This window comes from Lytechinus variegatus, chromosome 2 (genome assembly GCF_018143015.1).
Source record: "Lytechinus variegatus isolate NC3 chromosome 2, Lvar_3.0, whole genome shotgun sequence".
In the NCBI taxonomy this organism is placed as follows: domain Eukaryota; kingdom Metazoa; phylum Echinodermata; class Echinoidea; order Temnopleuroida; family Toxopneustidae; genus Lytechinus; species Lytechinus variegatus.
The window spans coordinates 69,956,846-70,028,934 of record NC_054741.1 but is presented as its reverse complement, the minus strand read 5'-3'; the positions used below and the strand labels follow the sequence as shown (position 1 = coordinate 70,028,934).

Sequence of the window (72,089 nt, the reverse complement as noted above, 5' to 3'; positions counted from 1 at the left end):
CATCCTGTGCATGTTTCAGGTCACATGACCAAGGTCAAAGGTCAATGAACTTTGGCCGAATTGGGTGTATCTGTTGAATTACCATCATAACTTTGAAAGTTTATGGATCTGATTCATGAAACTTGTACATAAGAGTAATCATGTATCACTGAACATCCTGTTCGAGTTTCAGGTCACATGATCAAGGTCAAAGGTCATGTAAGGTCAATGAACTTTGGCCATGTTGGGGTTTTTTGTTGAATAACCATCATATCTCTGTAAGTTTATTGGTCTAGTTCATAAAAAGTGGACATAAGAGTAACCATGTATCACTGAACATCTTGTGTGAGTATAGAGTAGTATTCAAAGTCAGCACTGCTGCTACATTGAACTGCGTGATGCAGGTGAGACGGCCAGAGGCATTCCACTTGTTAGGTTTACGAAAGTGTGATTCGTATGAACATTAATAAAGTAATGAAATAAAGACGAGAACAAGTGAAATAAAATGTAAAATAAGATTGGAATGTTCAATACGAAAATGATATAATATCGAGCTTCTATTCATTAATTCGAACTATACCAAAAGTCGAGAGGTTCGCAATCCCGAAAAAATAGTCTCGCCTCGATACTGACCCCCCCATATTTTAGTCTGCTGTGCAAACCCTTCACTCTAGTTACGGGTCTGAATGTAAAGCCTATTATGCCTTCTTTACTGAATGCCCTCTCATCTGCTATATAGACTTTGCGTGGAGACCCACTTGTTGATCAAGTTTCAATCAGGGTCTGTGCCTGCAGACTACCCCCATCTTTTTACCCTGAATTATACAATTACCCCCCCCCTTCGCTCTTTTATCCAGACGCCTATATGGGTGTATCATTATAGACCCTATGGGTTTATACCCTCAAAAAAATGTTTTAAAATATGCAGACAATCGCGGGTAAAGAATTAAGAGAAGGCACTCAAATGAAAGAAAATTATGTTGTTTATAGGTCATTGTATCAAAAATCAATATCAAAAGCTCTCACTTCAAGGGGCAGTTAATTTTCTGACACCCGAAATAAGGTTGGAACTCATAAGGGGAGTGGCCTCTTTAAATGATGAGGCGTGGGGCAGGGGCTAGAGAGGGAGGGGCTATATGGGGGCCCTCCCTCTCTTAGCCCCCGGGCAAGCCGGGATTTGTCCATAGAGGATTATCCCTGTAACAACATTATAATCCTCCGTGGACAGGGCCCTGCCAAGAGATTACAAGTATTAAAGAAAACATCACTTGAAGAAAAAAAACCCAATGCACCGTTGCATTTGGTTATCGCTTATGCACCTTGGATAACATGCATACACCCCACAGTTAATGATTTTCCGAGGGACATGTTGATTTTTCTCGTTTTAATTTTAGATCGTAAGCAGGAAAGCCAAGGTCAGAAAGACAAGAGTATATTAAGATTGTGGAAAGATGTTTGCGGAATAACGAGCTTGCGTTAAATTACTTTTCTACCGGTTAAAATTGACAGGATTTCAGTGAAGAAGATCAACGCCATTGTAAGATATGCTCAACATCGTCATAAAATGAGAGGAAATTGTAGAGTATAGCCGGTATGGGCCTCTTGAAGCTAATGACGATATCGAAAAATCTTCCCGCTTGAGTTAGCACCACTTTCTTTTAAACAGTTCGTAAAAAATTATTTGCGCAGAACTTGAAAATCAACGTATCATACGAAATATCAACCGTAAATCATTTGATTGTCTTTGGTTTAATTACGGTTTATTTGATTTGTTTTATTCTTTAGAATAATGAATTGTAAATTTGTCGAATGATTTTATTCGAAGAGAAATAAATAAGACAAGCATAGAATTCAAACAATTTGTGGAATAGTGGCCTTTGACCAGTGATGATATTCGTTTGCTGATTTTGTAATATTGTTACAAAAAATCTTGGTCATAAAATTTGTAGCATTACTGATAAGAAATTCATTAGCGAGGAATTTTATCCGAGTTAATATCTTACTGAAGTTATCGTATTTACCATGGTCAAGTTCTACGGTTTATAATCTAATCACACATCTTCGCCTTGATAAAGTGTTTGCATATTTGAGTTAAAAAATTGCATTCCTACGGCTTTAGTAAAATATGAAATCCAAAATGAACCAACCGATTATTTTAAGGGACGTCAACCGGTATCGATACGATGATTTGATGGGGCACTCCAACAGTCTAGCCAAAACTTGTCAATATACTAGCCAAATCTCAAAAAATCAATATTTTATCTTGACATTCAACGTGGTCAATTTGTGTGACGTCTTTCAAATTTTACATAGCATTATAAAATTTAAAGTTTAGATAAAAAAAAAGGAAACAAGGGAAACTATTTAAACTCGGGTAATTTCTTGTGGAACATTATTAGATTCTTTAGAGAATCATGAATGAAGTCCTGGTATTGGCTTCATTAATATGACAAACCAGAATAAGAGGGAAAAAAGAATATGAAGGAAGTGGATGAGTATAAGCAAGAGGTGGAGAAGCAAAGACGAAGAAGAAGAAGTAGAAGAAGTAGAAGAAGAAGAAGAAGAAGAAGTAGAAGAAAAAGAAGGAGGAGGGGGAGAAGAAGAAGAAGAAGTAGTAGTAGTAGTAGAAGTAGTAGAAGAAGAAGAAGAGAAAGAGGGGAGTGTGAAAAAAACAGAAGTAAAACATCAAAAACTAGAAGGGTGTGGCTCTATTGTCTGTCGATAGACATGCAGATGGAGTTTCCTGATCCTATGACCATGATGACGTCTATACGTTTGATGACGTAACAAAAGATCATAAGTAAAGATATCATTCCATTCGATATGTCACACTAGAAGGGAATCCCCGTATATGTGACCTGCAAGATTGTCAACAATTCAATTGCAGCGACGATTTTATTGAGAAAGACCTCATGTGGTAGGCTCTGGGTTCGATCCTTACTTCATGTTTTCATTCTTTGGCATGTTGGGAAAGGTTAGGTTTAGGCCAATATGCTTGCCTCCATATCGGAAGGTGAGGGTTGACGAAACCGTAAAGTTCAAACTCGTGACTTACTGAAAGAATTAATATACAATGTCACTGCAACAAGGAAAGTCAATCTACATTTCTCTGACGTTGTTGAAAGTTGTGATTATGCATCCAGTTGAATTGCGGTAGATATGAAGATTGAAGATATGCGTATTAAAACTATCATTATTTTTTTGTCAGCAATAAAAATGTTAATGGCCACATGATTTTGCAATTTTGATCTATTATCAACTCTATTTTGGTCTGCCACAATCAAGTCCTTCGCAAGCCTTACCTATGACAACGCACAACTTTATAAAGTTCGCCCGGATATTAATCTATTGACGTACAAGCAATTACCTCTGTTTCGTTAATATCATATTAAATGAGTAATCGTAAAATTGCCTTCATCATGGACATTCCATATTTATATAGTCCTTACTTGTCCAACTGTGAATTGGTGTAATGGAGATCAGTTTTACGATAACATTCCAATTTGTCATACGAAGAGAATCCCGAGGTGACCTGAAAGAAGATGTTCATCTCTAGCCCCTGTCTCATGCAAAATACCGTTGGCATACGCTCTGCACCATATAGTATTGAAAATCTACTGTCCTATTATTATTGCTGTATTGATACATGATATGTTGAGTTTTATTTATACATTCACCTTTCCGAAACATGGAAGATCTGGTCAGAGATACAGTAAGATGCAACACATTCAAATTTTAACATATCTATTCTCCAGACTGATGGCTTAGAGTTTATTGTGGGGTATTTACACCTGTCATAAGGCTGTTTGTGAAAACCAAAGCTTGATTGGAACTCTTGATGGGAGGACCGGGGTTCGAACCCTAAGCTGGGTCACAGTCTTCCGGATGGTGACGTTAAATGTCGTCTCCAAACGCATATAGTCATATCTGATTGATACACTTCTGTTTGAAAAAAAACCCACCAAAATACTGTATACACGTCAGAACCCCTTTTATTTGCAAATTACCCACAAAAATTATCGTATATACTCTTCTTAATCTAATCGCCCTTTCACACGGTAGAAAAAATCGTAATTTTAATGATGATTCCAGTGAAAAATAAGGATAATGGCGAATTTTTAGCACGTGCGTAACCAAACCAGAACATGATTAGAATCACGAACGCTAATCGCAATCACGAATTCAATTTCTACTCCGGAGGTGAACTCCTGACCAGTTAAGTTTCACTTAAATCACATTTTTCGAGTGAGCGTGTGAAAGGTCCGATGATTCTAAAGACGAATTGCAATCATCATTAAAATGATGATTCAAGATTCACGTGTGAAAAGGCCCTAAAGCTTCCCTTTGTGAGTCGGCCTTCATTATTTTAATCCGAGCGCTTTTATTTTTAGTGAATTTCACACGCAGCCGCTATATAACAACATGCACTGACATTTTAGTTCAGTCAGACTCTTCTATAACTTTGGCATTGTAAACATCGTAACAAATGTTATTCATATTCAAAACATCGAGACTCAGTTTTCCCAGTCCAACTTCAAGGCAATTACAATGCGTGGCACATTTCTACCTCCATGATTTGACGTCAAGAAAATATTGCCATGTTATTAACAAATTTGAAGTATTTGCACTTTGTAGAAAATAATCACTCGAAGCAATATTTCCACTTCATTCGTCTGTCCCCTATGACATTTACAATTCACCGTGCTTCATAACACTGATTCTGAAATGTCTTTTATTTATCATGTTTCTCAACGAATTTAGTCTTGTGGTAGTAAATTCGGGTAAAGCACTTCAAATTTGCATTTCAGGCGTGGACATTATAATCGCATTTATGTTTATTTTCCTCTGAGAATCTTCAGATTTCGGATTGAAAGAAAAAAATGCAACCATAATTATTTAACCCGTGTATTGGAGCTATAGCGTAGAAATCGATAAACAAAACAATCGAATTATATGCAGTGTCATTTCGCAGTTTCTTGACCGATTTTATGATTTTCATGCTTTGCTTTAAAATTTCTTTAGCTGAAATTTGTTTTACTCGGTAGTTAAGGAATTCGAATTGGAATCAAACGCTATACTAATTTTATCAACCCCTATAGATCGATTGTATGAGCATCGTCGCTTCAGCCCTTGAGATATAAAAAAAGTCCCTGGATTTCGTTTCCATGGCAACTGCATATTAAGGTCTATGATCATGATAGTGTGTGAAAAATGCCACCACATGCATTAAAGATGCTGTTACAGACTGAGTGGAGGGAAATGTCGCCGGTGATCATCACGAATACCTTCATGTTTACATCTCGCTTTATAGTATGATGCATTTGAATCTAATTAAGATTATTCATGAGAAGAAGCTAAAACCTGCATAACTTAATTTGACAAAACAATAATCATGATCATCACCATCATCATCATCAGCATCATCGTAATCATTACCACTGCATACCATCATGCACCATCACCTCCAGCACTACACTCTCCTCGTCATCATCGTCATGATCGTCACGACTATCACCACCATGATACCATCTACCATTATCATTAGCATAATCATGATCGTCCATGATTTTCGTGATCATTATACCATGATGTGCACATTCTTTTGCATTCACAGTAATTTTAAACCAAAACATTCCGTCTCGAAATTGGAATTCCACGTAATATTTACAATTTTACATAGTGAATTAAAGTTAGGATACTCTCGTGACACTTAGTCGTCCTTTTTCAATACACAGTCACATTTCCTTGCAAGAGTATTATCTAGGGAGTCCTTGAACATTGACAGAACAATATATTCTGGAATATGATATAGCAACCGAAACTAAAAACTAAAATGAACTTGCTTTTCTACATAAACAAACGCTGATAAGTGTACTTTACGAAAAACAAAGATTTGGTCAAGTCCATATTATAAATCCGAAACTCACACGATTATAAACGAGCGTTGTTTGTTAGCAAACAGTGGTTTAGCAATCAGTGATTTAATTTTAGTGCTTTGGGTCAGTTTCTGAACCTGAACCTGACTTTATAGTCTGGAGAAGTGATCAGTAAGTTTATCGACGAGTGTTCTCGATCGAAAGACGATGGTCTATGTGTTTTGTGTTGAAGAGGAAAGATTCCAGTGAATAATCGTCAAAATTTGTATGAAGGCCATATTTTATTTTTTGTGTGTTGTTTTTAAATGTATGTTATTTAGAGTAATGTTTCTCCCCATTTTATCTTATTCTTCCAAATACACTTCTGATATATAGGTTTTACAATATAAACTCCTTATTATCACCTGCGATAAAACCATTATACATACAGATTAAGTGTACCTAGAAAATAGTGAAAAAAGAAAGAAAGTGGTATAGAGAAGTGGTATATGGTGTAGACCAGACTGGTAAAAACATCACTGTTATTACGTTATACCATCTCCCTGTAATTGCATCCGCACATTGTAGACAGAGACCATGGAGACGGTGAAATTATTTTTAGATCATAGATTCTCATTAAAGTATTTACAGATATTACTTCATTGGCGATGCATTTCTCTGTTTCATTAAAAAAAATATTTAGGCCTCTTTATTAATCTAAACTCCTCTGTTTTGTATTTGTTGTCGTTTGTGGTTATTTCTGAAGTGCCGTCTTTTGTTTCACTTTGATAGGGATATGCGATATTCAAATCCTGCATTTTAGTATTCAAGTTTCCTATTGAGTATGGTTTGTTTTGTTTTTAATGTGAAGTTTGAATCGAGGACATGAGCATGGTGAATGATTTTTATTGAAAGTAAGAATTCATTTATACCATATTGCATTCTGATCATTTTTAGAAGTTAAGGAGCTGAGAAAATATTACCTGAATTGATTTTAAAATCACATGGTTGGGAGTGGGTGACGATCCAAGGAGAGGGCTGATCCCTTACTTATTTTGCACTTTTATCTGTGTCTGGGGTGGGGCGAATTCTTTTTTTTTTATTTGTATAGAAAAATATTGTGTCCCATTTTTTTATAGGTTTTGCGAACTCCTGGATCCGTCACTGATTATCCCCTACCTGCATATTGTACTTATTTGACACAAAGGGAATACCAAAACCTGTTTAATTCTAAATAAGATGAAAGCGTTTTGTGCCACTCGTTGGAGCAGAGAAAAACATTCTGTAAATACATTCTGAGAGACATACTTATTCCACCTCCTTGGATATAGTCTATATGCAATGCTTGCGTGCTATCTCAGACACCTAATTATCATACACGATTAATCTTGTATCGACGAAACAACCTGTTCTTTCCGTACACATCTAGGGGATGCATCATCACATACGATGATCTTATTAACTGCCCCAGTGGGTATGGTATAGATATTATCAGTACCCTCAAACTCATATTCCATGCTTCGTATGCAAAATGAGGGTCTCTTGGGATTCGAATAAGAAGGGGTGTGATAGCAAAGATTGAATCCCTGTCGTTTTTATTACTGTTGTTTTGTTTAAGATGCCGAGGTGCTGGGTTGATTGAACCTTATTTGTTGTTGCTCGATAACCACCCCCCCCCTTGTTTGACCCCTCCTTCGTCAAAATCTTTGGAGCCACTCCAGTTACGTAACAAATTGTCATTCAACAAATTTGAATTTCTAATTTATGCTATTGTTGATTCGATGGTCATTCACTGGTCTTAAGAGGATCAGTATCGGTCAGTATCCCTCCTTCACTACATAACACCGAATAACCTAAGTAGTCAAAACTACAAACCAACACGCGTCCTTCTTTTAAAATGTTGAATTCCAGATTTTCTTAGGAAAACTGCCCCAAACCGCCATCACACACAGTCGATGACACAGGCATCAATTCGCATACTTACAATGACTACCCCTTTTTCCACATACCCCTATAAATATTCAAAGGTGTGTAGATTTATGTCGTGGGAATGACGCAGCTGCCTGGAGTTGCCGCCGGTGTGTCAAATGCAATTCGATTTTGGCGGGAAAAGTGATGGATAAATTCATAATGATAGAGAGATAGGTGGATCTTTGAGTCTGGTGTTTTACGATATCAGATGGTGTGCGGGTGTATATTTATGAGGGGCATATCGGATTAGTAAATATCAGGTTTGTGATGGCATAATGCATCATACATACCTGACCTGACTTTTTTAAAAACTATATGGAGCACCTGAGCTAACTGACCTATAGGGTGCGTTGTCGTGGACAATAGTTCCATGGTTATATACAACACTTAATTTCGACGGTTCCAAAAGGTTGCTTATTTGTTGTCAAGTTATGAAATGTTTTATATTTTCATAGTTACTTTACTTTTACTTTACTCATTCGATCGTGTGTAAATTTTGTTGTGTTGTTTTACGCCTTTTGTATTGCATTTGTATACACACTTGCTAAAACTCGCTTTTCGGCTGAAGCTGGGTTTTTTTACATTGAAATTAAATCAAACAGACAAGCAATAAAAAAAAGATGTTTCAATCACATGATTAAGGACCCACCCCCTTCAATAAACCCTTACACAAATTAAAAATACTGCATACATCATGTGCTTCTATTTGGTTGCTGTAAAATACGTTGTTATGTATGACGACTTTCCTCACGATCGCCTTCACAAAAAGTCATATAGCCTGTTATGTAGCAGCTATAAATTATGATGATTTTTGCATAACTTTTACTCGCTTTGTTTGGAGTGACCTTGTTTTCTTCAAAGAAAATTTACTTAGTGTTTGCTTATCACCAAGCTCCACCATCATCTACTTCCGTTCTGCACCGTCAAACATACTACTTGAGCTGTGAGTGAAAATTCAATGTGCCGTTTGAATTGCTTTGTTTTGTCTCACTTTTTCTGAAAATGTTTTAAATTCATTTTAGGAGTAACCTTGAATGTTTCTTGATTTTGCATTGAATGTGACTGAAACTTATTCATTAAACTTAGAACTAAAACGATCGAAGTTTACTGCGACAAAATTTCGAAATAATGATTCTGTTTTGTTAAGTCAAATAATTTTGAAGTCTCAGAATATACCCTCTTTATTTAATATATTATTTTGATGATTAACAACTCTTAGACTCTGTTGATACAAAAATGGATGAAATCATTAAAATATCATTTAATATAATACTTTGCCTATTTTCTCTTCGAAATCCTGAAATGAGCAAAGAATAAGAAATAAACTGCATTTTCCATTGTTATATGCAGTATGCATGGTAATAATATTTCTCAACATTTGGATTGAACTTTATTTGACATAATATACTATGAATCATTTTATGGAAGTGATCATCCCCTGGTGAAAATTCCCTTGATCAAACAACCTGTGCGGGTTGAGGATGTACCCTCCATACACCGATAGTTCAAGGTCAATTTATTACTTCCGGAGGTCAAGTTATATTATGAGTCAATGTATTGTACCCAATGTTGTGGTACTGGATTTATTTATAGTTTCATAAATATAGGTCTATTGTATGCTGGATTCCTTTCCCGTATTTAGTTCTTTCTTTTCTCTCCATTTTGTATAGATAAATGTTAGTGAACCCTTCTTTTATATAATATAGGCTATTATTTTCGCTATCATTTTGTTCTGAATATGTTCTGAATAACCTTCAAAGCTTGCCAGATATTTCTCAGGCAACAGAAATGATCGATTCTATGTATCCACATGAAGCAGAGTTCGACAATATATAGCTGCTGTTATTGATATGTCAAAATATAGCATATGTTGATAAAAAATTATTGGCTGAAATGTAACGATCATTGTCCACTGTAAAAGATGATGGAAGTAATACCCCAGACATAAATAATACAGGATTCATTACTTTGGACTCTTATATAATTTCATTCAAAGTATTGGCAAGTGAGGGAATGAAAATTAAGAATGTCCATACGACATTACTACACAATATACGTGAAGATCACATATAAATTGGAGTACCTTCCCGGAGGGGCCACTTACATTGACGAGTGGATTCCATGCGCGACCAAAAAAACACGTAAAAAGGATGTCTTTTTCACGATAGGGCACGTTACGCACGTAACGTGATAAGGGTGTCAAAAACACAAAAATAATGAAAAAAGGGTATATCTATTTCGCTAGGAAAATTACGTGTTTAGGGTTCGAATTTGCGGGGATGATAAAATAAAATTTAAATGTTTTATAAAGGATATCCTTTTTGCCCCAACACTTTGTGTTTAGAGTCTGATTTGCGCGAGGTGTAGAAGATGGGGTCGTACTATAAACCAGTTAAGGTTAAGCCGACGACCGAAGGACCCGTAACAATAAAACATTCCTGTACTTGTTCAGGGGTTCATATCAGGGAATATTTGCCAAGAGTATATCGTTTTGTTTCCAATACTTGGGGTAGGGTTTCACACGCCAATACTTGTTAAGGGGTGCATTTTCAGAATATGGAAATTACGTGTTTAGGGTGCTTTTCGAGACCCCATGGTCGCGCATGGTATCCACTTGTGAATGGAAGTGGCCCCCCGGGAGTACCTTTTCTCCAATATCGGTCTTTCTCTTTTATATTTGCCTTTTATTTTTTCGGCGTTATCATTCTAAATTGATGAAAGCGGTACCACTTAATCATTGAAAGTAACCCCTGTTTCCGGTAGATTTCAAAATACATCAACAATGAGTCAACATTTTATTCTTTTAATCGATGATCTAAACTGTTGTAGACCTATTTATTCAACCTGAAAAGAAGTATTAAAAAGGAAATTAACCTAAATGACCGTCTGCCATATTTTGCGAGAACTTTTTTAATGAACAGGTGGAGAAAAATGTGAATAGGATGTGAAATATTGCCTCGCATGAAAACCAGAAACGAGACATAATTATAGGCGCCGCTTTTCCGACGTTGTCGGCGGCGGCGTCGTCGTCAACATCAAAATCTTACCGGTCATGGCAATGTATTGATTTAAGCCTTGATATTTTATAATCAAAAGGTATAAATAAAAAGAAATGTAGTTTGATAGTTTGATGTCAAAACGCCAATATTGCTGAAATATTGAATTGCGTATAATGCATGCGAGACTGCCAGGGACGTTATACAGTTATAAGCATGTTTTTCTCCAGATTTGATGCCAAATCAATATATACATATATATTTTAAGTTGTGTGTGTTTTTAACAACATGTTTAGCCCGATTCAAACTATTATTTGATGAACACAAAATACACGTATATTGCTGTGTGTTACATGCATGAAACTCGTGTGATGATGGTAATGATGAGGATTTCGATGATGGCGGCGGCGGTGGTGTTCCGGTGCATGGTGTTATGATGGTGATTAATGAATGAAATGGTGGCGATGGCAGCGCGGGCGAGGAGAACGAGTTCCTACGAGCTCGAATGATAATATTACACTGATTATGTAATTGTCAGAATTTTAAAGGCAAAGATGTTCTTTAAGAACCCCCCCCCCTCTCCCTGCCTGTCAGGAAAGTTTCGAAAATATCGCTTTGTTTTTACTGCCTTAATTCCAGACCCTCCCTGATTATGATGCTTCAAGCCCTGATATCTCAACTGTAAAAAGAAAGTGTTTCAAGTTCTGATTGATTAGACCATGGACCTACTACTCTGAGTAGTCGGTCCATGATCAGACATTAGATTAGACAAACTTGATAAATAAATGTAAAGTGACAGGATAATTTTCCATTTCAGTGTGAAAAGCATTATACAGGCATATGGGATATTCAGGCTTGTTTGATGAGGCCTGCAGTCCTGTGCTTTGAGTTTCATTTCAAGGAACATTTGGAAATGGTTTTCTTCACTTTCGCGGGCCATTACTCCTTCACACCTCTTGACTTCCTATTATCAGTCGACCATGGGATGGGACGGAGATAGGGGATTTAACGGTCATTGACTGGGTCATCGATGTCGAGGACGTGACATCCCTAAAAATACATATCCATTGTGTATCCTTGAGAGCTTTCATTATTATTATTATTTGTTTGGCGTCACCTGTGCCTGGGAGGCGAAAAGCGAACTGAATCACTATGACCCGCAGGTCTCTCCTCCCGATATAACTGATTGGGGGAATGCAGGTGGACCACTGCACCGGGGTTTCCCCCTACTCTTCTACGAATAGTTCAGTGTGTTCTTAACGTGCAAAGATGGTGATTCTCCTCAACACGGGGACTCCATTTAACGTCCTATCCGAAGGACGGAGTGTTTTCCATTGTAACATAGTGCATCTATTATGAAACATGGGAGAGACGTTTACACACAACGCACTGGCTTCAGTCATCCGCCCGGGGTGGACTCGAACCCACTATCTTTGATTCGATGGGCAGACGCGTTACCGACCGAGCCAACACCGCTCTCTAGCCAACACAGTCATGAAGCAGTGTCAGTGATATTCACTTACAAAATTGTTTTTAGCTAATGAATTGAAAGTATTTCAGCATCTTATAGTGTAAGAGATGCAAGTGATTATTATACTGACAATAATTTCTTCAGGTTTTCTACAGGTACATGAGAGCCTAGCCTAGCAAGTCTCTTTTGCCTTGCATGTTATTGCAGGTTGATTGAAACCGTTAATTTCTCCTTTTTTCATTTTTAATTTCTATGTTTCAGTTCATTCTGAGTAATGAGTATCAAGCTGTAAAAGTGCAAGAAGACTGCATGTTTTTTTTCGCACATTTTGCACAAAACATACTTGACACACATATATACCCTAATATGTATATCATATAAGTCAACGCGGTTTGCTTGTCGAACGCAATGTTGCCCTCTAACGTTGAGGCCTTTACAGACAGCCTTGACGTCTTTAGTTTGCATACTGAACTTGATAGAGCGATATTAAACAACCACCATGTCGCCCTCTATAGTTACACGGATGTTAATTTTGGCATGGATTTCCATATCGTTGCTCGCTTCTGTAGGCCCTATATCATGTATATGAAATCTACATTTATGAAGGTATTTGGTAGATTGTATTTGTTCATATATATATTATATATCACATTTACTACTCTAATTTCAAAGAATAATTGATTTGTGACCCGTAGTTTTCAAGACAAACCAAACAAGGAATATCATGAGTGACTATTGTGATGTAGGTCTCTATTTTTTTTTGTAATGTGGGGTAATGTGTTGGTCTATCACAAGTTATATTCCCTTTTTTGGGGCCATTTCCCTCCTTATTTTCTATAACTTATTTGATGTACATTGTTATTCATTGTCTATTTTATGTATAATGTATTTTATCTGATATCTTGAGGAGAAATAAACCCGCAAACTTGAAACTGGAAATTGTTTTAGGGAATATAATTTATTTTCATCACAATCGATATAACTTGCAGAGATAGACAAGTTCTAAATTTCATTTTGGTTTGAGTGATCCAGTTGACCAACCATCAGGAAATCTAGAAAACTTCGGAATGTTAATCCACATAATTGTCTTGATTGTGCGGGGATATTTTTAGGTACAATTTTTTTCTTTAGCCTGATAGTACCCGTTTTAAAGCCCTTTTTTTAAACGCTCACTTGATTTTGAAGGGATGGTATTGACGATTATTCTTTTTGATCAGCTGATAGCTTCTCCAGGGAAGTGGTTTCTGCCAAGTCTTCTCTCCTTATCGCCAGCGTTTAAGTCAGTGGTGTACTAGCGTACAGATGATGGGGGAGCCATGCACCCCCCCCCCCAAGAAAAGGGAAACAAGAAAAAAAAGCAGGAAAGAGTGAAATATCTTTTTCTGAATATTTTGTCAATATCTATCTCACTATTCGATAGTATTGAAAGAGGTCAACATTCTGTTCGCTCGCTCACTTCGCTCACTGGCAGCTCTGTATTTTGCGCAATACGTCATGTCGCCCCCCTCATTAATTGAGGCTCACTATATATGCCACTGCTAGTATGGTACAAAGATGAAGTAGATCAAACCAATTACATGTATATTGCCGTTCTTCGATCTACAACCATGAGAACAAGGTGTTCAATATAATGCGTGAATATGTTATTCAGTTTGTACTATTTCTAAAGTACAGTTCACGAATGGTTTACCCTACCACCTTTATTTTTTATTCAATATACCAAAAGGAGATTTCAGCCTTGAAACGGGACTATGACAGGATTAACACGCCATTTAGGGTGCTAATCAGTAAAGAATCAAAAGAATCACTGAGCGGTAGTAAAATGCAAGAATATAATGTTAGATTTGATTATTGATAAAATATATCAAAGTAAATTTGATGAAAATGAAGTATGAGAAGTTTTTGCCATACCACTTTCATTGTTCATCAGAATTAATCTGCCCATGTGTTGCTCATACTCGCCCTCCCTTCTGCTTAACTTTTTCCCCTTCAATCCCCATATGTTTAGTTGTGCCTCTCCGCATCCGTAAACTCACAGTCCTCTACAACTTCCAGTTTTCCTTTAAACTTTGTCGTTGATGCTTCCATAAATTTTCTTCATCATCTGTAAATCATCAGTTCTATATGATTACACAGTGTGAATCATACACGATGACACGGAAATATATTAGTCACTTGACAGAGTTTAGCTCAGTATGTTCTTTCAAGGTCTTTGCTTCTTTGGAAGTGAATTATGTGAACGAGAGAAAAAAACAAGATGAGAGTTATATCCATACAAGTTCATGTAAAATTATATCTAGTATATATTCATCATTGTAGAGAATTCTAAAAACACGAACCTATATACAAAACGATAAAAACGAAACAAAAAACAACTTTAAAAAACACAACCAAAACAACCCCCCCCCCAAAAAAAAAACCCCACTAAAAAATACAAAAAAGAACGAATATACTCATGATATTGTTAGAAAGGTATAAATCGAAATAAAAGGCATAATCTGTTTACCATTACAACAATAAAGCTGATATACTGAGAAGCCGAATTTTCAAATCATCTTATAGATTTTTTTCATGTCGTTTCATTCTATAATACCTCAATGAGAATCATTGGACCCCGCCTTATGGTTCTAGAACTATACGTGAGAGTATCCTCCCAATTCGGTACATAATATTTACAATAGTACCAACGTATTTGCGTGCTTTCTTGGATTTAAGCGATCGCAATTAATACTTTCTTAAAGTTCTTAAAATAGGGCCAAGAATTTCTTTGGTGAAATGTATTTTATTTTTCTTCGAGATTTTCTTGGGGCAAGGATTCAGTCGATCGCAGCTGGGCGCCATTTTCACTTTCGGGATGTCTTTTGTGAATCATCACCTCAGTGGTCACGTGGCTTCATAGTGAGCTTGGTCACATGACGTCACAATGATATGGTCACCTGCCAAGGAGGTCACCCACAACCTCCTCCACCCAATGTTTGTTTCATCTTTAAAATATTCCCCCTTTAATCAAAAGTAACAAAAACCATTGGGTCATGATAGTTTAACAATATTATTAGCCATTGAGTAGTTATTGATATTTTTTTCCGGAAATAATTTACCGAAGGTTTTGAAGAAAAGAAAACTTGTCACTTGCCATTACTGAGATTCAACTTTGCATTTGTTTATTTATCTGTTTTGTTTGATGATTTGAATTTACGCAGGAAGATGGAAAGATATATTAGGTATAAGGCCCGGATTTTATGGGAGCTGGGAGCCCGTAATAAAACAAGTTAAGTATTCTTTTAGTTTACCAGAAAATGAAAACGGAATAAGAGACGGGGAAAGAATGATGGCAAAACGAGAAAATTAAGTGAGAGTATAAAAAAGTTAGAGAATAAAATAGGAAGGGGTAAATAATATAGAGATGGAGAGAGAGAGAGGGGGGGGGGGGGAGAGGAGAGGTTAATGTGTTAGCTACCTCACATATTTTCTGTTTGTTTCCTGCTGTGTTTTTCACTTCAGGATTTACTCTGCGACATTGACTGGCAAATCATTTTCTCACCACAAACTGGTTTATTCAACAAAATATCGTTCAGTTTTGGTATCCCATAAAGTGCCATATGGAATCTAAACGCAGCATATTTATAATCATTAGAGATATTTAACGTGTTGGAATACAATGTAATTGCTTAGCGTTTGGTATCAAACATCAGTCTTCTTTTTTATCAGAAGATTAAAATCGTTCCAGGTTGGCTGCGGTATTTTGCTGAAGTTTTTTTTGTAATTTGACATTCTAATTATAATGTTGGTATGATAAATTTCCTAAAGTATCATCGATAATTATGGTAATTTTTCTAATGCTTACTTCTTACATGATTCAACACGGTCATCAATTAAATTATATATTTCTAACAGGAGGTATATATTGTGGAGGGAACACCGACACTTTACTAAAAATGTTCCAAAAATCAGCGTTAGTCTCATGATTTTTATAATGACTCAATGTTTGCCTATTTTTAACTCAAGGCCTTTTAGATCCAGGCGATTTGGGTTTAATTCATGCGAAGTGTCTTAAAAATCAGAGAAGTATTTGCTGTGGGTCAGTGGCGTACCTGGGATTTTCCACAGGGGGGGGGGGGCAAAATCATCCGTCAAAAAAAGGTTTTCAACCACAAATAAAGGATTTCGTATCAGAAAAAAATTGACAAGCAAAAAAAAAATGGAGGGGGCCACTGTTGGCTCGTCAGAGGGGGGGGGGGTTTATCCCTTGCATGGGTTGTGACTCGTCAGGGGGGCAGTCTGTCCCCCCATAGGTACGCTAGTGCTGTGGGTGCTAATTATATGGAACATTTAATTTCAATAGAAGATTAATGCATTTGATTAAAATGGTAATTGAACTTCTTACTTTGTAAAATAATATGTCAATTTATTTTATTGATGACAATTGTCCCTAAATCAATGGAGATTATAATTCCAAGTTCACACATTTTCCAAACAATCACACCAATGAAAACGGTCTATTCTTGATATTTCCACTCATAAAAATAGGATTGGTTCCAAATGGGCAATTCGGGGTGATTTACGCGATTTTACACCAGCCAAAAGTAGAAACTTGATGAATGGGTTTTCAAAACCATCATCTTGTCCTGTTTATTGTCGAATAAATGTAACAAATCACAGTTTCGATCTAACATTAAAACGTGCACTGGGTCTCGTATTATTGGTCCGATGGGAAGTGGTTCGGGTGGAGAGGGGAACATTGCTGGGAATATTGTCGGCATATTTTGTCGGCCTATTTAATATTCCGTCCGAAAATAAAGCTGTCTGTGCTGATAAATATACCAGCATGGTATTGAACTTATGCCACTGGAATATTTTGTGAAGGAATGTGCCTGTTCCAACAAAATTTTGATATATAGGCCCCATAATATTTCACTCAAGAAAATCATTGTTTAAATATGCATGTTTGACGTATCTATGGCGTGATAATCAAAATGAGTTGGGATTGTTTCTCGAAAGAAAAGGAATGTAATATATATTGTTCTTGGTAAACAGATTAAACAAGAGAATACTCATACATTGATATTACTTGAAAGTCGAATCAGCAGAAGGATTGCAAATCTAGGAGATATAAGGAAATTTATAAGAAGTATATTTTTATTCAATGGATTTTTATGATTATAAATACGAATTTGATTTAGTCGTACAAAGAGGAATAAAAAAAATAAGGCCAATTGAAAACGATGATACCATTATGAGGAGTTATGATAGATAGATACAATTTCCTCTGTTTGTGATTATCTCCTAATATATATGCGCAAATAACATGAAACATTAACTGAAAAATACTATTTTATTACACTTGTTAAAAGAGCATTGAACCTTTCCAACGATGCAGGGGAATTAAAATATGACAGTTATGTTTTGTTACCACGGTATAGCTTTCATTGTGATCGTTGCAAGCATGGGCTATTCCATGTTGCAAGCTTATTACTTCATATTTTTAGGGCATCCCCCATAGAATCCAGTGTGTAGTTTCGTTACGTGACAAAAAGTCGGTCATGGGGATCATAAAAATAACGCGAAAGCAACATTCGTGCATGCAGAATCTTGAGAACTTTCTTCTTAAGTCCCAAGCGCCATAAAAGTTGTTTATGGGCATGATGGGAGAAACTATAGAGTTAAAGCAAATTCTATCGACCTGTTATGCATGTTTGATGTGTACGTTGGTTAATGATTATAATGGACATAATAATAAATATAATACTTATTCTTCAAAATTTACAAGGTTTTGTAACGAACATAACATTAATACGTTAAGGGGGAATTGCGATGACTTAGAAAGGAAAGAGCTAGGTTCGGTGCTTATAAAACATGAATTTGCGAAATGCCCGTATAATAAAAAAGGGTCTAACAACTGAATTAGTATTTTTGAAGATATGAAAGAAATAAAATATCCTTAAAATTACGCTATAAATTATCACACTGACACAAAATGTTGTCGAGGAGAGTCAGAGCTATTTGGAAAACGGTTTTTATGATATCAGTGATTGAGAGTGGCAATCATAAATATCTCGAGAGTGACTTGTGTTTATATCCAAGAGGTACGTGTCCTGCTAAAATCATCTGTAAATTGTGATTTTTGTTTCAAGTAGTTGTCATTTCAAGTACCATACATTCATTAAGTTTCTGTATTCACAATCCACTTCAATTGTGTATCAAGAAGATATAAAATTGTGATTTCTACTACATAGTTTGATACGAGGTTGGCACTAGGGTATCAAAAGGCGGTTAGATGGCCTAAAGTTAACGTAATATTTTGTTTTCGTTTTTCCTCTCTTTTATTTATTTTTTTTATTTAACTTCTTAAAAATCACATGGGGGCGTATACTCACTCGCCGTACCGTGGAGCATATTCAATAAAAAAAAATATCTAAAATAAAGAAACAAAATCTTCGTATTTTTCTTATTTTAATTAAATGCCTATTATGTGTGTTACTATAAGTAAATTCATATCATGAATGATTCAAATGTTGATGTTCTGGGCCAATTTATCAGAGTTCTTGTAAACTTTAAATTTAGTCGTTTTTTATATTGCTTATTCGTATTGTATTAACTTAAGAATATAGGTTAACTTAATCACCTTTGTTCAATATATCATTTGTTCGTGGTCGGCTGGCAATCTGACATTTCCGCAAACATGACTACGGAAGGAAACTTATAATTAATTACTTTGGGAAGTGTTTACGAATGTCAGTATGAATGTCGTTAACCCTTATTGTTAATAAGAAACTGATGCTAGTTTCTTGATGTTGTTTTTGTTGTTATTGTTGTCATGGTCCATTTTTTGAAACTATCTCTGACAAAGGAAGCCAGCGATTAATGGTATAAAGTACTATGTACAAAACACAGTGGCGTATTAAGCCAATTTTTTTGAGGGGACTAGATATGGCATATTGGACAAACTTTATAAAAAGAAATACGAGAGAAACGAAGCGAGTGAGCAAAAAATTAGACATTTTTATTATGAATATCCAATTTTGTGATAGCTTTTGACACAATATTAAAAAAATATCATAATTCATCCTTCTCTCTTTCCTTTTCTCTTATTTTTCTTGGTCGTGAAATGTTTTTTTTTTTTGGGGGGAGCAAGCGCCCTACCCCCCTATCTGTATACGCCACTGACGAAATACGTTAACATTATAATATGGTTAAAGTCTTTGTTCAGATAAATAATTTTCATATGTGGGCAGTACAAACAGACAAAGAAGCATAATTTGTTAGTAGATATTGTTAGAATGCTCAATGTTATAGCAAATGAAAGTGTAAAATCAACGTTCTTTGGCAGTTTGGCAAGGCGTTGATCTACATTTGCTATACACTCGACCCTGGTGGGTGTTTCATAAAGCTGTTAGAGCAACTTTAAGAACGACTGGTGATCCTTTCTTGTGGTAAATGATATATTCATTGGCGATGGTTAAGCATGTTAAGGATCACCAGTCGTTCTTAAAGTCGCTCTAACAGCTTTATGAAACACCCACCAGGGTCGAGTGTATAGCAAATGTAGATCAACGCCTTGCCAAACTGCCAAAGAACGTTGATTTTACACTTTCATTTGCTGTAACATTGTGCATTCTAACAATATCTACTAACAAATTATGCTTGTTTGTACTGCCCACATTATGGGCGTTGTGGCGTGCGCCTGTAATCCAAGCTGTGGGGAACAGCTTTATGAAACGGCCCACTGTTAGGTAAATGGGTAAACGCGGTATATACTTCGAAATATTAAAAACGCCTTAATACTGCATGCTGATAAACATGATAAAGCGGGGATATGTTCATCTCATTTATTGGATCTTGTTTAAATTAACTTTCTGTGTTTTGTCAGTTTGTTGCTACCGAATTGATCAGAAAATTAGTCAAAGCTTTAAGGAGTATATATAGGCATATTTTTTGTGTTTTACTTTGTATGAAAAGTTATGTTAACTCTATTATTGACGCTTTGTCGATTTTGTGATGTATATTGGATACATGCAGATCATGGATGTGATTCCCTGTATAGGTCACTACACTGAAAAACGCTGTTTAAAATTGTAAGCATGCTGTTTAAGCCTGTCAAACAGTTTAAACAATTACTGTTTAAAAGTTTAAACTACTGGTTGATAAAGTGACTGACTTAAAAACGTGCTAAATTTAGTTCTACTGTGTAACTCTCAACTAATTGATCACGATAATCATGATAATTGAATGCTATGAATAACCATCATAAAGAGTGTTTCTCAATTCAGATATTTAAGTTGTTTTATTGGAGAATTTCTTCTCGAACAATAGTTCAGTACTTTGTTGTTGTTGTTATTGTTGCGGTTGTTGCATACTTTGATATTTTATTTACTCTTCATACAAAAGTTGGGATGTTAACAATAGACTGAATTACGTAATTAGTGTAGGCGATTTGTGATTTAAAAATCTCTTTTATTTATGTTCTTTGAAAAAGTAAACCTGTGTAGGCTTTTATCATTGTCATGTGGATTGTAATTTGAGCGTTTTATTTTGTTGATCATTGTTTCACCTTAAAGTCTAGACACATAACGGGAATCGACTAATCATGGATAAATCTCAAATTCTGACCAAATTACAAGGAAATGATAACACCCCCAACGATCGTGTCGCCCGAAAACATAATCTTACTTAGTCCCCAAAGTTGTTACTAAAATTGTGAAACCAAATAAACAGTCATCATCATTAACTACCGGCTACATGAACTAATTAATCTGACGAGTTTAGTTGCCATGGTAATGTATAAAAACTTCGACTGGAACTCTCTTGTGTCGTTGTCGACTTGACTTAATTGTGTTTGTTATATATGGACCCCGTGCGTGACAGGACGTGACTATTTTTACATTAGAAACACAAACTATTCTTAAATGTAATCTTTAGATCGAAATAAACAAAACAAAACAAAAATGTAACAAACGGTTCTCCAATTATAGAGGCGGATTAAGATGGTCGATGATAGATTTATACGTGAACCCTGGTCCTGAACAGATACTGCATTGTGCCCCCCACTTACCACTTGTTGGGAATTATCCATTTCTGGTTGTCAGAGAGTAACATTGAAATTGATTTTAAAACTTTTTATGGAAATGTCTTTTCCAAAAATGCCTATTACATATAGCAAAAACCGAATTCATCGTAGCCCGTAATTGCACAAAAGAATCCCGTTGAAACTTTCAAAATTAATTGTGGAAGCTCCCCCCCCCCGAAAAATAAATATCCGGAATCCCATGTATAGCATGGATCCTACTAGATCCATGGTATAAGTTGACCCCACCCTGAAACACAATAGGATTTTATGCGTTTTTTTAAATTAATTGTGGAAGCCCCCGCCCCAAACACAACAACAACAACTTCCCAATCCATTGTATAATTACGTTGACCCCACCCTGAAACACAATAGGGTTTATTGTGCCTATACATGTTGGCTTACAATATTCGATTAAAGTCTGATTGAATGGGGTCATAGAACCAGGCAAAGACCAGTTTCTTTCAAGTTCACTTCATTGAATTATTTCTTTTGAAATAAATAGTGCCCATTTGACATATTCACTCTTGCGTTTTACATGGGTTTAGTGAGTTATCTTTGTCTTCCAGTTTCACCTTAATGGAGAAACCTTTGGCCTGTTTTCACAGTGCATTCGTAGCGTTAGGGAAACCTAGAAAGCTCCAACTTTCGAAAGGTATTGACCTTTAATCAATTCTCAGCTCTGCAGAAAAAAAAACACAGAATGACAAGCGGGTTGCAGGCGGAAATATCTCAGTTCCTTTTCTACACAAGATATTGATGGCAGCGAGTTCTGCATGGGTTTCAGATATAGTCCGGCTGTGTATATTCGGCCATTTTTCTGTGGTATGGACTTGAGATCACACGTATTCCGTCGATTGCATGTATTTTTGCATGGAGTAAAGGATATATTACCAGTGATATTGAGAATGTAATGGATGTCCTGCCAAAATACACCACACCGTAATTATGGAGGAACGTAATTATCATGAAACGAGAAGCGGCGATGGTAAAGACGTGCTTGTCGAATGGAAATCCTGTTTAATGGAAGATGAGGAATGGTCTCTTCCGCGCGTACGAACTCCGTCGGTCGCTAGGGGTAACGGTTTCTGTTCAAAGCAACATCAACATCCTTCCGTAGTGCGTTCTCCGTCTTCCCCAACGTACAGTTTTTGCAGCTCTCGCCTCCGTTGGGTAAACATAGTGGAGCAGCTGCTACTGGGAGTCACAAATTCTCACAGTCCTGTGAATGCATTGTCTGCGCTCCCTCATACAAAGAAAGAACTGTGTAACGTCAATGGGGAAGTAGTAAGCAGACGACAGCTTCGTCGAAGGAATCGCGATACTCATCACGCAAATGAAATATCTTTTATATCAGTTGCTCACTTTCCGCTAGGGCGAAACGGACGTGTATTTGAGACCAGCTTTCCTGTAGACGAAACTGACGAAGGCGGAATATTTGCTACAGACCACACAACAGTGACAACACTGTCTTCACCAGCATCAACATCAGTGATTCAAACACAGGATTTAACCAGTAACTATTCTAGCAGTGGTGTATGTTGTAAGAAAGATTGTTACCGCACTAGCGAACGTTTCACCAGCTTCTTCGCCATGCCTGTCCCGGAGAGTTTCAGATCGACCTGGAGTACTGAACACGTCCCTTCCCTCCACATTTCTGCCTCGCCGGATAAACTGCAAAAACTCAAGGAAATACGACGAGATGATAATTACAATATCGAGGTAGGAGTAATAGGCTTTTAATGCTCCCGAGATACTACCTTCTCATTTCATCTTTCTTCCCAAATTCCAAATGTCGTATTGGCCCTATTTTTTTCGCCAGGCACTTCAACCACTGACATGACAGAGCGAAGTGTCTCAAAGATAAAGATCACCATGATCACGTATTTCAGTCATTTTTCCTGATCTGGACGTAATGCATTTTCAGCCATTACGTAACAATTATCAGCTTTTAAAGGAAGAGTATTTTCAAAATTTTACCTTTTTCCTCATTTGATTTGAAATTAGTATTTTATATCCGTTCATAATTTTCATGTCACCATATCATCTTTGTTGATATACCTGTCAGACGATGATGTATGACATATAGTTGATGTACTTTCCACCGACTGACTGGATAATATAGATGCACATTGTACTAATCAGAGAATTTATTCTCTGTACTAATCAGATGATTTATTCTGCAGACACAAACTCAAATTTTCCTTTTGCTCTTGTATATCATATAGAGTTATGCGGAAGACACTTTTCACGCAACACAGTGACAATAGCCTTTGGATGCAATCTGCATTTGCTTTTATTTACTCAAATCATGGACCTACGCTCAAATTTCCCAGTGATCGGCGGTACTGTCTAAATTCTAAAGGTTATATTGATTAATTCATATGAAATGAAAAGTGGAAAGAGGTACTAGGTACTATTCCCAGCCATAGATCCAAGTTCAGTTTTAATCGTTTTGAATCGGTTGAACGGTTACGAAGATCATTGTATTCACAAGAGATTAATCGGGGTGCATGATTGCATTTTGATTTGGATGATCGGATTGAGATCTAAATGAAGCTTACATCTTAATACAAACGTCATTCAGTCATATCAGGACTATACTGTTCAATGATGAAAACTTGAACAAATATGTATCCTGTAGAATGCATTAAAGCGAGAAACGAAGAAAACCCGACGCAGGACAATCTTTGCCCTAAAGTAATGACAGACAAAACACAATTCGTTTCCAATTGCACATACTCCCATGCACACCCTTACTAACATTCCATCCTCCGAATATTCTTCACAATAATTATGCAAAGTTCTGATGCAATGACCATCCTCATACTCATCATAATGATGACTTGATGACTGATGAGCACTATCAATTTTATTATATCATAACGTTATTGTTGATATCACCATCATTATCATATTTCTTTATCCTTATCATAATCATCCTCTCTCTCTCTTGCAGTAATAATCGTCCACATACTCATGATAATAACCATTGTAACTTTAATCGTTATATATCGTGTTTGGTCACTTTGGTGCATGGGAACCATCATAATCAATGACCTATACCATACAGGCTTACTTTTATTTATTTACTTCTTTAACTCTCTTTGCCTTTCCTTATTTGATCATTTATTCATTCATTTGTCATTTATTTGTCATGTTTATCTGTATAGTTTTATTTACACCCGGATCTACGATTTAAGCCATGAAGGAAAATTAATTAGGAAAATATCACATCTCATCCGACGTCCACGATATTTTTTCTTCAGAATTCAGATGGAAAGCAAATACGAACGATTTCGACATCTGTCCCCTTGTTTTGGATGACTTATGACTTCACTCGATGACACTTTGTCAACTTTTAAAGTCTTAAAGGCAAATTCTTTCTGTCATATTAAGGAAGATGACGTCCAATGAGTAACGTGTTTTGGGATTATTCTCCTCTCACTCATGCATACTCACAATCAGTGATACACCTACCGATATTTAAGAGGTGATTGATATGTCAGAATTATTGTATTTTTACACTGCTTTCTAGTCACCTATATGTTTTTTTTTATTTAAAAAAGATTGTTAAATTGTTCCGAGTGATCTACGTAAGATATTGTGACAAGCTAGGTTTTATTTGTAAGTTTTTGAAAACTTTTTTTCTTTCTCTCATAAAGGTCTGACTCATATAGATAAGCTCATTTCGATTTTTTTTTTTATGGATGCTTTTAAAAGTACCTCGTATAGTGTATCGATGCTTGCTATTATAATTACAATATTTTGCGAATTACTTCATCATGATCATGCACCACCACCCCTATTCATATCAATACCTTCGGCAATAACAACATTATCATCCCATTTTGTATCGAACGATACAAGCTTAAATCTTGACTTTGTCAATGTTATTTTCGCGGGGAGATAATTTTCATGGATGTTGCCAATTTAATAGCGACAGCGATGTTCAGATGCTGACAAAAACGATAAAGTTATCGAAGATGTTTTGGTTTCGCTTTAGTTTTAGATATACGAGGTATACGTCATCAGGCAGTGCGACCGCAGTCAACAGCTCACTGTCAAAACAGCGGTGTATGTCATTATTAGCGGTTTTATCGTATTTTGTCTGCGGGTTTTGTGGAATATTATGTTATTTAGGTCTGATATGAAATAATCAGACTTACCAGCCCTTAAACCATGCAAAGTTTAGTAAGTGATTTCCATTGACTGATATGATAGCCAATCAGATTGCGAGGATTGTCAGTGGCTTATAACAATATTCAGTGAGTTTTGTTTCATGACATAAGCCAACTCTCCAGCAAGGTCGTCATTGTGACCTTGGGTATAGAGTTGACAGAGGGGGGGGGGGGGGTGTCACCAATCAGAAATTATATGAAAGAAAGGATAACTGTCGATCACACTTCACTTTTTTCTTCCATTTTTTAAACATCACGTTTTGCCTCGATCATACTTTTTCTTTTTATTCATAATTTAGACCCCCTGTTTCAAACTTCATTGAAACCAACACCACGAACATAACGAATTCAATGGATAGGCCTAATATCTGAATTTGATCGAGCAGAGTGATGACATAACAAAAACTGCATGTTGACGTATTTATTGTTTGCTTGAAGTGAATCAATACAATTTTTATGATAGACGAAAAATACAAAAAATCCTTATTTGATGTGAATGTATCTACAAAACATTTGTCTTTTATTATCAAAATCATAATGATAGACGTTTCGTAAGTAGTTGTCGATGGTCATTGCCTCCTTTTATCGAAGTACAAACAAATGATAGGAAGAGGTGCTTCTGTATTTATTTAGGTAATGGACTAACGGTCAGAAGTTCATGATAACCTTGGACATCCTTGGTCAAATCATGGATCTACTATACACGCGATTTGTATAGGCCTATACAGCTTATCGTACGAAGGTTAGGGTTGTGCTATGAATACATTCTCATCATGATGTTTAGTACCAAATGGCATAATGTATTTTCCATCAAATCATGTCAGCACAGTCTTCATTTTTTGTGATTGTTTATTAATTTGACCTTATATAGCTATATTTGACCGTCATCCCTGTATCAAAATATTAATTCGATTTATTGCAAGACAGCTGAATATTGTTCTCTATGAGATGGGCGTGGCCTATTAAAGAATCAGGCAACGTGGGAGGTCATATTCGACCATCTGTGGTCTTTTTCGTCATTCTTGTCAACGAGCAATACTATTCCTCCATAGATCTACATAACAATATTTGAAATGAGTTTCGGTGTGCACTTAATCGTTATTTAAGGGTGTATTGATGAACATTGTGATTGATAGGCTCATTGAAAATTTGAAATAATATCTTTTGAAGATCAAGCGTTTTAACATTTTGACGATGAATGGTTTTCGAAACGAAGTTGCTTTGGCAAGCCGCCTGTCACACAAAAATGCCCAAATTTACCCAGTCACTTGCAAGATGATGGAATGCCTCAATTTTATGTCAGTTTTGGAGTTGAAAGCTAATAATGGGTGATACAATATAGGTCTAATCAAATACTCAAATCATGTTTACCTTCTTTCTCTTGTACCGATCTCCCTTAAAATAGGAATCCCTCGATTTCATGTGAAGACAAATGCCTTTTAAAAAACGTGTATAAGGCAAAAATGCTGTATGGTTGTTATGTTTATTGATTGTTGCTATGTGCACTTTGTTGGATTAAAATGTCATTTTTGTAATGATCTGTGAATGTTGAAGTCAGAGCCCTTCATCATTATGTTTGGGAATAGATTGAACCTTTCATAGCTCAGTCGAAGAATTTTTAGGCCTATCTGGTATTCTACAGTCATTTCTGTCGTGTCTATGTTATAATGTGCTCAGATGCTTTCTGGTAGTGTAAGTATTGTTAAGAATGACAAGTTTCATGAATATCTACTTTTTTTAAGATATCGTGATAGTCGTGTATAATCATGATAATATACAGCATAAGTGTGTATGGTTCATGATCTTTAATCTTATTTTATTGCGATGAATGACCGAATTGGCCCATTGATATACACCGTAGTTCTAATCTTTATCTTTTTGACAGAACATAGACTTTGAGTTGCGTTTGAAGGTCAAGAACAATTTCTCGTAATAATTTGGTTATCATAAAGTCAATTGAATTACGTTTTGATTTTTTATCTCCTTGTTATTCCGTAATAGATGTATAATCGGAATGGGTATAGTCTGTGTAATTTATGATCAATTACAACTGCTATATTTTTATTCTTTAGCATCTGAAGTTATTTTTATAATTCCCGTTTGCTCGAGCATGAAATATTTTATGTCAAGGTTGAAATGTTTTGCCGTGACCTTGATGATTTCCAATATTTTATTTTTCATTTTATTTTAAAAATAGCTTTAAAAAGGAGCGAACCGAGCGTAGCGAGTCGATAAATTGCACCTTTCTCTTTTGAACAATACTTGTGATGTTTGTTTTTGTTTTCTTCGATGCCATTCCACGTGTAGACGATAATGTCACGTACAAAATATCTTTGGCCAAGTCATGGTATACCATCATTATAAGAGGAAGACTGGTCGTATGTATTATAAGTAATCTATTTAATGTTGATTTCTCTCATTTTTCTTCAAAATTCAATATGCCAGTTGCTTGGCGGGGGACCTTTATTGTATCACACCTGATCAAAGCTTACTCCCCATGTGGAAACAACAGAAGCCATTTCTTTTATCAAATTCTTAAAAGATTCAATCTGTCTTAGTCTTGAAAGAACAGACTCCAAATTTTCTAACATGTCACACAGTACAATAATCCAAGACCCAATTGCGTACAGTCTGACCACTTGTTTCTTTCGACCAACCGAGGACAGGGGGCCAATGTAGTATGCCTATAAGATTTAAATTTGCAAACTATACTGTCACATTATTGTCTGTCCTCATTAAACACAATCTTCACAGCAGTATATGCTGATTCTAAATTTTGACACGCGGGGGTGTTGGCAATCACAAAAGTTATTGGGTAAACATATTCGTTCGAATGTCAATATAACTACTGTATTTGAGTAAGGTGCGTGTGTATATTTAAGACAAATATTCACCTTGATTGGTAAAAATGGGAACTATACAGGCTGGTGTCACATCGTGTCTGTTCTTCTTTTGCACATTTTGGTTATCTATTGTAACCAATTGGTATTGAAGGCGTCGGGTATACTAGGTTTCCAAAACGAATACAAACCATGTGAAAAGTAAATAAAGTGCAGATTGATAACATGATGGAATAGAATGTCACTCAAAATGAAGATATTGTACAATAATTATTATGTTTTAATTGTTGACAAAATGACTTTCAAAAAATCAAACCTTTATTCTTAAGAGAGTGAAAGAAAGAAACAAAAATTAGACAAACAGTTGAGAAAGAGGGGATGAAACGGAAAAAATACATAAGGGGGAAACAGAGGCAAGGCAAGAAATATATGGAAGGATTAGCTATGTTTGGAGGTGGAATCATTATCATTGTGAATTGGGTAACATTGCGTGCCAAGTAGCTATACAATATTACTTTGTGACTTTTGAATTATTTGATTATCATTTGCTGAAGGCAGTCTAACGTTTCTTCAAAGATAAATCCTCGAAATTATGAAAGGAGGAAATATTTTGACTATTATGATGGTGGAAGGGAGTGGAAAGCCCCGAAAATTAAAGAAAAAACATACAGAAAGAAAAGCAAAGGCCAAGGATTTGAAGGCTTTATTGAATAATAAGTTCATGGTATTAGAACTTGAAGAGGAAATTGTATTCAATAAATCCCGGATTGAAAGTCAACAACAGGTGCCGAGTTTGTTCCCAAGTATGAAAGAATGGTTTGTATTATTGATGGGGTCGTTCTCATTTAGAAATAATCCACATAGCCATAATCGGACCTAACTTGGGATAAAATATACTGTATAGTCATGCACGATTGTCACGTCTTATGGAATATTCATGATATTCAACAATGTTTAAGAAAGCTGAGGTGATGTTCACTTACATATATATTTTACTCTGTCATAAGTGGATTTATTCCAATTTTCATTTTGTTTACTTGTATGAAGACCCACTCCTCTGGTATCACAATCACAGAAAGTCCACTTTCTATTTCGAATCGAAAAGTTTGAGGTCCGAACAAGTCCCTGGGAAGCCTGTTCAAGCAAATGGTTTCTCATTCTTTTCTCGTTATATTGTAATATTTATCCAAATGATTTTGCGTGTGGTGTGAACAGGAACTGTGCTTCGATTTTTATCACCGAAATTTCAATGCGGATTTATGAAGTTATTTGGGCTTGCATTTTGTGCGCTTTTGTTGAGCAGGTATTGATGTGGCAGCGAATTGCCTCGTCATGCCTGAGGACTACTAGTATTTTAACATTTTTAAAGTGGTTTGTTTGATATTTTTTTCACCGTATTTCTTTTTTTCCCATAAAGATCACGTACACTATTCAATTTTGTTGCGCATTGACTTGTTTGCGGATGGGAAGTGTAATATAAGTTAAAACTGCTTATTTAATTTAAAAATGATGAGTCATTCCAGAACGACGGCTAAAAACGGTTCGTTCCACCAGAGAGTTGACTACTCCCAACTCCCTATCATGATGACCATCACTGGCGGGTCCGGGGGGGGGCATGATCCGACCCGTACCCCCTCCCCTTGAGGGGCACAATCAAAATTTGTAATGTAAATTTGCCGTTCTAACACAAGTGAAATTACCTTTTGGGTGAAAACATCTATTTTTTTTCTCTTTGCTTTTCAAATCCCCACCCCCTTGGAAAATCTTGGATCCTCCCCTATAAATGACGATAGAAAACAAAATGGTTGACACGGCCAGAAAATCGTCAATTGAATCTTTCGAAAGGGACGATAGAAAATGAACTGGATTGAAATTTGAAGACTGGCGACGGTAAGAAAATGACGTTACAGCAGCTTGTTTTCTACCGTCCACCAGAAAAACAAGTTATTTATAAGAGGTTTCGTCAAGGAGGGAAGAGTGATGGGGTGGGGGTCGTCTCCTCTCGGTAGATCCATCATAACTATGAATATGATGTATGATCTGGGCGGGGGAGGGGGGGGGGGGGCTAACATTTCCCAGAATCGGAAAGCAGATTCAATATCCTGCTCCGATTTCCTCTCGATGGTTGATTTGTATGTTACCATGGTAATTGATGAAAAGCAATGTACATGTTCGATGACAGCAGAGACGAGACGGGGATGAAGACGGGGGAGCAATTCATTTCATTTTGCTATGTTTCATGTTTGTTTTTTGAAGATAAATTTATGTGCCCTTTTCACAGTTACATATTGATGAGAAATTTATTCGTACAAGGGGGAATCTAAAGTTGAAGTATGCTGGAAGCCTGGAAGGTTTAAAGAAAACATAAGAGAACAGTCAAAACGCAAAATAGCAATGAAATATCCTGTGAATTCTATAGATTCATTTTTTTTCAATAAATCGTCATCAAATTATAATGCTTACCCGCATGTTATGTGTAACACTAATAAGGAGTAACGGATTTTACGTTTTCTGAGTAAGTGCTAATTTCATCATTCAATTTCTTGTATCTTTTTCTTAAATCCATCCTTTTTGTCCACATGTCACAATAAATACATCATTGTGTACGATTAAAATAACGTTTCATCGAATTATGGAGATATCAAGGCGGCAGCACAATAGCACCATTTGTTTTCGCCAATTTATCTGAGTGTTACTGACTCTCTTTGTGAGTGCATTTATGAAAAATATAACCCTAGCAATGAAAGTCCAGTCAGATTCTCTTTCGCTTTCTTCGACCTATTTTGAAACCCGATTACAAAGCCTGGAGTAAGCAATTCCCAAAGTCACCTTAAATAACAACAAAAAGTTTGAGAAATTCCCCAGACCCTCGTCCCACATACAACGCGCCAACCTTTTCTTGGTAACTATTTTTACGACACGATCTTCTAATTGGAGTCTCAAAAGTTTGCCAGGAGCGTCACCGTTTTGATGGAGATGACCACATTTTTGACACGAATTCTTCAAAACTCTGGAGAAATTTTAGACGGAAGGAAAATATCACTTTTGAAATCCCTCGGAGGGGAACAATAATTGCACAGGGAATTTAGATGACTTAATTCGTGCAAATTCTATTTTTCATTTTGTGAATAGAGGGTAAAGCTGATATGAATAGACTTTGAATCTGATATCTATTGTGCTTTGTTCATTGGAAAAGTGGCTTTTACCGATTGAGAAATGTTATGATTACTTTCGTAGAAGCAAACAAGGAATATGAATTTAAAACGACTTAAGTGCACTAAGCGTGAAACGGTTGGATACCCGTCTTAAGTGTATTTATCCTATCAATCTCAAGTATGGAAAGCTAGCGACGCCATTTTCATCCTTTCAAATTGTGATTAACAAATCATGCGTTGCCATCACACTTTGAAGACGGGGCCAAGGGTATCACACATTTTGACATTTCAAACTTTTTATTAACCGTTCGATAGAAAATTAAATCTCATTCAGAAAATAACACGTTTCTTTTCGCCTTCACACTAACTCATTTTTGTTTACGGTATATTTATGGTCATGGAGGTAAGAAGGATGTGAAAACCTATGATGGTGATTTTAGAGATTATTTTGGTTTATGTTTTTCACCCGTCTTAAATATTAAAAAAGAATGAATATTAATTTGTGTTTTATAGTTTCAAATTAGAATAGTAGTGCTCCAGTTATTTCCCTGTGTTTATTGATAAAATGAAGAATATTTGTTCAACTATCATGACGAATATCGTTTGTGATTTTTTTATTATTATCATTTCTCAAGAATATTACTTAGACTTTTCCAATTCCTTCTAATAAATAGATCTCCCTTTTTTCTCCCGGTAGCCATTTAGCTGGAGCATTATACGGATTAAATAAGTTTGGCATTCCTGCCAATCTAATATGTGCTATTGTAAAATTGCCAGTGCGCTCCCCCCCCCCTCCACTTCTCGCGTGTGTATATTTTCTATTGGCAATCAGCATGTGGGGGCATTAAGCAGCACACATTAAAAATTGGCTTTATCAATCTGGGTCAACAACAATTGGTTATGAGGCTGTTATTCGAAGTCGTTTTGACTTTGTGTTAGATCCTGACGTCAATAATGTCTAAAATTTGCTGGAAGGCTAATGACTTCGTTTGATGAAAATAAATGAACTAAAACGATTAAGTCCCCGATTTGGCCCACGATCGGCTGTACATGAAATGCTCATAACCATGGAGCTATTACAGATGTAATAGTTCCATGGTAAAACCATATCGGTCCATGCTCAAACGTGCATGAGTGAAACGACCAAAGTGAAATATAGAGATTTAGAAAATAATTTTTAGCATGATCATTTATCTCTTTTTACTGTGGCAACATATTTCTTGTGTTTGTACTCTGTGGAAAGATATTAAGTAAGTTAACGTGAATTCACCAACTCAAATGCATATTGAAAATAATGATTTTTTTTTCAAAGAATATTTGGTATGTTAAACTACATTACATTAACCAATTAACCCAAATGTTTTTTTTTTTTATTAATGATTAGTGAGGCATCCACTCTGAATTATAAGCGAGTACCCAACCCTTTGCCCATCTTATTGATATGATCATCATTTAGGGCCTATTATAAGCATATAAGGGACAGTCTGTATCCAACAGGCACACCCTTGTACTTGTTTCTCTTTGAAAGTTGTATCTACGAATTATAAAATAAATATATCACGCCTCACATACTATATAACCATACATCATCATCGTAATCAAATAACTCGTCATGATCAAATAGCTCACGGTGAATTTCTTGTTTATACATACACTTCTGCTCCTAAAACATGGTTTATTTTATGTCAACACGATGTCAGACATCAAATTTACTTTTAGTGTCTCACCAGCCACCTTTTGTCACATAAAAAACGCTGTAATTTGACAATAACAGCCCGCACCCCTGTTCTCATGGCCCCGTATACAAATCCGAAATTGCATCCATTTTCAGAATGATTCATAACTTATGAAAAGGAAAGGAAAACAGCCCTGTCTACCACGAACAATAATTGTGGAGGAAGCTTTTTTCATTTTTTTTAGAAATTGCAAACACAAAACTGGATTCGATAGAAAATGGTGAATGTCGCTCATATCTCCTTTTTGTGATTGAAGTTAACATCTTTAGAAAATACCCTGTCAGAAGAAGAATGAGGTATGCAAAAGGAGTGTCACCCATCTATAGGTAGACGACAATGGACAGTTTTTAGAAGGTTGAGAAAGTGCACCTGCTTCTATACCATTGCATTCAGGAAAACGGAAATTCAGTCCATCTGGAATGATGGCCAGTAGTGGCGCCTCCATATCATAGGTCGGGTTTATAAACTTGCCAAACTAATAGATGTATTCATTTGCTATTTCATTGATTTACGAATGATCAACAGTATTGGGTATATATAGGCCTATGGGTAATAATAATTGTTGCTTAATCCTTGAGCTTTAAGTGATTTGGTTGCCTAATACGTAATTATTATCGGATTGGAATTAACATTTAAAATTCACCTTTACGTTCGAGTATGATTAATTCAAGAGAAAGGCTGTGGTGTCGAACCAGGAAGAATAATTCTTAATATACCTTATTACTGTTGACATTTCATTGAATACTTTTATTCCTTGTTTGCTGACCCATTCATCACCAAAATGAGAGATAATAGTCGAGAGATATTTTTGACTTCCATTTCCTCTTCGCAGAAGTATGCTGAATGTGCATGATTGCTTTTAAAAGACCGCAGATCCCATCGCGAAAAAATGTACTCTATACATGTTTTATTTACACTTTTTGTGATTCAAAATAATATAACACAGTGGTTTGTAGGGACAGTGTTGGATTGATGCGTCACACTTTTTGCCCCCCCCCCCACACACCGTATATTGTTTCATGTTTCATTCGAGAATGTAATGATTACATTATCACATATCAGGATATAGGAATCATTTTCTATTGCTCTTTTGGAATGTTAACGAGATAATAAATGATAATTTGTTGTTTTTATGGACTTTGGTCGCCTCAAAGCCCTACTTTATTTAAAAGATATGATACCTTTCAAAACGTAAGTAGCATCCCAAGATCTGTCTTTATCAATCGTGATTGTAATGTAATATGAGCATGGACCTATTTGTATTAGGTCCATGCTCTGAGTGATACTAGCATACTTGCCTCCAATGACTACATAATCCGTCTTGGAACAGTAATTGGGTAACCATGGCAATTTGTTATGAAAATCGCGGCTCAATATCGTCTTCAAATTTATTTCACTATTTATTTCACTTAGGCCTGAAATTACATGACATGTTGCAGTCTTCGGCGAATATATAAAATATTACAAGCAGTATACGAGGGCAAACTCAATAAATTTATACTGCATGGCTGTAGCAAACCATTCTTGCTTATACTCCTTGCTTCATGGTATATAAACCAGTTAATGAATACCCTTATACTGTATGTTTTTAATCGTTATGAGTTAAGTGTTAAAATTGTTACTATACTCCTTGTTCTATAATCATGATGAAATTAGAAATGATAAGTGGGGGAGTACTAAGGAACGGGTCTACGACTTCTGTTTTTTCACTTTTCAGCATATCATAATTATTGCTAAAAATCAGATAAAATGATAAAGTCCCCGATAAAATGGAGGTCCCAAATTTCATTGGTATAGTTTTATGCCCTGCCTTACGCCCGATTGCCTCTGTGTCAAATCCAATTCACTTCTGTCTTCTGGATAGGTCACCAATGACAATTTATTTTATGACCGTGAACTTGTTGTGACTGTGGCCGGTTCAGGTTGATGTGCGGGTCAAAAGTTTTACAGAGCATCATGAAAAAAAAATTTGCCTCGTTCGCCTCGTTGTCTGGGCGTTAACGTCGCTAACCCCTGACCCACAGAGTATGAGGTATTACCCGTTTGGGGATGCAATGATTTCCTGAATTTGAAATGAAAGTATCAATCTATTTCTAAGGCTTTGAGAGAAAAGTGTGCATAAGATTTTTTTTTCATTCATAAATTGAGATTTTATTGTTTTTTTGTTGTCCATGTCTCTCCGCGTTTCCTCGATGCGCAATGGCATTTCAAGTTTAATTTATTTAAGAGATCAGATAAAATACATATTACATAAATAGACGATGAATAACAATGTACATCAAATAAGTTATAGAAAATGAGGAGCGAAATGGCCAAAAAGGGAATATACCTTGTGATAGACCAACCTTTACAAAAATAGCTTAAATGCAAAAACAAGGGGGAATTTATTGTGGTGTACAAGGGGGGTGGGGGGCTATATGCTTCCAATTTCCAATTTGAACTCCATTATACAGTTATACTATTGACCAATTTGGTTTTTAGCGTGGTATTCTAGTATGATTACTTTGTTGTAAACTCTTGACTTTCGTCATTTTGGGGCGTCATTCATTTTTAACCACACTGGGTTCAGCATCCCCGAAGAATAATAAAGCAGTAAGTCGAAGAAAACAAAATAACAATGCACCGTCACTCCGTTTATGTTTTTTTTAAATCAAAATTTAATTTTGTTTTTGTATCATTTTTAAACAGGTTAAACATGTTAAATGATCGAAGAATAAATGGCTCCAATTATTAACTGTCTGACACTGTGTGGCCTGATTTTACGTCAAAATTGACTAAAATAAACAATTTCCGTCAATATATCACGTCCAGACAGCATTCGAACCCGATGACATTTCTGAGAGAATGAAACGGATAATACTGATTCTAGAGCCAACCTTATAGTTTATCATGCCTCGTTATAATGTTATACCCATGCCTGTGATAGATATATCAAATGTATTATTTCCTTCTGATTTTCATTTAGAATCGGTTCGCACTTGACTCTGAAAATATGAAACGGGCCCCAGAACTTGATCTTCAGTTAATTTATTAGCCTTAATTTTTAATGGGAATTGGGCATTTTTGCATGAAAATATTAGTATTATACATGTTATAGGTTTCATCAATTTATTTAAATCAAAGTAGATTAGACATTTTTCATGCCATATTTCTTGGTCGCTTAGTTCGCTTGCAGACTTTTTTGTAAATGGCGAGCCGTAAAGTAAAAATATTTGTCTCATTATGCCAATTAATATTTTTCTTTGGATTTGTTTTAGGCCTTGTTTAAAATCGTTTTTATTTTAATTGTTAATAATCTTTATGATTAATTTTCAAGGTTTTAAAATAAATATTTTGTGTCCAAGGTTGCAAAGTGATGAAGACAGAGGTTGTGATCAAGGGGTACATTTTTCCTTGAAATTATGAATACCCCCCCCCCCCCTCCTCGAAAACGACAAAAAAAAGAAAAAGAGAGAAATCGCTGCCCCTGATAAAGAATAAAGCTAAATGTTAACGATAATGGTGGATTAGTGCAGGATATCCTCGTATTATATCATCTGACCATTGCCCTATATATGATCTGATTAAGGAGCGTGAACTGCATTGACAGTGAGGTATATCTCCCGAAGACAATCAAATATGATTCGCCCTTGATTGTAATTTCCGTTAATTTCATTTCCATCTTCCTGGTGATGGCTCTTGGTTCGTTGTCCGAAGATAGATCGGTTATGAAGTCACGTTTTTCTTTGTACCCTTAACAGTCTACTCAATTCTGCGTACATGTTTATAGACAGTACTTTCTAATCAGACGACCCTTCATAATTTCTACGAAATTAGTATTTTGTCGAGAAAGACAAATAACTAAAAAGACTAAATAAAGTTATAAATAAAAGTTTGTATGGGGTTAGGAAAGGGATGATGGTCGTTTCGTTTTGTTACACGTCGTATATACAAAAATAAAGTTTGAATGACGCTTAAGTACAAGCTTTACTATTCTGAAGTTCATGACAACTAATCCATACGATTTATCAGTTCCTCCGTAAAATCCAGTAGTAATAACTTGGGAAATCGGTTTGTAATTGATGACTCCTATCCTAGAAGCACTCCAGTCGCGATGATGATGGGGGATGAAATGGCGCAGAGCTTCAGAGTTTCAGAGCTATTTATAAAAATCAGTTCATTAAGTGCATTAGGAAATCCGAAGTAGAATAAGGACTAGGAGCGTCGTATGATGGAGGGGGTAAGAAAAGCGGGATTGGGAGAGGGGCACATGTGTGGACAGGTTATCAAAAATAGAATTCATTACTTTGATAATTAACGTGTATTCATAAAAACATGCATTTGTTTTTTATATTATAAAGGAAAATGTATTGACGTGTGTGTGTGTGGAAGGGTGTGTGCGTGTGAGGGGGGGGGGGGTTCGCTAAAAAGAAAAAATCAATAGTAAAAGAAATTTTGAAATAAAGACTTGTAGAAGTTTTCATTGTGCCATGTATGGACTTACAACGAAATGAAACCCTTGCACATTCCCCAGCCTTTTCCCCCAAATCGTTTTCACTTAGGTCTCCTGTTCAGTTCAATTGAGATGTTAAATTGGGTATCCTGTGCGGTGAATTACAAGGATTGAAAATCAAATTAAAAATTTTCCCATGGGTAAAGGGAAAATCACGTGTTTTCCTCCCTCAGCTTGCAACTTTAGAAACATGCAGAGCTTTCCTGCTGTCAGTTGCTGCATTTCTAGATATTGACCATGTCTTCTCATAATCAGTGATAAGTTGCATTTTTTAATGATTTTTTTTAAGAATAAAGGGCCTTGCAGAGTACAAGACCACATTTTATGTCGTAAATTTAGACCATTATTTTTTTATTCTTCTGTTAGTCTTTCGGATTTAATTATAGATCAATGCATTACTTCAACAGATGTAAACCGAGTTTCACTTGCAAAAACTATGAAACCATTATTTTCGTGATCCTTATGTTATGAATGTGTGAAAATTGGAAACGACGTAGGCTTACAACATACCCTTTTTTGGATACTATTCTACATTTCTAATCGCCTTTCCTAAATTCTTCTCCACCCATTTTGATGCATCGATGAACGAGTAAAATTCGATCAAAAAATGGACAGTGGATAAAGCGGGACGACCAGACGCTTTCAAAACATTTTACATTCTCTGTTTTCTTTCACTTATTTCATATCTCTCATAATGTAAAATTCAGTTGCAGGGGACACTGAACTGTAAGCTCCAATATCAGTCTTCTTATTCCTTTGTTGGCAGCAAATATAGTATAATTAGATTCGCCATGTTCGTTTTGTAATTATATTTTTGTCGGAGGTGAACTTTGACTTAGGTCGTTGAACCAGAGAATTGACAGTGCAGTAGTCACAGCCATCAAGTCCATCATGGTTGAACTTGTTTTGTTGATACGCTGAACATTGTCTCTTCTGATTGTTTTAATCATCATAATGAGAAAATATTATGCCAATACGAATATGCCAAATCACAAAATCTTATGCTGCTTTCTGCTAACTTGCCACCGAGAGAGGGCGCTTACTGAATAAACTCTAACAGTCCTGCAAAACGTTGTTGAAAATGCAGACAAACAAAAATATAACTCCATCAAAAGCACTTTTACGTGCAAAAGTCTACGCATTTTACAGTAAACTCTTGTAAAAGAATCCTAAAATCGTTGTATTTGGGACGGTAGGCTCATTTGATGAAGAATGACAGACTATCCTTCAGGATTTGTTTTTATGGCGCAGAAATAATGCAATATATTTTTTACAATACACAATGACTTTTCGTTAGATACTGCGGCTTTTGGAAAGCAGTTGTGAAAGAAGGAACTGTTTACTCAATCTTAATATTACCTTTAGACCTGCAAACATAGCAAAGTCATTTAAAGGTTTGGAATATAACATTGCTTAATGCGTGCAAGAATGTTATGTCCTATTTTCGCGCCAAAACACAAACAAACAAAACTCAAGAGGAACATCGTCCAGAGAGTCACGTCTCACTTTGAGTAGAATCAGGGAACTTCCTTCTTAAACGTCCTCTTAGGACCAGCCTCAGGGGCTTGCCAGAAGATGATGAAAGAGAAGGATGAGGGTAGCGGGGAGGGGCGAAATATTGCAGGGGATGGGTCGTTTGATAACATCGACTGGGAAGAGCATGGCAATTTGAACTCTGGTGTGTGTATGCATCGGGTGTTATAAGAGGTGCGAAATATCGAAAAATAACAATATCAATTTGCCCTTGTTTTCATTTTTTTCTTTTAGAATTACCTTCTTTACATCAATACACTTGTAGAACAACCTTAAGTGTAATAAGATGGCTATTTGTTTTGATTTTTTCTCTCCAAAATATAAAGTTGTGAATATAGGGTCAACCCACGAAAATGCATATCTGATGCGACTGGTATATATACAAGTTGACCCTATTCTCATCAGTCACCGATCGGTTGTCATCTCGTAGGCCATGTAGGCTATACCAGGACACGACAAGACGCATCATTTATCTCATTAAAATAACACGTTAATGCATTCCTTTTGTACACACTGCATAGAAAAAATTGTAACCAGACCATAGATATGATAACAGTACCTCGACTGGTGTATGCACTGCTTTGATTGGAAAGGTATAGATATCATTTACTGTAAGTATAGTATACATCAACGAAATCGACTTAATTCGAAAAAAAAATGATCTTGTTAAAGCCATCTCCTTTTAAGAAGGAATAATTTCTGATCAATTGAGTTAGAATTGACGCAATTCACTTTCCTTTGCAGTCGTTGTTTCCATTGAGAATGGTCATTATTTTCATCAATACGTTCGCAAACACCATTTTCGATGTGATCCGTTTTTGGCGCCTTTTTGCTTAGCCACCCTGTACATTGGTATACGAGTTCCTTGTAAAAGCTACGCTGTCGTGTCTTGTATATGTTATGTCAGCTCTACTGTAAAAGGAATGTACGTTAATGATAGTTGATTGATGGCATGCCGGTTTACATTAATTGGGACCTTTCGCAATCTTCACCGACGCTAATTTTGGGGTCCCCTACACAAAAGTTATCGCTTAATCATACACTTGATTTTTAAGATTGATTGTACATTATAGTCAATAGAATCAAACGTAGAAAACTGCTGTACGATCAATGCTAAACTTTGTGTTACAGGGGGTTACAGGCCCTACAGATCTGCTTTTCGTGTGCAAAATCCTTTCCCGCGACACCCGCACTATACATACATGTATATTATGACTGATGGCTGGAGATATTCGAAATGTAGGACCTAAAATAGATTATGACATGGATAAGAAAGTGGTTTTTCAAACAGATCGAGTACATATTGAATGAGGAAAAACTTACTGAATGAACGCTTAGATATAGATCATTACACTCCATCGAATCGATATTGCATTTAATGTGGATTATTGGTGGATCACTGGCAATTGATTTCATGGGTCAGATCAACCTCTCTAGCCAAAACCATTTCTGTACACAGCATATATATGTACAATACGTTTAAGCACGGACCCTATAGGGTCCATGGTTTGAGCTAACGGGTTTCTTTGTTCTATTGTGTACGCCTTCTACACAAACGATATGCCTCGAGCACACGATGTGAGGGGCATTATGTTTTACATTCCCCAGAAATGGGGATTAGATTCAAATTCCGGGGGACCACTTCCATTGATGAGTGGATACCATGCGCGACAATGGAGTTTCGAAAAGCACCCTAAACAATGGAAGTAAGTCTTTTTCATATTATGAAAATGCATCTCTTAATTAGTATTTGGATTGTGACACCCTACAAGTATTGGATATGTCAGTATCCCTTTTTCAGCATTTTAAACATCGTTTTGACACCCTTATAACGCTACATAGGTCTATACGTAATGTACTTGCCCACTCTGTCCCCTTTTACGCGTGGTTGCTCTTGGTATCCATTAATCAATGGAAGTGGGCCCCCCGGGCGGCCTCTCGAGCTCGAGGAGGAATCAAATGTGGCTTTGGAAAGTCGTCCTCAATCGGATATATCGCTGTTACCATAGTAGCAACCAGAATTTTGCACACGAAACGCATATTGAACGTTTCCGTCGCAGATGCGAAACGAAAAAAAAATCTCATGTCACACAATTTGCATTGCCGGCTAGAGTTTTACGACGGGCCCAAAAAGTCTCTTCCAAAATCAGCTACCGTTGTAAATAGCGTTCGCGTCCTCAAACGAAAGGTCGGGAATATACAAAGACCCTCGCGGAAGATTATCTTCTGCTGCATGTAGCCGACGTAATGATTTTCGTGTTTCGTTCATGATGCGGCCTATCAGCGTGTATACGAAGACACAGATTTTGATTAAAGCTATCTCAAGAGCACTTACCAGATAATGGCTGATGATTTTAGAAATAAACAAATTCATTAGCACTTTGTGTTGCATATAGGATGCCAGCTATAACTCGGCGCTTGAAACAACTCGACCCCGCCGAAAAAGTGGATGCCGAAAATTATTGTCCAATATCGGATGGATAATTACTTTTTTTGACAAATGTTTGTATTGAAAATAAGTTAATTGCAATGTTTTCTTTTATAATTTTTAATTGATTTTTTTTTATTTTAGTATCAATCTTCCCAGGGTTAGGTTTAGGTTTTTACGATGGACAACTCGGCACCTATAAATTTTGGCCTGGACGCGTTGCTTAGTGCGAATATCACGATTGTGTGAATAAAATTATTCTCTTATTACATAATATATCGTCATTGATAGTATCAATAATTACATTAATTAAGTGCCCATGAGTTTTGAAAATGAATATGAAATTAAATTTTTTGAAGAAAAAAAATCATATGTCCCCCACCAACATTCTAGCATCGATTTCATAAGCCATGATAATCATGATTTTAGTTCAAAATTTGATATGAATTATTCTGTTAGAAATGAAGAGAACATCTGGAACTAGAATACCGTAATTACAGGGGGGGGGGGGCGTTTCTTTATAATACACAAGGATGTATAGGGTGCAAGGGCATGGTGACGATATTGCAGTGATGGGCGTTTCCTCTGTAGTTCCCCCGTGGAGTTGAATGTTGGGTGACGATTATGAATTGGTTGCATAGTGGCACAGCAGGTTTTAACATGAAGCGTCAGTAATATGAGCATAGGAGAGAAGGGGAGGGGAATTATTATTTTGACCCCCCCCCCCGGTGCACATTTAAGGTGGATTCACAATAAAATAATAGGTCTATATAGGTTTTGAAAAGTCGATGGACAGTAGTGTGCCCCTTTCCCCTGCCGGCAGCTGTGTATGACCCGTTAGAGGTGACGCCCCCATTGAGACAGTTTTGAGAACGTGCCCAATATCAAACTCTTCTCCAAAAATAGATAGGCAAAGTAAACTATTTACACAAGGGAGATAGATTTCAATTCACACATAGCTAGGATTCCTTTGTCATGTCGTTGTCTCTTTTTTTCATTCATCTTTCTTTATGTCCTATTGTGACGTCAGATATCCCTTGTTCGAAGAGCTCCTTTTGGTTTGTTTTAAATACATTTCAAAAACGGGAAATTGATAAAATTTGAAGAAAGGGAAGAGTGAAAATCACACCTACATGACGTAATAAAAATACTCATGGCTGGCATAAGTTGGTGGTGTAATGATAACTTTCATCCGGACTTTCATCTTCAAAATAGATTTAAATTTAATGGCCACTTTGATTCTTGACCCTATAACTAATGTAAACTTTCAAAACGTATTAACCAATTTATTGTCTCCCTCGCCATCCCTTTTTTAGGGGCTGCTGTTGGCCATTGTTGGGGAGTGCCTTATCATAAGCAGCTATATTTCACACAACTGTATATACATTATCAATCTTCGTCTTCGATTAATATTAATCTTTGGAATAAAACTACTAATGAACTGTAATAATCATTGTATGACAGGTTATTGATTTGTCTCATAGTCCCTGTAACACTGGAATGTTTTATCCACGCTACCTAAAATACTTCAACATTCTACAGGCCTATCAAAAGCCTCTTTTACTTTTTCTTACAAAAAGTTTATAGAAGTTCAAACTATTTCAATTATATATTACGAAATTTTAAATTATGTTGAAGCTGCTCATAGAATGTGTAAATATAGAAGGGAATATTATAGTGATGGATGTTTCGAAAGGGTTCCATGAAGTTACTTCATACTAAGGGAAGCCATTACTTCGCCTATTGGTTCAAGATCTTCGATACAACCATGACAACCTTTTGTAATTTGTGATGATGACGAATGAGAAAGATATCCCAGTCTGCAAGGTCTCCATATGTCTCCGTGTTTAACTTGGGGAGAAGAAAATACAAATACACACCCAAAGATATCGCAATTCTATTATTTTCTCTTGGATGCCTATTGACACTGTCCTTGGTTGGGCTTTCTTTCCCACCTGGGTGTCTAACGGGTCTCTCGAATCGAGAATCTCGATCAATATATTTTGTTGTTTCATAAGTTGGACAAGGAAATGTCTTATCATTTTATTATAATAACGCAATGGTATAATTGTTCTTATGAAAAAATGTTGTTGACAGTTGAAAAGTACAATATATTATTTTTGGTTATAGATCACAGAGATATATTAAACGGGCTATAATTATTTTGACACCAGCGTCACCCCCTCCCCCTCATACAAACATTTAACTAAACTACTGCAACCGCCCTTCCCATTTCCAATCCAAAGTCTCACATTTAGCATGTTTAGTTGCTTTATACAGTATGTTACTGATGTTTATTTTCACTTGTGTTCTTGGAATGCATTTACATGTTAATAACATATTTATTATTCAAGGTTAAAATTGGTTTATGTTTCTTCGAAGTGTATTGATCTGTGTGGAGAAATCTATAATATAGATAATTGGATTAACCGATGTATAATACCGGCTAATCATGAAGACATGTGGAGCAGATAGGGACAAGGAAGGGAGGGGCGTAAAGAAAAAATGAAATACTCTGCCTACACATGCATGGTCTAGTTTCCCAACCATTGTGACGATCATGATGACATTATTTCGTCAAAAGATTCAAATGTTGAAATTTCAGTTTTCATGAGCATGTTGTTACAAATACAAAGAATACTCCATGGACCCTTTCGTCTATTATTATAAGACCCTATCTTTATTCATCGTTCATATAGAAACCGCCTGTTACATGCACACGGTCATTTTGTACTACATCCATCGTCAAATTATTCCAGTAACAAAAATACCAGTAGGCCTACAAATATGATCTTGTTCATGTTTTCGAAAACAAGACATTGACACACTATTTTGGTCATTATTATGTCGAGGATACTGACAAAATAACGTTACTGTCGAAAGAGAGGAAGACGTGTATTTATCATCACCATGGAAACAAATGTTGCTCAGGTAACTCAACAGAAGAGCTTTTGTGCAGCTTCTGGTCTTCATCTTGGACGGTTTCACGCACGATTCATATTTCAAAGATTTCCTTATTAAGTTCAATCTCTATCTTTTTTTTTCATACATCATGCAGGAGGTTACAGAGACGGAGGTGCCTGCCAGCCGGCTCCACTCGGAACTTCGAAACGGTAATGGTCACCTCCACCACTACGATGACGACACTGAACAACTGACAGACGACATCCACACCGTAAACCGACAACCTACCAATGCCGAGTATTCCGAGTCCGTCTCCATCGCCCGTGTCCCTTCGACTCAGCAATACCGCTATGGCATGCGGTGCGACATAGAGAACCCTCGACGTTACCGCGACGAAGTCCGACTCGTGCCCGGTCAGGTTAACCCCGGTCGGTACTACAGCACCTTCACACAATGCTTCATCAACAGTCCTTATCGCCGATACAAGGAGACTGTTTACATTCGACTCAACGCACCGAACCCCAAGCAGTACTCTACCAAGGTGTTCGTCTTCCCGAAGGGAGTTCGGGAAACATTCGTCAGCGAAGTCGATCACCATGATGAGAAGACGATAAAATGGTACAAGGTCGGGGTCAAAATGGAAGCCAGGGACTATGTATCCGTCAAATTTATGCAGGTGAATTGATCCAGACTTATGTGTTTATTTGCCATTGAACTTTTCCATAATTATTATTATTTCTATATTGACAATGGGTTGAGGTTTATTTCATGGAATAATATCATCCATGGCCACCGATTTTGTTCGAATGTTGGATGTGTAGATGGCTGGAGAATGGAACGAATCGGATCCCTGGTGACTTGACCGAATCGGATTGCTGGAGATTCAACTGAGCCGGATCCATCGAGACACGGCCGAAATGGATCCCTGGAAACCCGACCGAATCGGATCCCTGGTGACTCCACCAAATTGAATCCATGCAGGAGACTCCATTTAACTGCCACTCACCATCTGCATCTGAATGTTCCACACTGTCAGCATCAAGAGATCCGAACGGTGCCATATCATGATACTGATTGTAAATTTTCTCCAATGACCTTGCTGAAGGATTGTTCATACCTTTGTGTATACAAAGTAAAAACAATTTAAAGAAATAACAAGTAGAAATAATAAGTTGGAGGATTTTGTCACGGGACATTATCCATGGCCATGTCATAGGATCTGTAATCAATTATGTTCTTTTTGTTCTGAAGTAGGGAGTGTTTGTGTCTTATTACATTGGAATGGGATTCCAACCCTGTATAAATTGATCATCGAAGGGAAAGATTTATCCAATTGCTGCCACCAGAATTACTTCTGGTTGAGATATTTCCCCCCACCATAACTGCATTTTGATGTTGCCATTATTTATTTTCTTGGTACACATATTCTATAACAAATATTATTGGCCATAATGGGTGAATGCGATCTTCGGTGATCTTTTTTATACAGGGTTTCCTCTTATTCAGAAATATGTTTGATTATTTAATTCTAACTTAAATTAGTGAGGCCTATGCAATTATTAATTAATCATCGGGGCATTATATCGGGTCATAATTTATAAACGTGATTTATGTTAACATCAATTTACATCATAATAAATATATAGAACCTTTCAAACAAATCAAATAAAGTTGATAATTTCCTGTGGATTTTGATTAAGTTGATTAATATTGGATTTCTTGATGATTAACCCAACATAATTATTTTTGTGGATTATTTGTTTATAAGACGCATGAGATGAAAATAGGGACATTCCTCGGTACACTCGAAACATTCGTGTTCATCCAAAGAAAATAAATGTTAATCCATTCCAGATTTCTCGAGAATAAAAAAAATAATTTTAAAAAGCATTGGTCTACCACCAAGATGCCCTCATTCATATCCAGATGTCGACGATTCTTTCCTTGTAGTGGGTAGGCATGCAAACTCCAGCCATTCCCTATACATGCAAGATGCTTATACATGTATATCTACTTAGTGAGAATGAATGTCGATTACCAAAGGTATTCTACCTCGGAACCATCTCTAGTTATGTGATGCGTAGGGCTACAGTTGAGCTATGTTGAATTTTTTTAAATACTGTAGTTTTAAGTAATTTCAAACAAAATATTTAGTTTTAGTCAATCTTATTTTACACACAAAAAATGATGAGTGCATTGGGATTTGAAGATGTTCTTACACAACAGTTTCCCGCACCTTGGTTCCTAACCCCAGGGGACCGTTTCATCAACATTTTTGTCCGACAAGTTGTCAGATCTGACATCTTTCCTTGATTCTGATTGGCTGAGAGACACTGTTACTATAGTAACTGTCGGATAAAATGGGACTTGTCGCATAAAACGTCCCCAGGTTGTACTAAAATATGAAATGAAAGCCTTGGTCACAATGAGTAGGGATGAAGATGCTCAGCATAAGATCAGGGAGTTTACTCCCTGATCAGACGCAAACAGGTACACACAAACTGGACCCTGAGAACTTGAAAACATGGAGCTACTAGTTATGTTGAAACGCATTATTCCTACAATGTAGGATCTTCCGACCGTAGATTCAGTTGCAGCTGCAATGTAATTTTTTGGGTGCAGCAGTATTTATTCGGATGGATAGCGGGGGGGGGGGGGGGGTACGTAAAATGCTCGAGAAATCCGAGAATACACACGAGATTTGGGAGAATTATAGCCCCACTCTGTGTCCGACCACAAATGTATGCACGTGCAAAACAAGAGATTTTGGTTGTGACCAAGGCTTCATTTTGATTGTAGGTTTTTATTTAATTTTCAAGACAGATTGAGTATTTAAAAAAAATAGATATAGGTAGCCGTAGACATGTTAGACATTCGCAATATCTTTATCGTGTATCATAGTGTAAATAAAGATTTCCAGTATTTAGTGTTAATGTGGTCGTTGTTATGGTTCATTTTTCATACTATGTTGTATTGATATGATATTGATGGAATGAATCGTATGTTTTATGCTGCAGATTGTAAATATTTGTTTGTGATGAAATAATAAATGATAAAAACAGTCTTTGTAAACTTAAGACATTAGACGAATGGCATTCATTCAGTATTGTACAGCGCACACTGATATTATTACAATGAACTTGAGTTCAAATCTAGCCCTATTTGGATGGGGAAAAATGGGGGTGGGGTTATTTAGGCTGAGGTAGAGAATATACACATGAGATGAATAGCGAAGATGGATTGCAATGAATAAGTGAAAGAATTGGAGTTGGTTTTGAAGCAAAGATGGGTGAGTGCGTATGTATGTGTGTGTGAGAGAGAGAGAAGGGGGGGGGGGTATATGGGGGTACCGATCGATGATGGATGTTGAGAGAGAAAAAGACGAATGGACCAGATAAGATAGGGTGGGAGAATTGACGGGACCAATTGAGAAAATGGCAGTGTTTCATTTAATGACATTTTGGATGTTTCATTCGACAATCAAAACCAAGGTCTTCACTTTCATAGGGGGGAGGGGGCACACTTCTGTTTTAACTGCAATTTCACATTACAAATTTTAATTGTGCCTCTCAAAAGGAGGGGGCACGGGCCGGCTGTGCCCCCCCCCCTGGATCCGCCAGTGCTTATAACATATTGTCAGTAGAAGAAAAACGAATATTAACACGCTGAGTGTTGAAACTTTGAACATGGTTAGTGACCACCGGAGATGGCGCTATTTCACATCTCAAAGTGCAGCAGAAAGTAACGTTAAAAAAATTCTCGGTCTTTAATTTCGTTAGTTGTTTGTTTGAAAGAGTATTTTTTTATCTACAAAATTGTGCCAAGCTCGAAGCATGATGTTCAAACTCCATCACAATTACTTTCAGTTGTTGGTTATTTGGGGGCATTTCCGATCCATGCCCCCTCCCGTCTTCACCCCACCAAAATACCACCCTTTGGAAGTGATAACCCATTTTGCCCGCTGTAAATTTAAATTGTACCCTTCTTTAATTGAGCGCCTTTTATCAAGTGACACAAAAAAGAGACAGCATGATTGGATTATGAGAAAATACAGTGTAGTTTCATTTTTTTCATTTTCTACTGATGATATGAAGGAAATGATTAGCGTTTATGAAATTTTGCATCGTCTTATCTCACCTATAGAACAACAAACATTAACACCGATGAAGACCATTTCGTATCCACAAATCTTCGAATCATCCGATGTTGAACAATTTAATAAAGAATTTACATCGCATTAATATAAATATTTGCAAATATCCCCCCTGAAGGAATTCAATTAACGTCAAAAAAGCTGAATAATGTGGCAATAAGGATACATCGAAATGTTAAAAATCAATATTGGGAGATTTGACACTATCATATTATATTAAACTACATACTTTGTCAGCTAGAATGAAATGACTACATGACATAAACCGATATGAATTTCAAATAAAGGTGACGTTTATTTGAATAGAAGTGGTCCAGTATTACAGGTATCAAACATATCAGATGATTATCAAGCAATGTGTGAGGGTATCGTCGTTAATGTTAGGTACGTGTCGTCGGCATGGCTATCACGTAAACGAAACCTCCATAAACTGCATGTAAATTCGTTAAAATTATTTCACTAAAATGTCACAAAAGTTCATAGAAGTCAGACAAAATGAGACTTTTCAATCAGTTATTCACCCTTGCCCTTCCACTTTTGTAAATCTTTAATAACGAAATACATTTTCTTCCTAATATAATCCTGATAATATATAATAGAGGGCGTGTACCGAATCTTAAACTTGTGTACATTTACCTTACAAAGATATAAAACAAATTCCCCCTTCTCACTGTTTGTCATGAACAATGTAATACCGCTTGTTATAGCGTATCTATACAAAAATAAAAGTTTTGTTTCGGATGGATCAATATGAAAGACAATGAGCATGCGGGAATATTTTAAATAGGAGACGAAGATTGTATAGTGTGCAAGAAAATAAATTCTAATGATGGTACATTATGCATTATTTCAAGGTGGTATACATGGGCAGGACATGTAAAGTTCTAGTATTGCACATCAAAACAAAACAAATCATGCAACATTAAATTAATATAAAACACATAAAAAAGTATAATATATACATTAATGTATGAAATGTAAAAATGACGGGGCAGCTTCAGTATGACTATGGCATGATCAGGGGCTGCTTGTAATTCAAAAAAGATATATCATATTCAATGTCAACTGCAAATTTGCATATAATAGTTATATATAATCTACTTTCTGTAACAAGGGGTATCATTTTTATTTTTTTTTTACTTAAAATTTAAAAATTATATATATATGTGTGTGTGTGTGAGGGTGCGTGTGTGTGTGTGGTGTTTAATTTTTCTTTTTATGATTTCTATAACCATATATATATATATATAAAACGGTCCAGCGACTCAAGGTGAAGGGGTGAAATTAAACAAACAAAAAAAATGACAAAGAAACCCCAGATTGTCTTAACTTAAACAATTACGCACAAGAATAATTTGTTTGAAAGGTGATATGGTAATTGTTATTGATCATGTTTTTTCTCTAGATTTGGCAGAACTTTTTTTCTTTTTACTTTCCACACTGGACAAACACACTCAGTGTTCCTCAACGCGGGAATAGAAATTTATTTTGCCAGTGGTGTATATTGACTATTTTATAATCAAGCATCCATCAACGTTGAGATAAAAATATAACATTTCTGAAATCCAATACCCCTACATCCCTATTTCTTGGATACATTACATTGTATAGATTATCTGTCATAAACTCTTGTATAAATATTTCATCAAAGTCATTTCTTATTTTATATATTAAAAAAAATCGACATTGGCACATCACACTGCAAAAAACAAAACACATTTTTTTTCTTCTTAAAATACACAAGCGCAAGTCAAACATTACAATAAATAAATGAATAATGATGCAATCAAAAACTATGGCACAATACAAGCTTAATGTGTTATTTTCATAGGACATTCCAGTTGATATTGCAAATAGAGTGCAAAGGTCTTGCAAATTGCAGGTCCATGTCTTACAAAAAGCTGCGATAGATTCAATCAAACTCATATTGTGATCCGGGGGGGGGGGGGGGGCCACTTACATTGGCGAGTGGATACCATGCGCGACCAAAAAAAAACACGTAAAAAGGATGTCTTTTTCACGATAGGTCACGTTACGTACATGTACGTAACGTGATAAGGGTGTCAAAAACACAAAAATAATGAAAAAAATGTATCTTTTTCACAAGGAAAATTACGTGTTTAGGGTCTAATTTGAGGAGATGATAAAACAAAATTAAAATGTTTTATAAAGGATGTCCTTTTTGCCCCAGCACTACGTGTTTAGAGTCCGATTTGCGCGAGGTGTAAAAGGTGGGGTCGTACTAAACCAAATAAGGTAAAGCCGACGACCGAAGGACCCGTAACAATAAAACATTCCTGTACTTGTTTAGGGGTTCATTTCAGGGAAGTTTGCCAAGAGTATCGTTTTGTTTCCAATACTTGTTAAGGGTAGGGTTTCACATGCCAATACTTGTTAAGGGGTGCATTTTCAGAATATGGAAATTACGTGTTTAGGGTGCTTTTCGAGACCTCATGGTCGCGCATGGTATCCACTTGTAAATGGAAGTGCCCCCCCCCCCGGGATTGTGATTAATCTAAAAAAATATACTAAAGATATTAAATGATTTTTCATATTCTTAATATCTTTAGTATATTCTAAAATTGCGATTGGTTTACCAATCGAAATTTGAGATCGATTGGACACAATCGCATTGTTGACCCCTAAGACGGGGGGGGGGGGGGGGGGCGTTGGAAAAGATGATTTAACTATAGGCCGAGAATACCAACTATCAGGCACCCTTGGCGTGTGGATTTTAGACATTATTGCCCCCCAAAAAGCTTTGCCCTGGGATCAAATTGCAAGACATGCAGCAATAATATATTTCTCTAAAAGAGTCACGGAGAACCATCGTCCAATAATTATGAAAGAGTGATTTATGAAATAATCGTGTGAAGGAGTAATCCAGGTAACTTAATCAAATAGAATAAGATTGAACAATATATTGAAAACTTCATCAAAATCAGATAAAAAATAAAGAAGTGGTTGAATTTGAGACTTGTGCATTATTATCTGCACATCGTCGTGAATATTCAGGGAACAAGATGATGCTGATATCATACTTTTGTTTTCCGTATTTTAGTATACGAAATCGCAAATAAAATCACTTTCCCTCATACAATGAAATAAATGCTTTTCCTTGTAGGAAAATACGTTGCGCGATGATGATCTTATTTACAAATCTGTGGTCGAGTTTTTTCACAACCTTGCATGGAGCATAATATTGGATTGTAATTTTATATGATAAAATACAAAATTAAGGAGATGACATCAGCTCTTTAAATTGCATATTCATGATAATGTGTAGAGAAATGTTTCGAGGAAAAATGCATAACTTCATAATTTGTTTTATATGATTTCAATGAATCTTCTAGCGATTTGCTTGTTTAATTTTACCTACTCTAGAGTATCTCCTTACACTCTAAATTCCAAGGATTTAAAATAAATCTAGATTGGCTGTGAATAGTGACCAGCCGAATATTAGATTTAGATTTTAACCTCGTTGATTTAAACATAAATCTAAAGTATTTGAATTTAAATCTTTTGAGATTTAAAAGTTAATCCTGCAGATTCAAAATAAATTTAAATTCGGCTGGACACTATTCACAGCCGATGTGGATTTATTCTAAATCCTTGGAATTAAGTGTGTAAGTTTTCATTCTCGAGGCTGTCATTTCATGACTAAATATAACCAAAGATAGGTGTTCTTCATAGCACAGTGGCATTACCACTACTTACTCTGTGTGCCAATGCCACTTCAGCACAAATAGAGATAGAAGAGGGGGAAGGATGAATACAAAAGTAATCCAGTTCCATTTTTTCCATACATGTCATACTGCATTGCATAGACTGATTGTGCTTAACAGGAGAATATTAATAATGAATCTACTAACTTCCGGGATCCAATGACGCAAGTTCTACGGCAAATTTTAGAACACCTTCCTTGTCGCGTCTATGCTTTACAACGTCCATTAGATATCTTTTCCTGCGATTTACCTTGTACATTCGAATCCTTTCTTTTTCTTCCTCGGGGTTCGAACACGGATTGTCCCATCTCAAACTCTCGTCGATTTTTGCCGAAACGTTTTCGACCTCGTTCTCCAGTTCCGAAGATCCCCGACCATCTTCGGTGGTCGCCCGTGAGCTCCCGCTGTCACTCCTCTGCATGGACAGCGCCGACGGTTGCCGATGTCTCTCGAAAATGTCCGAGACACATTTCTCAAGGTATTCGTTCTGCGATCGGATTTCCGATCCACTGCTGCTGATACTTTTCCTCGTCCCGATGGACACCGAAGACAAAGACTTACTGCTGTTTGATTGTGAAAGACGAGAAAGCGAACCGTTTTTCTTATTGGTGCGGTCGTCTGGGGTCTTTCGATTTCGATCTGCAAATTGAAAGAGAAAATTAAGCAGAGATAAAGGAGAGAATGTTGAAAAATTCACAAATTTATTTGAATATTTTTATTATTATTCTGTTTTTGGAAGAACACTCTAAAAGGGAATCAAATAAATATTTCAACCAACCTGTCAGGTTGGTTAATATATGAAGCTACAAACTCGATTTTCAAAAAATCTTAATTCGTTTTCAGGTAATTTTTGTTGACAAACTTTATGTTCTTTCCTGTCCCTTTTTTTTAGAGTTTATAAACACACATACGATTATTAAAGCGTATTATTTGAACGCACTTTGATGATCGATTGTAGAACGAGAGGAGCCATTCAATTCACAGGATGGGCTTGGTTGTGGACTCGATCCTTCAGTTCTCTTTGGTAGAGCAACCAAGAAATCATGGTCAATGACAGGGAGCTGTAGCGGCTCCGCATCGTCTTCTTTCGGCATCATCGTCGTAACCATCAACGAGTAAAAAAGTTTATGTCGAGAACACGAGGGTAATCAGGATCAGCATTAGTTAACTCAAAAGCTTCTTTAAAATCAGAAAGTTCAGGTTGTCCAATCATCATGATCACCTATACATCTAGTCTGTCATTTTCTATTTGGTGACGAAAAATGGTCAGAAAAACATTCAATCCACAATGATCCGACAACAATCTTGAATTTGTTGCACCCCAAAGGCTATATGATTAGTCTTAAGTCCTCATCGTTAATCAAGTAAGTATACTGGAACGTTGGTATTCTTTTAATTATAACAGTCAACAATAGGGCTTCATGTGAAAAGAAAAAGATGTCTTCCACGCTATATAAAAAGGAGGGTTGTCGGCAGAGTGTTTCAGCATACAACATAGAACTCGAACGTAGCTATAGGTAGGAGAAATAAACATTCGCGTAAACAAGTACAAGACTTCACTCAATGAAGCAAGACATGCATGTTAAACTTTGGTACAAATCAGTTTCCATTTCCATCATAGCAAGAATCAATATCACCGTGATCTAATGTTCCGCGTGACGAGTCTTAGGCAATAAGTACTATAGGAGACTCCGCAGACAATAATAAAAACTTTCCAAAAGACAATAGATGTTCCAATGCCACGTGATCATGCCATTGATACACATTGTGTGGATGAGGATGAGCTATTGATTATCGACTCCTGGCTGGGCTGTCGAACATGATGCGGTGAGCCGCGGAATGACCGTCAAGGTTACGCTAACCGCTCGGTTAACATGGTTAAGACGGCTTTAATGAACACCTTTTAAAAATGACCAGGTCCGACAAGAAAGTGGGCAGGTGGTTGCAACTTATAGAGATAGATATCCAATATGCATCACATCCAAAAATAGAAGAAAATAGTAAGATCAGTTTAAGAAATAAAAAAGGCATGGGAATTAATGTTCAAAATATCATGCATAGACTATTATATTTGAGTCAATCAGCGGAATTCTGAAATGTTGACAAGGTTTTACTCGTCTGTAATGGTGGCATCAGTGACCGTCCTATATAGTGACCACGGTGACATCTACTGTACAGTGGAAGCTCATCCTTGAGGTATGATATCTTTAGTGGACACTGTGAACAACTTGCTTTTTCAACGAATATAACAGTGCTTGTCACATCTCAACACCTGAAGCGACTTTCAGATGTTTGCTGAAGGGACAAAACAAACCTTCGATATCAGAGCGAATAAAGAAGACAAATCCCGCAGAAGAATTAAAAGCCACTGCATCTTGGGGTAGAAACCTTACGCCAAGTGTCCCCCCGGTGAGACATATTGCGTAACAACGATGGGGATGGTAAATAAAAAGAGAACAAGGGTCGGGTTTAATGCTTTTGATGACACTTTGTCGCCTCACAAAAGAGATACAGATTTTGTGTAAAATGTAAAAAGGGAAGGAAAGCGCCCCCAGCTCAAGTCCTGGAATAATCGTCTATTGATAAACCCCTTTAACGTTAGAACCACAAAAAGCATCGGAAACTATTGGGGATCAATAATCTAAATGGGCTTATCGTCCATCGATATCTGAATTTGAATAGACACTCAGAACTCTTTGGAAGGTTTCGTTTTTGTAGTGAAGAAAAGTAGCTAATCGTTATCTTATTTTTATGTCAAAGTGAAGCTCTTGTAGGAGTTGAATAGTTGATAACAGAATTAGCAAAAGAGGGAGTATTAACTAGATAAAGTATACAGATCTTCACACAGTGGCGTATCGTGGGTCACGGCATGGGGGGGGGGGCACCATCCAATATTTTGAGTCACCTAGTGAGCGCGCTTCGCGCATTCAGTTGCCAGGTATACTGACCTAAAAGAGACATTTTAAGGACAGTGTCATTAAAGGGATATGTATATCACTGACCAAATAATGCGAGCGCGAAGCGCGAGCTGAAAATTTTTGATATTCAGATCTAGAAAGAGACATTATAAGTAAATTTTTGTTATTATGTTAGTACACACCTGTCTCGCTAAACAAACAATACGAGCGCGAAGCAAAAGCTGAAATTTGTGTATATATTGACCCAAAACAGGGACATTTTATGGACTATATTTTAGTAATCAATTAAGAGTATACTTATCTCACCATATTTATGTAATGCGAGTGCAAAGCGCATGCTGATTTATTTACAATTATATTTAAAGACAGAAAGCACTAGTAGTCATTATAATCGTGATTAGAATATACGCATCTCACTAATAATTGCGAGCGCGAACCGCGAGCTGAAATTTAGGAAATTCAGACCTGAAGTGGCGCATTCTAAAGCTTGTTTGTAGGAATTCACCAAGACCATACTATTTCACTGACCAAATGATGCGAGAGCGAGCTGAAAATTTGTTATATTCAGATCAGAAAAAGGGATATTTTGAGGACTGTTTTTTAAGAAATCCATATACATACATGTATCTCACCATGGGCCTGTTGCATAACAGCTTTTACCTGATAAAACTCAGGTATTTTTTACCTGAATTTTTGCCCTGTGTTAAAGTCAATGGCAGAAATCAGACTAACCTTAGTTTTAATTTTTACCGGAGTTTTCTATGTTAAAAAGTTTTATACAACAGGCTGCATATTCATCTAATGCGAGTACCAAGCGCATGCAGATTTTGTTAGAATTACACCTTAACACATGAAGCTCTTTTTTTAGTCATTGTAATCATGATTATCATACGCATCTCACTAATGAAATATGGCGAGAACGAAACGAGAGCTGAAAATATAGGAAATTCATTCCTGAAGAGGGGCATTCTAAGGCTTGTTTGTTGGAATTCACTAAGACTATACGTATTTCACTAACCAAATGATGCAAGCGCGATGCGCGAGCTGAAAATTTTGATATTCAGATCAGAAAAGAGGGACATTTAAGGACTGATTTTAGGAATTCATGAAGAGCAGGCATATTTCACCAATCCTTTAATGCCAACCTAAGCACGGACAGGAAATGTTTTATATTAAACCTTAAAACGGGACGATCACTTTAAGTAGTCATGAAAAGAAGCATGTGTCACTACATAAAACAAAAATAGCTCGAACTGCAAGGAAACATTTGTTATAAATTGACTTTGATTTGACAACGTCATGTCTCTCAAATATACTGGAAAACTATAGTCTATACCGAAAAAATATTTGATCTATTACATCTAGTTAAACAGACAATGTGAGCACCAGAAACAATCAAGCCATAGGCCCTGAGCAAATTATGTTTCCTAAAATGTAGAAAAAACAAATGTTTATTTATGTAATATATATCATAATTATAATATCATATAAGATTAATAATTTCTTCTTTCCCACTATATACGTTTCTCTTCCTTTCTCCCTCTTTTCTCCCTTTCCCCGTTTTTTTTTTGCCAGCCGATTTGGGGGGGGGGGGGCACGTGCCTCCCGTAGTTACGCCACTGTCTTTACACATGTACATGTAACCATTCTGACATGTTCATGCTCACAATCACATCCTTCTTGAGCAAACGAATGTGCCATATATCCTTCCCCCATGCCATGGCACATTCAAGGACCAACAATAATAATGACTGTTGGCTATTTTACAAATGGGCTACAGCAACATATTTTTACCCAACCGTTAAGAGGTCCGAAGGAAAGAATGGTATGGAATGCAGAAAGTTCTTATATCCGACACATATTAACAAACAGACAATGATATTACATATCAAAAGTTGCCCCAAAGAAAGCAAAGTAGCAAAATACACCAATAGATGCGACACGAGGTTAATTATATCCCTTTTGGAACAAAATGAAAATCACATTTAAAACAAAATTGTTCTGGTGGATGAAGCCCAAGACTTCATAAGCACACAATGTAGTCGATAAATATTTCAGTAAAAGTTTGACGGGCATAGACTATAATTACATGTACATTAAGAAATCAACCTAAAATCGCCATCAGAGACCGGTACAATGGTAAGAAACACATTTGAATATTGATAAGAAGAACTTTTAAACTCTCCTCTCATGGATTATTCAAATAAAGAGTCTTACTCTTAGGCTCAAAATATATCATGACTTGAGGGAAAATTATTACATGTTGGTCTATGAAGGTCACATAAAATACAATGAAGTAATCCATATAATGATTTAAAAAACATTTCTATGGATTGTGTATGAAATAAAATTTGAAAGTTGAACCCATTTAGCTAGTGGGTGGGCATTGTGAGGACTACCAATTTAGAATCTCCATACATTTAGCAACATAGTCATAGGTTTCAAATATTCTTAGCTTTTCAATTGTCATTCAAACTTTTTGTAAATGTCAACCTTAACTTGTATCTTTGTAAAGTTTTACCTTCTGCTGCTCAATTTTTTTTATTGAGTAGTTTTTATTGACAACTTCAATTCATATACAAAATAAAATATATATAACAAATAGAACTTTGATGTCTTTACAGATACCTAGACAACTCATAAATTTAACATAATTTTTTCATGAATTACATGTAGTTTAGGGATCGATTCCACATCAAGGTAAATCAGCAGAACATCTCTCTGGTGTAACCAAAATTTTTACCATTCAAAATTAAATCAGAAAAGTAATAATAAAATAATGTTACAACTACTACTACTACTTATACATGTACTACTACTACTACTACTACTACATGTACTACTACTACTGCAACTAGTAGTCGTATAGTAGTACTACTACTACACATACTACTACTAATACTAGTAGTAGTAGTACTACTACTACACGTACTGCATGTTCTACTACTACTACTACTGCTGCTACTACTACTTCTACTACTACTGCTACTACATGTACTACTACTACTAATAATACTATGACTACTAAGAATGATGATAATAATAATACATTAATTTATAATAAAAATAGTACCAAATAGTGATGATACAGAAAATAACAATGATAACTCTTTGTTTTCCTGATCCTTATACAAATGGGTTGCATTGTCCCCATATCTCTTTGACTTTGTACACAATCAGCCAGAAAATATATTTCACTATTTAAGACAACTGTATTGATTCTTTTTCTTAATTCAAAGATTTTGTTTATTCAATGGGTACTTTTTGATTGCACTGGTTACATACATCATCAGGTGTACAAATTAATCTCAGCAATGAACATATCTTATATGACCCCTGTGCACCTGGGACACATTCCCTGATCATTTCTGACATACTCTGCCAGTAAAAATAATGCAATCAGACACAATGCATTTACTCTTATATTGTTTATCATCAATCTCAGCAATTTAGGTAATTGGATTTTCTCAACTTTTTGTGATATATCTTGATTGTGAAATACTAGTATCTGTTTTGATGGTTAAAACAATCATACGTTCTTGAAAGAACATACTATCAGTAGACCTTGAGATGATAAACACCAACACATTTACATAGAACAAATGATTATATTCATTAATTTATTCATATTCATTTAGAAAAGGCTTTTTTTAGTGGAATGGCTTCATTAGTATTTTATCCTTATCGACACTACAGCATATTGCAGAACCTTTTCAAATGGAAGGGGTTTTCCAATTCCCAACTGCATCTCACCTGTGAATGAATACAGCATTGAGGCACACTGAGTTACACACAAAAATATAGAATCACAGGGAATAATTTTGCTTTAGTTGAAAAGCAATTTTGGTCATAAGAGAAAAGCTCTGAAACTAAGTAATGGACAGTCCTATGTAAAAATATGCTATACATAAGACATTATGCATAGCAGTCTTTCAAAAATGCAGAGCAAATTGCAATGCGATACCAGGAAAATTATTCCCTGCATCATAAAGATGGACATGAGAGGGACTTGATCCTGCACACATTGAGATCTTATTTAAAACAGGCACTCTTACCGACTTAGCTTATGACACCTCCACCATAAGGTTTCAATGTCAACATTGTTAAATAAATGTACATACATGACTTGAAGTAGTAATACACTGTCTGTTATTCTGACATAATTCATTATTCACCACATTGATAAAATAAATCCTCAGAACACTTCAACAGGTTAGAACAGTTTGTCTAAACTCTAATTTACACTAATGTTTAGCACTGACTTGGATAATAAGACTATGCGACAGTGCTGTAAGCATCCATGTGTATGAACCTGTATATAACTAGTGTTATTGTAATGTAGCACTGTAATAGTGGGAGTATTACAAGTCAAGACAAAAATTAGTCATGTGTACCCTATGTATTAAGAGAAAGAAATGCATATCTTCATTTGACTTTGTTCTTCATCCTTTCAATCTTCATTTAGACTCTAGGAGCTAGGATAGGGGGGGGGGGTGTCTAGAAACTTTTAAGCCTTCTTTTTTGTCTATGGATTACATAAAAAATATAAATTTAATAGCTGGAATTTTCTTCAATTTTGGTCTTGATGAAACTTTGCGTGATAACTTCTCCGAATGCAATGGCTGTTTAAAATTGATTTTCCAGACACACAACCTGGCCTGTCTGGACACACAACTGGGTATAACATTAGACTTCTTTAAATCCACTTCTCCATTCAATCATATTTTCCCTTGCCTCAGGTGATGGTTTGTGTAGGCTCCACTGCACTACACTACACCTACACAAACTATTCATGTAGGTGTAGCAGTAGAGAAATGTAAGTTAGTGGAGCCTACGTCACAGGCTACATGAACAATCACACCACCATCACCCGAGGTAATTCCCCTCTTCTTCAGTTTGTCTAGTCTCTTTCTTTCATCTCTCTTTTTTTTCACATTTGTTACTTCCTATTTTATATACTTTCCCTTCTTTTTTCTGTACTTCATTTTCTCCTCCTATCACTAGACCTGACGTACATAGTACATAAAGTCAGACCTAGCCCTAAAAATAGAATTTTCTAGGGCCTAGAAAATTCAGGCCTTTTCTTTCTTTCCCTGATCACCCCTGTTTTGTGTCAGATCTACTAATAAATCAAATTCGAGATTTCTACGTTTTCTCTTCATTGTCCACATCCTCCTCCTCATCTTCTCATTTTCCAATGCTCCCCACCCTTCTCCTAATTCTCATTCCAAAAAAATAAGTGACTAGGATAGACCACCGAGCTTGACTTAGAGTCAGAGAGAAACCTCTGGGAGAGAGAGAGCTTACTTGTTTCCAATGCACTGTCGGAATTTGTTTCCTCCGGACTTCGTTTGCGATCTTTGTTGTGCTTGCTGTTTTTCTTCTTCTTTTTACCAGATTTCTTCGATTTATCACTGTGTCCGGATGACCTTCTACTTGGTGGTGGCTTTTCATCCATAATCAGTGTGACATTTATGAAATATGATGGTAAATTCGCTTTGAAAAGACTCCCATTTCGACAGTCGTCATCGTCGAACAATTCTAATGCTACACAATTAGCCAACACAAATATCGACGAATGGGAACGTGTAATTGGTTTCGATGAACGCTGCTGGCGACCTTTGACCGTTGCTCAGTGCGTGAGAAAATGTTTCGTAAAACTCTGAATTTTGGAGTAGATACATATATGGCCTTATCGTCATCCAAGTCACTGGGGACAAACTTGAGACACACCTCAAATATCAGCAATCTTTCAATAGAATCCACGGTTGGAAGATTTTCAAAAGAAATTCATTGTTCGCGATGCGAAACTGTGCGAAGCTTCTCACTGAGCGGGGACTTCCTTCCACCACACGTTTTCCCATTGACACAAAAACAACTGACTCGGACACTTTTTCAAACGACAAAAATAGTCTTTTTCTTTTCTCTCCTGTGGCGGTATATTCTTCCTAGTTGATTAAGCAATGATCAAAACAATTAATAAGACAAAATTAATCACACTAAAAACACTATTTAACTGTCTAAATACTCCTCGTGATCCGAGTCCCCTTCCCGTGTCAAGTTCGTCCAATCTCCCATAGGAGGGGACTTGGATAACGAGGAGTAGTATTGTCGTTATCCAAGTCCCCTCCTATGGGAAATTAGACGAACTCAACACGGGAAGGGGACTCCGATCACGAGGAGTATTTAGACAGTTAAATAGTGTTTTTAATGTGATTTTCATTGATTTTATGATTCGTGTTATCGAAAATATTCATTAACCATGTATATTAAACTGTCTAAAAGTGGCAGAGTGGTTTTGAAGAGGAGGGAAATGAGGGGTAGATGAATATCAACGGTTAATTGCCGTTTTGTATTTTTAGGAGAGGGACTTGGATCACGAGTAATAGTACTCCTCGTTATCCAAGTCCCCTCCTATGGGAAATTGGACGAACTTAACACGGGAAGGGGACTCGGATCACGAGGAGTATTTAGACAGTTAAATAGTGTTTTTAATGTGATTTTCATTTATTTTAATGATTCTTATAATCGAAAATATTCATTAATCATGTCTATTAAACTGTCTAAAAGTGGCAGAGTGGTTTTGAAGAGGAGGGAAATGAGGGGTAGATGAATATCAACGGGTTAATTGCCGTTTTGTATTTTTAGGAGAGGGGACTTGGATCACGAGTAATAGTACTCCTCGTTATCCAAGTCCCCTCCTATTGGAAATTGGACGAACTTAACACGGGAAGGGGACTCGGATCACGAGGAGTATTTAGACAGTTAAATAGTGTTTTTAATGTGATTTTCATTTATTTCAATGATTCTTATTATCGAAAATATTCATTAATCATGTCTATTAAACTGTCTAAAAGTGGCAGAGTGGTTTTGAAGAGGAGGGAAATGAGGGGTAGATGAATATCAACGGGTTAATTGCCGTTTTGTATTTTTAGGAGAGGGGACTTGGATCACGAGTAATAGTACTCCTCATTATCCAAGTCCCCTCCTATGGGAAATTGGACGAACTTAACACGGGAAGGGGACTCGGATCACGAGGAGTATTTAGACAGTTAAATAGTGTTTTTAATGTGATTTTCATTTATTTCAATGATTCTTATTATCGAAAATATTCATTAATCATGTCTATTAAACTGTCTAAAAGTGGCAGAGTGGTTTTGAAGAGGAGGGAAATGAGGGGTAGATGAATATCAACGGGTTAATTGCCGTTTTGTATTTTTAGGAGAGGGGACTTGGATCACGAGTAATAGTACTCCTCATTATCCAAGTCCCCTCCTATGGGAAATTAGACGAACTTAACACGGGAAGGGGACTCGGATCACGAGGAGTATTTAGACAGTTAAATAGTGTTTTTAATGTGATTTTCATTGATTTTAATGATTCTTTTTAAAGAAAATATTCATTAATCATGTCTATTGAACTGTCTAAAAGTGGCAGAGTGGTTTTGAAGAGGAGGGAAATGAGGGGTAGATGAATATCAACGGGTTAATTGCCGTTTTGTATTTTTAGGAGAGGGGACTTGGATCACGAGGAGTAGTAATACTGTTTTAATTCAATTTTTTTTAGACAGTTAAATAGTGTCTTTAATGTGATTTTCATTTATTTTAATGATTCTTATTATCGAAAATATTTATTAATCATCTCTAGGAAACTGTCTAAAAGTGGCAGAGTGGTTTTGAAGAGGAGGGAAATGAGGGGTAGATGAATGTCAACGGGTTAATTGCCGTTTTGTATTTTTAGGAGAGGGGACTTGGATCACGAGGAGTAGTATATACTGTTTTAATTCAATTTTTTTAGACAGTTAAATAGTGTCTTTAATGTGATTTTCATTTATTTTAATGATTCTTATTATCGAAAATATTTATTAATCTCTAGGAAACTGTCTAAAAGTGGCAGAGTGGTTTTGAAGAGGAGGGAAATGAGGGGTAGATGAATATCAACGGGTTAATTGCCGTTTTGTATTTTTAGGAGAGGGGACTTGGATCACGAGGAGTAGTATACTGTTTTAATTCAATTCTATTGATCTTAATAATTCATCATCGAAAATAGGAAACAAGTAACACAGTGGTTTAATTCGGATGAAGGGGGACTTGAATCACGAGGAGTAATTATAGACCGACATTCTTTTTACGTACCTTACGAAATAAAGCAATGGAGACAGTTAAGAGAGATATGCATTTTGATTTATTTAGTAAAAACGTGATAGACGAAATAAAGCATAATCATGACAAACATATCATGAGATTTATTCATAGCATAATTAAAAAGTACGACGAAATAAAGCCTATATATACTGAAAAGTAGATGCAATTTAGATTTATTTAGTAAATTAGGGATAAACGAAATAAAGCAATGAATATACTCGGGGCCGATTTATTTAGTAAAAATGTAAACGAAATACTGAGTAAATTTCATAGTGTGGGAAACATAAGATGAATATAATCTTGATTTATGTATATGAAAAGTACCAATTTACGAAATAAAGCAATGGAGATTGAAAAGATGATTCAATCCTGATTTATTTAGTAAATTAGGAATCAACGAAATAAAGCAATTGAGACTGTTCGAGGGATATACTTGGGGCCGATTTATTTAGTAAAAATGTAAACGAAATAAAGCAAATTTCATAGTGTGGGAAACATAAAAAGATGAAATAATCATGATTTATTTATATGAAAAGTACTAATTTACTAACTAAAGCAATAGAGATTGAAAAGAAGTATATAGATGCAATTCTATCTGATTTATAACGCCAATAAAGTGAAGATAGACCAAAGATTGTAGAGCTCGCGTACGCGGCGCTCTACAATCTTTGGTGCCGGTGCCGGTGGAGACTGAAAAGAGACAAGTCACACTCACCTACGATTAAGGTTGGTAGAAACAGGTAGGACATGTTTTACGTTGTGAAAAATTGTCCGTGGATCCGAGTCACCGGGACTTGGATCACGATAATGCCACATATATCATAGATTGCATTATAAATGAAAATAAAGATTGAATAATATCAAATTGAAAATGAATTCATCATATTTCAAAAATAATAGATGTTGTGTCATACAGCAAAACATTTTACATATAATATTTTAAAATGAACTCTGATCTGTCGTGCAAGGGGATATAGCTCAGCGGTAGAGCGCTCGCTTTGCATGCGAGAGGCCTCGGGTTCGAACCCCGATATCTCCAGACACCACCTTTTTTTTCTCCAATATTTTATTATTTCTTTCTCTCTTTTGACATGACTTTCGTCCGCACAAATGTTTCTATTGTCAAACATAATCGATGTAGGCCTATATAATACAAACATTTCATAATTGTGCATGACCTAATGACCCTGTCCACTGCACTGTATTACATCCAGAAATATTGACTTGCAAATCAATATTTCTGGATGTGATACAGTCTTAGGGATCAACATTATAAGCAGTCATAACTTTCTCACGGCTTTTCCATTTTTTTCAAACTTTCACAATTCGTATTTATTTTTTTTCCTCTCTCATACATTTTATGACCTTGGTTGGATTCCCTTTTACAAGCTACTAAAATCCTTAGTTGAATAGCCTTGATAAAATGTTACATGAAACTCTCCCATGGCTCAAAGGGCACCATATGTCAAAAGATAACTCAAGATATTATATTTCAATAAATATCTTGTTTTGTTCTTAGATGTAAAAGCTTTGTAGTTTAAAGGGATACTCCAGGCCGAGAGTAGTTGTATCTAAACAAAATCCACAAAGCAGAATGCTAAAAATTCCATAAAAATCGGATAACAAATAATGAAGTTATTGAATTTTAAAGTTGAGCAATATTTTGTGAAAAAAAAGTTACATGCATGTCGTCATGAATATTCATTAGTTGGATGATGATGTCACATCCCGACTTTTCTTTTTCTTATGTTATTACATGAAATCTTCATTGTTTCATAATTGTATTATTCACTAAACCAATTCTGGACTTAGAAATTTGAATAAAAGCATCCATTTCACTCCAAAATTTTGATCTAAGTGTGCTTTAATTTTCTATTTCATTGATACAAGACTGAGGTTAATATAAATACAATGTTGGAAAGAAGTTTCTCATCATTCAACATGTGCACATGGAACAATCTCTGTACAAATCTAAGTACACATAATTTGCTTAAAGAACTTATCTATGGAATAACAATTAAATGTGTCATTCATTTCCTACCAAATTAGTTACTTGCTAACTAATGGAATTGGTAACACTGACAAGAAATGCATTTGATGCCAACACATTTCTTCTTGCATTATATTTTTTTTATTTATAAATGCCATGGATGTACACAAAAATCAAACAATTTTTCATCAGTCTAATGAAAGAAAAAATGTAATAGAAAGTCTGCCTAATCAAACATTCCAAATAAAATTCATGTTTTCAAGATGTATATATCTTTGAGGTTGTTGGAATGCTCATAGGATACTTCAAATAAGAAAATTGAAAAGGGTGAATGTTTCTGTATTACATGGGTTGTTGTGAATAATAAAAAATTTGCCTTTTCCTGATTAATGAGAAAAACCAGAAATAATCATAATGAATAAGCATCATTGTGCAGTACACATATTCCTACCTTCATAATATTTAATATTTTAAGTTTTATCATACACCTTTTGCAAAGATTACTGACTAATCAAAAATAAAATAATGGAACTAGGTATTTAAAACAATATTTCCAGAGTTCCCCATTTCCCAAGCTTTGCATTGCATTATATCAAAAGACATAACAAAGGTGTGCTCATTTCCTTACAAAGTTTATGTCATCATACATTAAGAAAAACCATTATCCTTCCCCTGCATTTCTTAAAGTTTGATTATAATCTGCCTCTGAAATTACAAAAGGACATGTTCCATTAATAATACATGAAATGTTTATTTCACATGTATTTAATGGTATACTACCGGTGGTGTAACAGGCAGAAGGGGGGGGGGGGAGGCAGGGGGCACACTTCTTCGGAAAAAAAAACAAGAGAAAGGGAAAACTGCATTAATCATTAACTAATTATTGGCATAATCAGTTACAGAAAATGCAATCTTTATGAATATCAATATATCATGTGATTGATTTATAAATTTCAAGTGAAATAAATGGAAATCATACATATATCATGTGAGATGCTTTGGCTTTTGTGAGTAATATATTTTCAGGTATTTCCATTTACGTAAGCCCTCAATACTGAGGGTAATCACGATTCTTTTCACTAAAATCAATATTCGATTACCTATAATTACTACCGGAAATTACTAAATAACGATCAAGTAATGTTTAAATTGATCAACTTTTAGAGCATTATTTTTCAGAAGGCACTTGATCCACTTTGGATACCAGTAATAAAAACTGGAAATCTTAACACTGATCACACATGTACCTTTTCTTTAGACGAAATCCGAGAGCTGATTAGGGGAAAATTCACCTACTAACATGTTTTTTTCTGTAGATGAATGTGCAAAATTAATGAACAAAGAAATATCTCTGATGTAACAAAAGTGGAACGAGTGCCTTTTGGAAATTGATAAAAATTTCATTTAAAAAAGTTATAATACATCCTCTTTCCATTATAGAATCAATCTTATGTGTATGTGAGTGCACTAAGCATCATGTCTCTCATTTGGGCAGGTTCAACATGTATGCATGTATGCCATCAGCCTAGTCATGGCTAATGGACCTGAGCAAAAGAAGATCACTTTAAATAGAGATGCTACTTGACATTGAAAGGAACAACATTAATCTGAAAAAGAGCAATACACCCTTTTGTACAAAAAATTTGGAAAATGTATAAAATTGCTCCTTTTGTCAGAGAAGTAGCATCCTTGTTTAACTGACCTGACATCCGCCTCAGGCTTTTACATACACATGCATGGCTTACAGCAGGATACTACTATATCTAACTGAAAGCAATGACATGATAGGTAATACATGGGACTGAGTATAATGGAACTGCCCTATACAATTACAAAAACTATTAATTCTTCATTGCCCAGGGCCAGAGAGGCTGCGATCCATGAATTTTCTCTTGACAAAGCACATCCAGAATTTGCTTGGTCTGTTGGTTTGTGGATCCATCACCTTCTCCACCAGTCGCAGGCCGGTTTCCTGTCTCAGCTGCTGTACGTAGGCCCTCATTTGGTCTGGATACACAAAGGAAAATTATGGAAATTAATAAAAAGGAACAAATTTCAAAACAAGATAACAGAAAAATCACCATCTATAAGTTTAATTTCCAAGGGATGCCCGTTAGAATTGATCAGAGGGCCTGAAAATCAACTAGAATACAATATTTTGTACACAAAAATAATAAATATTCCAGGATATTATATCCTGGAATATTTGGAAACCAGATTCTGTTTGACATGTCCCAGTGGTTCATTACTACATTGCAAAATATCACAGTTGGCTTTGTGAAATAACCCCTGATCAAAAAGACTGCTGTATGGCCTTTATAGGTTTTTTCCTACCTTCTTCTCCCCTGTTGCTTGGTTTTTGATACATGGCGTTGAGGGGGAAGCCTGCTTCTCCTGGAATGCTGAACTTTGCAATAGCTAGAGAGGCCATCTCTTTCTGAGCATCAGTCGTAGAGGAGCACTGGTGAGGTAAAGTAACAGAATGAGAAGCACAGTGAGTCGTTTTATCAAATACAATCAACTATACTTTTAAAAAGCTAGAATCAGCATGCTGAGACCTTTACATACAATGTCTGTGAATTGCCTAGGATTTTTATGTGGTAGAACAGCTATATGTAATTGATAACACTGCCATTATCATCATTCATTTGAATAGGTATGTGTGTTGGTATCCTTTAAAGGGGAAGTTCACCCTAACAAAAAGTTTATTGTAAAAATAGCAGAAAAAATAATGAAAAATATTGCCGAAGGTTTGAGAAAAATTCGTCAAATAATTAAAAAGTTATTAGAATTTCAATTATTTGATTTGTGACGTCATATGCGAGCAGCATTCCTACATAGCGAATGGTAAAAAGTCAATGAAATGTCATTTTCTCAGAAAATTGAAAATGTTTTTTACTGTACCTTTTGTATATCAATAGACAAATCATTTCACACCCGATCATGAATAGAAAACAAAATCAAGTCATCAGGAACCATATAAAATTTGAAATTCATGCGTTTTATATTACATAACACATGGGGCAGCTGCTCGTTTATGACGTCACAAATCCAAAACTTTGAACTCTAATAACTTTCTTACTCTTTAACGGATTTTCCTCAAACCTTCACCAATATTTTTTACTATTTTTTCTGCTATTTTTACAACAAAGTCTTCTTCAGGGTGAACTTCCCCTTTAAATAGTCTGTGACAGTGGACTTTCTAGAAGAGAAAACATCATCTGGCAAATAAAGCAATATTTCAGACCACATTTTGCTAATCACAATTTGCAAACCTTACCTCTTCCAAGAAAAATGTCTTTGTAATAGTTAAACAGGTTCATTTTGGCTGAAGAAGTTGACATGTACTTAGGCTGAATGACCTGTTTTATTAAAACACACACATTTTGTTTCCATAATGCAAGTACCTATATGATAGGCTACATGGTTGGAAGCAGGAAGCAGGTCCAGGACAATAAAAATGACATATTTTGCAGCCATTTCCCCAATACCCCCCCCCCCACACACATTTTATTTCATGGAGAAATCCAACTAAATTAGAAAAGGAAAAGAAAAGATGAGTGGGGTCCCCAACTGTGAAATGATAAAGCGGGTAATATTTTGTCAAAGGACCTCACCAGAAATAGAAGTGCACACACATTTATGTCAACATCATTTATACAAAATAGCACCTTTGGGGAAGGCTTAGATTTCAACTTACCCTTTGTAATTTCTTAAGGCACTCTGTGATGTACAATGTGAGATAGATGAGTACCCTATCAGAATCACTCTGTCAAAATATAATTTGATCAAACCACATTATTTCAAGAACATGTATTTAAGAAGTAAAAAGATATGAGCCTAAGAATTACAAGAACAATATTAAAATGGTTCTTTGTTTGTCTTATTCTAATAAAAATATAATTGATTAGTTAAAATAATGATTAATTCATTATATCTAATTGATCACTCACTAAATCAAGAAATAATCAAAAACCAATCAATCTATCTTCAATCAATCAGCCAACTATTCATTCATCACTTACTCATTTATTCATTCAATCAATCATCAATCCATCCATTCATTCATTTATTTATTCAATCAATTAATCATTCATACATACTTTTGTTCTTTCAAATGTCCATCCATCCATCCATTCAATGCATACATATTCAATGAATGACCAGTAGACTGATAGATTTCATCAATCAAACTTACCTTTATTTCATAATTTTTGAAGAAAACATTTGCCTTGAAATAGAAAAGGGCTTCATCAATGATGTCATTCTCTCCAGCTTAGAGGGAATAAAAGATAGAAAAAATAATGAAGATCTTAATATCTTATTCTAAAGTAACATTCATTTGCAGCAATTTACAAAAAAGGTGGGGGGGGGATGATATTGCTTCACAATTCATTGAACAAGATACAAGTACCTCTATAACTTGTTCAAAATATCAGTCTCCCCCAACCCTATAAAAAAAGGTAAAGTTCATTTTCAAATAGATATATATGCTGTAACCAAGGATGGCTATTCATCAATCAAAATATTTCTAATTTTGAAGTGAAATTTACCCTTCAATAATTCATTCAAGTGATAAGAATTAAAGTGCTTGAGCAGTGATATAAAGTTACACCTTCATCGTTATGATTTAGAAATTTTCTTTCAATCTAAGGGTTAATGTCAAAAGAATAAGAATTTAGTGCTTAAGTGATGTTATAACTCAACACTGGACCCTAGAAATTAATTTTATTCCTCCAACATTGCTATTCATTTATAACAAAAACAGTGAAGATACATGTAAGAAATACAATTAGAGCTAAAGAATGAAGATATTACAGAGATTAAATTCACAGAATACTAGCCCTGTGTGATTTACTAATAGATACAATAAAATTCAGAAGGTGTAGACAATAATAAAAAATAGAAAAGAAATTATTGTATTGCACTTGAAACTCATTTAAGCCATTAGTGAATCTCCCCTGTTGGATGATTATGCCAGGGTATTAAAGGTAGTCTCTTTCTAGCGTCCTGTCTTTTAGAACTTGTTGACTGTTGTAGGCCTATAATGCTTATGGATTTGAGAATTTAGTAAACATGAGTCAACTTACTGCCAGGTGGTGCTGGTCCTCTGTACTTGGTATTGAGAGGTAGCAGGGCCAGGTTTCCAATCTTCATATTGGTACTCAACTGTGAGTGATAGGCCTGGATATGACAAAGTGATTTGGACATCATTATGGGAAGGCAATTTCAGGGGGTTAACAAACTGTTCATCAACACTTGAAATTACAAGTAGAAATCAAGGCCAGCAAAAAAATATTGTCATGTGAATCGGGGAAATAAATAAAAATACAAGAATTAACCGACATGAATAAGAAAATGTTAGTTTTAACTTACATGTAGTACGGTACAGGTTATACATATATTAGTAAAATCCTTGTTGAAACATCTAATATTTCCATCTATATTTTCAATAATTGATCACTTTGTTTCTGTTTCTCATTCTATTTTCTTCTCTATTCTCTCCTCTTTGCCTTCCAAGTTCTATCTCACTTTCTTCATCATGCTGTTCTTTCCCCTTCTTTAGTCCGATCTAGTTTAACTTAGTATACTATTACTAATACTAACCTCGCAATACGTTTGAGTGGAATTAAACCTTTTTTTAAAATCAATTCCTACCTTTCTCCTTGACCTTGCTTGGCTTCACTTCAGCTTCCTTTGCCTACTTCAAGGCTTCATTCTTCTCCTCCACAAACATCTAAAATCTACCAGTCATTGATGTTTACTGCCATGACTGCTTGGCTTTGAATGAGCTTTGCTTTTAATTACTTTTCTCCTCAGGCTCAGACTCGGTCGATGCAGTCTCAGCTCCCTTTCTACACAATTTTAAGCCTGGTCTTGAGCCCCGCCTTGCCCAGTCCCTAACTGCCTTACTCCTTTGTCTCATTAGCTTGACTTCACCCAGTCAGAGTCCCAGTTTGAACTTTCAAGTACTGAAACTAAGCCTAAGCTTGGCTGCATTCGAATAGACTAAACTTTAGTTTCCCTTGCCTTGAATTACAACACAAAACCTTACGAGTGCGACTGTATGTAAGTTTCAACCCTAATATTGACGTTAATTTGAGGTTAAATATTAAATGTATGAGCACCAAACTAAGACATGGGTATAATATCACTTGTAAGAATACTCACCGGCATTTTGGTTTTAAAAATATGGATTCTTCACGGCAAATGAAATGAAATCTCCGTCTTTTTCGTGGACTACAATAGAGCCGTCGTTTCTCACTTCCGTGTGTGACACTTCCGCGGTGCCGGTGCATCACACATCGGCGCGGCGGCATGCATCTCAGGCAGAGAGTGTGGGCGTGTGCTCTCCCTCTCCAAAACACAGCTGCACATCATGGTGTACTTGGGGCCCATTTTCATATTCTTTACACCCCCCCCCTTCCTTCCCGCATGTACCTTTTTGACAATACTGGAAAAGATTACTATAAGCCTAGCAACTTTTTACTACCTGTATAGATCTAGAAGGACCATCTGTCTATTATAAAATAGCGACCACAAATTCCTTGATAAAA

The 72,089-nt window shown here is 35.9% G+C and overlaps 3 protein-coding genes and 1 non-coding gene across 5 annotated transcripts; 2 read left to right on the top strand and 2 right to left on the bottom strand.

Moving 5' to 3' along the window:
• Positions 1–21,906: 21,906 nt before the first annotated feature.
• On the top strand, positions 21,907–46,451 carry LOC121408845. Its single transcript, XM_041600514.1, has 2 exons — positions 21,907–23,055; positions 44,757–46,451. The coding sequence occupies exons 1-2, from the start codon at positions 22,282–22,284 to the stop codon at positions 45,285–45,287; spliced, it is 1,305 nt and encodes a 434-aa protein (XP_041456448.1). The 5' UTR covers positions 21,907–22,281; the 3' UTR covers positions 45,288–46,451.
• Positions 46,452–51,264: 4,813 nt separating this feature from the next.
• LOC121408844 (protein LIAT1-like) lies at positions 51,265–61,035 on the bottom strand. Of its 2 annotated transcripts, none has more exons than XM_041600513.1 (2): positions 60,706–61,035; positions 51,265–53,119 (listed from the first exon to the last, which is right to left on the bottom strand). In XM_041600513.1, the coding sequence occupies exons 1-2, from the start codon at positions 60,854–60,856 to the stop codon at positions 52,623–52,625; spliced, it is 648 nt and encodes a 215-aa protein (XP_041456447.1). In that variant the 5' UTR covers positions 60,857–61,035; the 3' UTR covers positions 51,265–52,622. The 2 variants fall into 2 exon arrangements, with proteins under 2 accessions (XP_041456447.1, XP_041456446.1); XM_041600512.1 differs by lacking the exon at positions 60,706–61,035 and adding an exon at positions 53,421–55,468.
• Positions 61,036–64,509: 3,474 nt separating this feature from the next.
• On the top strand, positions 64,510–64,581 carry TRNAA-UGC. Its single transcript has one exon. It is a non-coding gene; the product is annotated as a tRNA-Ala (tRNA).
• Positions 64,582–65,402: 821 nt separating this feature from the next.
• LOC121408843 (actin-related protein 2/3 complex subunit 3-B-like) lies at positions 65,403–71,834 on the bottom strand. The gene is made up of 6 exons (XM_041600511.1): positions 71,704–71,834; positions 70,623–70,716; positions 69,731–69,807; positions 69,233–69,301; positions 67,867–67,993; positions 65,403–67,539 (listed from the first exon to the last, which is right to left on the bottom strand). Exons 1-6 carry the CDS (start codon positions 71,707–71,709, stop codon positions 67,382–67,384), a joined length of 531 nt encoding a protein of 176 aa, XP_041456445.1. The 5' UTR covers positions 71,710–71,834; the 3' UTR covers positions 65,403–67,381.
• Between the last annotated feature and the right edge of the window lie 255 nt (positions 71,835–72,089).

Coding starts and splice junctions, on each gene's coding strand:
- LOC121408845 (XM_041600514.1), top strand. CDS start 22,282: ATGGAGGAACGTAATTATCATGAAACGAGAAGCGGCGATGGTAAAGAC. Junction 23,056..44,756: donor ATGATAATTACAATATCGAG/GTAGGAGTAATA, acceptor TACATCATGCAG/GAGGTTACAGAGACGGAGGT.
- LOC121408844 (XM_041600512.1), bottom strand. CDS start 53,589: ATGGTTACGACGATGATGCCGAAAGAAGACGATGCGGAGCCGCTACAG. Junction 53,120..53,420: donor TTCTACAATCGATCATCAAA/GTGCGTTCAAAT, acceptor TTCAATTTGCAG/ATCGAAATCGAAAGACCCCA.
- LOC121408843 (XM_041600511.1), bottom strand. Junction 69,302..69,730: donor TCAAAAATTATGAAATAAAG/GTAAGTTTGATT, acceptor ATATTTTGACAG/AGTGATTCTGATAGGGTACT. Junction 67,540..67,866: donor AAGCAACAGGGGAGAAGAAG/GTAGGAAAAAAC, acceptor TTGTGTATCCAG/ACCAAATGAGGGCCTACGTA.